This window comes from Lampris incognitus, chromosome 3 (assembly GCF_029633865.1).
Source record: "Lampris incognitus isolate fLamInc1 chromosome 3, fLamInc1.hap2, whole genome shotgun sequence".
Taxonomy (NCBI): domain Eukaryota; kingdom Metazoa; phylum Chordata; class Actinopteri; order Lampriformes; family Lampridae; genus Lampris; species Lampris incognitus.
Window position 1 is genome coordinate 27,219,826 of NC_079213.1, and position 72,089 is coordinate 27,291,914.

General features: G+C 45.1%; 1 protein-coding gene and 1 long non-coding RNA gene across 2 annotated transcripts; one reads left to right on the forward strand and one right to left on the reverse strand.

Annotated features, from left to right (window-relative positions):
• Positions 1–26,590: 26,590 nt before the first annotated feature.
• Positions 26,591–44,132, reverse strand: mtpn (myotrophin). The gene is made up of 4 exons (XM_056276544.1): positions 43,758–44,132; positions 39,379–39,492; positions 37,804–37,887; positions 26,591–28,658 (listed from the first exon to the last, which is right to left on the reverse strand). The coding sequence occupies exons 1-4, from the start codon at positions 43,827–43,829 to the stop codon at positions 28,572–28,574; spliced, it is 357 nt and encodes a 118-aa protein (XP_056132519.1). The 5' UTR covers positions 43,830–44,132; the 3' UTR covers positions 26,591–28,571.
• Positions 29,641–47,133, forward strand: LOC130109581 (uncharacterized). Its single transcript, XR_008810014.1, has 3 exons — positions 29,641–29,651; positions 29,754–29,865; positions 47,007–47,133. It is a non-coding gene; the product is annotated as an uncharacterized LOC130109581 (long non-coding RNA).
• The last annotated feature ends 24,956 nt before the right edge of the window (positions 47,134–72,089 follow it).

Below are 72,089 nucleotides of genomic sequence, written 5' to 3' on the forward strand. Positions count from 1 at the left end.
GCATTTTGGAGACACTCAGCCTATGTTTCCTCTCTTCTCCGAGGTTGGCTTTTTCACAATAATCAAACGCTTCCTTGCGAATGAGTAATCTTTCTTCTCGGAAAACTCCTTAAAAAGCAGCCTGACGTAGCGTCTGCCTTTCACTTCTCTCACTGGCACTTCAGGTGTTCAAGGCCTTGTGTAACCACCTCAAGGCTAGTGACTTGGGCCCGATCCCAGGCTGAATCCAGATGTCCCCCCTCCGGACTTGCATGCTGAGCCCTCGCAGACTTCATTCGTACGTACTGTGACATGTTCACCGGCATCAGGTCAAGTCTGCAAGGGCGCGAGACTGCAAGGCTGTAGAAGCCGCGGATAGACAGACTTCAGGTCTGTTTCACCCGTTGCTATGGAAACGTTAGAGCGACAACAACGATAATGCACACGGTGATGTGATTGCTGCAGCACTTGCCAATGTGTGCTTTGTACTCCTTACACATTGTACTCCTTACACGATACCAGAGGCTGGGGGCTGTTTTTTTAATACTTTATTTATAAAGATTTTTTTTCCATTTACCAGACAAGACATTAACATAAGTCATTATTCTCATGGTATGTGCACAGAAAGATAAGGAATATCGTAAAGAAACAAAAAAAACCCAAAACAAAACCAGTAACAACATTTGAAACAGAAAGACCTCTCACATGCACGCACCCACACACCCACATGCATCACGGTGTGTTTGAGCACAGACAGGACAGACCACCTGCTGGGTTATGAGCTCATAGTTCCAGGCCAGGTAAACTGCTCACATAGCTTATTAATGGATCCCAGGTTTGGTAAAATCTCACGACAGAGCTTTTGTAGGCACATCTGATTTTCTCCAGCTTGACGTTCCGCATCACATCTTTGATCCACTGGTTGGGGGTTGTTTCACCCTTTCGCTCTCCTTTTAAGATTCTCCCATTTCTTTTCGGCTTACTTACAAGACCTTCAAGGCTTCATTTCATTTGAATCTTTCTGGGTAGAATCCACAATAAACAAGGTGTGATTCCACAGAAATGGGTCTTTAATTTCCTTGTGATACGCATATGAAACATGTGCCGCTAAGTCGTGCACAGCTTGTATAAGGTAGGCTGCAACAATAAAATGCATTTTGATTACCTCTATAGCCGATACTTCTACATATTTCTGTATCATGATCTGGTTGATTATTATTACTGTTACGTATTAAAGTTACGTTTTAACACACTAATTGTTTTACATATTCATAGTAAATTCGTTTGTTTTTTTCAGTCGGAAATTGGAAAAACTACGTCAGGCCCGTATTGCCCAGAATTGTCAGTAAGTAAATCAGTGAAATCTGCAACCCAAGCTGTCATTGCCCGATCCGTTGCGGAAACCCGATTTGTTCAATGCATGCGCGAAAAATGCGCCTACTTCCTGTCACTGCTTTCGTTGGACAATGTTGTTGAAAAGCGTCTTCTCCGCCTTGAAATTGTGGATTCTTTTGCCTTATAAGAGAAAGGTGTACTTCGACATACTGCCGACAGGAAGTAGACGCATTTTTGCGCATGCGTTGAACAAATCGGGTTCCCGTAATGGATCGGGGAATGACAAGGCCCCTTGTGGATTTGGACAGCCCTCAGCACTTGCACACTTCCCGGGAACGCCGCCACCATTGATGTCTTTGCATTAGGGGTCGGTGCGGCCTGGCCCCACTAGATGTCACCACTGTATCTAACAGTGTTGCGCCTTTATTACGTATGACAGCACTGTCCGATACATTCCAAATATCGTGCTGTACCTGTTGTGTAAATGTCAGTACTCCTAGCAGTCTTCGTTTGGTGAGCATGGGGCCTGTCAGCGTTTGTTTAACCAAGTGAGCGGATGAAAACACTGCGCATGTTCAACGCGATTTCAATACTGAGCTGTGGGGCACGATCACGCTGGCCCCAAGCTGACAGCAGCCAATAAAAAAATAATAGAATGAATGACGTATGTCAAGACATTTAGTAAACGTCATTTACGGTATTGGCATTGCCACGCAGCTACACCAAACACCATTTGACAGCATGGGGCAACAGAGGTTAAATGCACTTGCTGTGCTATTCACACTGTCAGTCAGCTCATAACCTGGTGATTTATTATCAGAACATCAAATAAATTCCTAATGTCATCTAATGATATACCTGGTAATACAAAACTGCAAGTTTTCTCTTTCATAATCCCAGGGGCGTCAATTCACCAGAAGCCAAGGTATGGCAAAGTCAGATGACGTCACATCTGACGTCACGTGACATCAAATCGAGTCCCTCAAATTCTCATTCCATCTCAACCATGTGGCTCTGTGCTGGTAGTTAGCTACAACCATTTATTTGATTTATACAATTGCGTCACCCTAATACAGTCAGGGCCTTGACTGACTCAGTCTGAAAATCTTTACTTAGTCAGTGGGTGTGCTATCTATTTTGCACAAATAGCTTGCTAGCTAACGTTACCTCAATCATCGAAAATGCTAGCCATCTGGTTAATGCAAGCTAATGGTAGCGGACCTTGTTTTAAAGGTATGTTAGCTAGCTGGTAACGCTAGCTAGCTATTGAATGTGGTCCTCGGCAACCCCGAAGAAGCCCAAAAATGTTCTCAAAAAGTAAGATAATGACCCTCCCTCCCTAAAGTTTCACCCATGATAACACTCTAAATGTGTAATACGTTTATAATATCTTACTTTTAATGGGAGGAAAATGGAAGTTAAGGCTACTATGCTAAGCACAAGTTTCCTTGATTTAGAGCTAACGTTAGCTTACCTTTGCTGTCAGGACTGTGTTGTCGCAGTGATCCGGTCGAAATATAAAAAAATTCCTGCACCCAGCCATTGGTGAAATGTCCGTGGGCCTCAAGGGATTTGTAATTTCGGAACTGTTCACAGGTATGAGCACTTATACCATAAACAACATAGTTGGTGATATCAAGGTACGAGGTTGGAGGCAGCAATGACGGGTCAGCACTCCACCGTTTTGCAGGCAGGTCTTATGGATCAATGTTGTTAACTGACGACAATTTCTCCAAATAACGGTCCCTCGCGTGTTTGTTAAGTTTGTCTTGATATGGTATCCTCTCTGCTTTTTTATGCCTCTCCATGGCTACTTTAAAAGTGATTTTATTTGCTGCTACCTGTCTCCGTTTTAGCTATTTCTACACCACTGGTAATACCAGGAAAATGGCGGCTGGGAGACGTCACAATCAACAAACATACGTAACTGTCAAAGACAGACTGAGTCAGTGATGACCAAAAGACAGGAGTTGAGCTGAGTGAGGTGCCGATTCACTCGATTTTATTCTACTTCGTGCAATGAACGATTTTGCTACAGTAACAGGATCATTTAAAAAACACTGAGAAATGTGTAATTGAAATATATTATTTCACACTGACCCGGCACCCAAGGTATGGCAGATGCCATACCTTGGCATACCCAATTCACGCCCCTGCATAATCTTTTTGTCTTTCACCTCCCAGTAATTCGTTTGAGGCATCATTATTCATACTGACCCGAGATCGTTTACCTTTGATTCAAAATAGTCAGCAAAGTAGTACTACTGGTGTTATTCTAATTTTTCCATCAACCTCCACACTGATGGGACTTGCACTATTTGACCTACCAAGCAAACCAATCACCGTACGCCACAACTGTTTTGAATTATTTCTGCATCTCACAAAAGCTGTGTTATAATACAGGGTCTTTTTCTGACGATTCAATTTTACAACCAATTTTCTGCATTTTCTGTCTCGCATAATATCTGAGTCTAATCCTGACCTAGATGTTACAGCTTTTGCCTCATCCCTCTGAAATATTGCTTCTCTTAGCACTTGGTAAATTCAGGGGCATGGTTTTGCTGTAATTGTACTTTTCCTTAGAGGAGCATGATGCTCAACAACGTCTGTAAACAATTTCATAAAACAACCAACAGCATAATCCAAATCATCCTCGAGATGATTCTTATATCATTTTCTTACATCATATTCTTCTGATATCTTATAAATCCACTATAATCTGTTATTCTCTTTCAGTGTTGTATGTTTTTTTTTTAAATACCAGAAAGTTGAATCAGTTCATCTGGACACAACATTTAGTGAGAGAAATGTTTCATCACTCATCTACTTCAGTCTCCACTGACTGCAGGTGTCCCCACCCCCATAAACAATACAGGGGGATAACGACCGAAACCAATGATCGGTTTCATATGCAAATTGCCGTGACAATTAACTAGAGTTACAATGGCCATGCGTACATGTGTAGTATTCACAGAGGATTCGGGAATGTTTGCAATCACAGCATTGTAAGATGGTGAGAGATGTACTTTCCCCCTCGATTCAGGGATGGTCAGTGTACCCAGTCCTCTGTGGATAGTACACGTGGCCATGAAACAACGTGTAGCTGAAACAGGGCAAAAAAGAGCTTAGCATCATAATAGCGCCTTCCGTTGCATTACCCCCTTTTCTCTATTCATAAGCCCATCATTAACTCAAGTCCAAGTACTTACGTTTGCTTATTCTTTTAGGAGGAAAATATTAATGAACAGCTATGAATTAAATTTTTTTCATCAATGAGCTCGCCAATGCATTTATTCTATGTTAGACAAGATAAGATGTTATTTATCATACGGGCATCTTTGTTGAATTTAGCATTTTTTTCCTGCATATATTGTAATGATGAAACAAATGTGTGATCGGTCGAGCTCCTCCCTCCTCGTCTCCCCAACTGTATTGTATCTGGCCAATTACCCCACTCTTCCGAGCTGTCCTGGTTGCTGCTCCACCCCCCTCTGCTGATCCGGGGAGGGCTGCAGACTACCACATGCCTCCTCCGATACAAGTGGAGTCACCAGCTGCTTCCTTTCACCTGACAGTGAGGTGTTTCACCAGGGGGACGTAGTGCGTGGGAGGATCACGCTATTTCCCCCCAGTCCCCCCCCCCCGAACTGGCGCCCCGACCGAACAGAGGAGGCGCTCGTGCAGCAACCAGGACACATACCCACATCCGGCCCACCCCACAGACACTGCCAATTGTGTCTGTGGGGATGCCCGACCAAGCCGGAGGTAACATGCGGATTTGAACCGGCATTCCCCATATTGGTAGGCAACGGAATAGACCGCCACGCTAGCCAGACGCTCACACTCCTTCTTTGAAAAGAATCAAAATAGCTAAAGTGACCTTGCTTGGTTTTTTGAAGCCTGAAACCCACTCGTTGCTGCTTGCAGCTTTAGTTTTGGCCTGCTTTCTTGTGTTGAGCACGGAAAGGTTTGAACCCGCACATTGCCGACTGCGGCTACATTTCATTTATTTATTTTTTTGCAATGCTTAGTTTTGGTGCTGGGGTCCAATCATGGTTCCATAGTTCAAAAATTGAATATTGATTTTATTCCATTTAATTGTATGATAATTTTTGACAACTGAATTACAGAGGAGATAATACCTTAGGAAATATACAATTTGCTGCATGGCTGATGCCAATGATTCATGTAACGAGAGGAAATTAGTTTACTTACGCTTTGGCATGGATTGTAAACGCTTCTGCATCATTTCCTGAAGAATTTATGATAACAGATGTTAATCAATTATGCTTAAGTCAGTCTCAAAGAAAGCCACTTTCTCCTTATGGTCTATAAAGTCTTTATGAAAGTAATAGTGTGACAGATATGATGTTATAAGTTATAATGACAGATATGGTGCATGAGCTCTGTTAGTTTTCCATAAGCTCGTGTCTTGAGTTATTGATAACCCTAACAATGAAACATTAACATACTGCCAAAGTTCTTCAACGAGTAGCATTCACTTTTAGAATTATGTACTCAATCCAAATCAATCTGGGTTTAAGAGTGGTCACTCCAATGAAATTGCTCTTCTTCGAGGCGGCATGGTGGCTCAGTGGTTAGCGCTGTTGCCTCACAGCAAGGTCCTGGGTTCGAACCCCGGGGTTGTCCAACCTTGGGGGGTCATCCCAGGTCGTCCTCTGTGTGGAGTTTGCATGTTTCCTCCGGGTGCTCCGGTTTCCCCCACCATCAAAAGAAACATGCATGTTAGGGTTTATACTCCTGTCTGTGTCCCTGACCAAGGCAATGGGAAAAGAGCTGGAGTTGGTCCCCGGGCGCAGCATGAACACGGCGGCTCACTGCTCCTAGCTACACAGATCACAGCTAGGATGGGTTAATTTGCAGTAACTTAATTTCCCCAAGGGTATTAATAAAGGAAACTTAATTAATTAATGAATTCTTGCAGTTGCCACCTGCCTACAAGTTGTCAGTTGTCTTCCTCCTTGACCTATCTGCTGCATTTCATACAGTGCATCCACAGATTCTGAGGACCTGGACATTGTCAGCACGTCACTAAAGCAGGTCCAAGCTTGCCTGACAGGAAAGTCATACCAAGAATGAGCCCAAGCAGGTTACAGTAGGCATGCCTCAAGGCTCAGTGCTTGGGCCCCTCATTTTCACACACTGTTCCACCAAACTTGTTCCAATTATATCAGGACAGTTTTTCCTACCATTTTTACACCAATGACACAAAACTCTTTCTTTTCCACCATATGACACTTAGGTGTCTGTGTGGGTTGATGCTTGCCTCACAGACACATCTGCTTGGATGAGAGAGTGACGGCTAAACAGCTAAACTTTTTCAAAACTGAGCTGGTCATCTCTGCCAAACCCTTACTCCCCAGAGACATATCAATCAGGCTCGGTGATGGATGATGATCAACAGCCGGCTTTCCTTTTCTGGCCACATTGCAGCTGGAACAGCTGTTCCTAAAACTTTACTTTGTACATCATCTGAAAGGTCTGACTTTTTTTTTATTAATCAGAGCATGCTGCTCAGCTCCTGTTTCATGCCCTACTCATCTCTTGGTTACGTGATAGCAATGCACCTTTCATTGCACAGCCACACAGTCCAACTGCTGCAACAAACAATACTGCACGCTTGGTTTCTGCCTGCCAAGTTGCTCGCACATCTTGCCTCTTTTTGCTTCCTACCACTGGTTCTCAGTTGATAGCTGCTGCTGCTGGCTTTCCACTCAGTTTAAGGAATTGCATTATCTTTAGTGCTCTAAGATGCCTGTAATAGACAGATTTATCAGTTAATTGCTGACTCTGTTGTTTTTAAGAAAAAAAATCACATTCTGAATGAGAAACTGTAGCCTAAATCCAAATGTATACTCAAAGTCCAGTTATAATCTCAGATAGTGAAGCATAAATTAAGCATAATAAATTAGAAGCAATGGCGGCAGTGAAACAGACATCTTCTTGCAACAGCTCTTGCTCTTATCAGAATCAGGGACAGAAACACTTTTATTGCTATGTGCATTGCACGCACTAGGAATTTCACTTGGAGTCGTTGGTGTGGTTAAGAATACAAGAAACTTAGTCTTAAATAGAATAAGATAAAATACAGTGAGTGATATAATATGTATACATACTATATATATATATATACACTACCGTTCAAAAGTTTGGGATCACCCAAACAATTTCGTGTTTTCCATGAAAAGTCACACTTATTCACCACCATATGTTGTGAAATGAATAGAAAATAGAGTCAAGACATTGACAAGGTTAGAAATAATGATTTTTATTTGAAATAAGATTTTTTTACATCAAACTTTGCTTTCGTTAAAGAATCCTCCATTTGCAGCAATTACAGCATTGCAGACCTTTGGCATTCTAGCTGTTAATTTGTTGAGGTAATCTGGAGAAATTGCACCCCACGCTTCCAGAAGCAGCTCCCACAAGTTGGATTGGTTGGATGGGCACTTCTTTGAGCAGATTGAGTTTCTGGAGCATCACATTTGTGGGGTCAATTAAACGCTCAAAATGGCCAGAAAAAGAGAACTTTCATCTGAAACTCGACAGTCTATTCTTGTTCTTAGAAATGAAGGCTATTCCATGCGAGAAATTGCTAAGAAATTGAAGATTTCCTACACCGATGTGTACTACTCCCTTCAGAGGACAGCACAAACAGGCTCTAACAGGTACTATTTAATGAAGATGCCAGTTGGGGACCTGTGAGGCGTCTGTTTCTCAAACTAAAGACTCTAATGTACTTATCTTCTTGCTCAGTTGTGCAACGCGGCCTCCCACTTCTTTTTCTACTCTGGTTAGAGCCTGTTTGTGCTGTCCTCTGAAGGGAGTAGTACACATCGGTGTAGGAAATCTTCAATTTCTTAGCAATTTCTCGCATGGAATAGCCTTCATTTCTAAGAACAAGAATAGACTGTCGAGTTTCAGATGAAAGTTCTCTTTTTCTGGCCATTTTGAGCGTTTAATTGACCCCACAAATGTGATGCTCCAGAAACTCAATCTGCTCAAAGAAGTGCCCATCCAACCAATCCAACTTGTGGGAGCTGCTTCTGGAAGCGTGGGGTGCAATTTCTCCAGATTACCTCAACAAATTAACAGCTAGAATGCCAAAGGTCTGCAATGCTGTAATTGCTGCAAATGGAGGATTCTTTGACGAAAGCAAAGTTTGATGTAAAAAAAATCTTATTTCAAATACAAATCATTATTTCTAACCTTGTCAATGTCTTGACTCTATTTTCTATTCATTTCACAACATATGGTGGTGAATAAGTGTGACTTTTCATGGAAAACACAAAATTGTTTGGGTGATCCCAAACTTTTGAACGGTAGTGTATGTGTGTGTGTATATGTATTTATACAGTGCTGCTTGAAAGTATGTGAACCCCTTGAGCAGTTTAGATGTTTCTGTTGTTTTACCATGATTTTCTTATTTTATCATCACCAGTTTTTATGTATGAAATGACAGATATATGTTTATCAATTTCATGTACTTGTTTAGTGGGACTTGTTTAAGTAGCCCAAAAACTACATGAAACATGGAATTAGTGTATGTGCAAAAGTAAGTGAACCCTCAGCTGCATTGGTTAAGTCAAGCAGGTAACAGACTGAGGTGAAACACATTTGGGTGCTAAATAATCATTTAAGCAGACCAATGAAATGAGACATCCTTGGGAATGGGTTTGGCCTGCACTAATTAAAAGAGAGAGGAAACCAACCAAACCACTGTGGTCCCATACAAATCAACAATGCCGAGAGCAAAGGAGATATCCGAGGACATGAAGAAGAGGGTAGTGACAGCCCATCAGTCTGGGGAGGGCTATAAGACCATCTCCAAAAGATTCCAGCTCCATCCAGCCACTGTAAGACAAATAATTTACAAATGGAGGGCCTTCAACATGACAGCAACTCTGCCTAGAAGTGGACGCCCATCAAAACTATCACCCAGAAGCACCAGAAAAATAATAAATCAGGTAAAGGCCAACCCACACATCACCTCTAGAGAGTTGCAGACCTCTCTGATAGCATCTGGGACAAATGTGCATGCATCTACAATCAGACAAAAATTGAATAGCCATGACATTCATGGGAGGGTTGCTAGAAGGAAGCCTCTGCTCTCAAAAAAGAACAAAGCTGCCCATTTCAACTTTGCCAGAGAGCACTTGGACAAACCAGAGGCCTTCTGGAAGTCCATTCTCTGGACAGACGAGTCCAAGATAGAATTATTTGGTCACAATCAAAACCAACATGTTTGGAGAAAAGCCAACACTGCATATGAAGAAAAGAACCTCCTCCCAACAGTGAAGCATGGTGGTGGAAATGTGAAGGTCTGGGGCTGCTTTTCTGCTTCTGGACGACTCCATATTATCCAAGGAACCATGAATTCTCCAGCATATCAACAAATTCTTGACCAGAATCTCCTGTCATCAGTCAGGGAGTTGAAGCTGGGACGAAAATGGATTATGCAACAAGACAATTACCCAAAGCATTCCAGCAAAACTACAAAGGAATGGCTTCAGAGAAAGAGGATTCATACTCTGGATAGGCCCAGTCAAAGTCCCGATCTTAATCCAATTGAAATGTTGTGGCGAGACCTGAAGAAGTTGGCACATACCAGATGTCTCTCCAACCTCTCTCAACTGGCGGAGTTCTGCAAGGAGGAGTGGGCAAAAATCCCCATAAGCAGATGCGAGAGACTGCTTAGTGGTTACAGAAGACGTTTGGTTGAAGTAATGGCTGCAAAAGGAGGAGCCACAAGCTACTAATACAAGGGTTCACATACTTTTGCACATGTTACATTTTCAGTTTTTGTGAAATAAACCACCTTTGTTGAATTAAATAATGAAAATATATCTTTTTTTGTATGTGTGTCCATTATTTGGAAGGTGTGCTTTACAAATTGGGATTTGGATGTATGTGTAATAAGCTTATCTTAATGTTTTTTACAAAAACATTGACCATGTCTAGAGGGTTCACAAACTTTCAAGCAGCACCGTATATATATATGTGTGTGTGTGTGTATGTACATATATATGTGTGTGTGTGTGTGTGTGTAATGCAATTCTTTTTCCTTTTTAACCCTAATCCATCTCTTAGCCCAAAAATGCCCTGTAGCAGTAATTTAAGATTTAAAAACTTCTCTTTGGCTGCACACCCCTTGTGTGCAGCCAAAGAGAAGTTTTTAAATGAATGAACAGTGCTGTCGGTACTAGCTTCTTATTTTTATTATGGTCCCTCGGAGAAAACCCACTTACAAATAAGTAAACAATGAACGCTTCACATAACATTATGATTGAAAAATTAAGCTAAGTAGCTATTTGTACTATGACTCCATGGAGACTCGGCAGCAGTAAAGAACTGGACACAATGTTTAGGCTTAAGAATAACAGACTACTAATTATTTTCTCACAATGGTATGATCTAATGTTGTTGGCCTCGGGTCAAGTTTTCTCTCCATTTATCTATCCCCTATTCTGCCATTCCGTCAATTTTTGTTGATCACGCTTCATTCATTTCCTCCAGCCTCCCGTCTCATTCTCCACGTCTCTCTGTAAGGGTACAGAGCACTGCTCAAAACCAAGAAATAGAGGTAAATCTCCATCTCCAATGATGGATTTTCTGGCCTCTGAAGCGAGGGCAGTAAGTGAAATTTATCTCTCTGTCACCCACTCCTCAAATTAAAAGTCAAACATTGTCAGTGTCTGCCTCCACAGATGTACCCCTGTCCCATCTGTCTCGAGCCATGTGGAACTTTCCGGGTAATTTGTATGTGATCCTGGGAGGCAGAGAGCTCGAGGAGGAGATAGGGGAGCTAGCTAAATGGCTGGGCTGTGATGATAGATGGGACACATGTAAGCCTGTGTGTGGGTAGTGTGTGGCACAAGCGTGTAAGAATTCCTCTCTGCGGCACAAGTCTTAAACACAGGAAGGAACGCTGCTCATATTCTGGATGAGATTTAATATAATGTATTCTGAGGAAGGGGAAGCTACAAATATTACAGACGAAATCACACATTGTAACGACGGATCTTTCATCACGACACGATGACAGTGGCTTGTTCTGTTAATTTTCCAAAGTTTGTGTTTTTCACCTAATCAGTTTTCAAAGACGGGCGTCTGGGTGGCGTGGCAGTCTATTCCGTTGCCTACCAACACAGGGATCGCCGGTTCGAAACCCCTTTTTATCTCTGGCTTGGTCGGGTGTCCCTAAGGCACAACTGGCCGTGCCTGCGATGGGAGGGGGCTGGATGTGGTTATGTGTCCTGGTCGCTGCACTAGCGCCTCCTCTGGTCGGTCAGGGCACCTGTTCAGGCGGGAGGGGGAACTGGGGGGGAATAGCGTGATCCTCCCATGCGCTTCGTCCCCCCTGGTGAAACTCCTCACTGTCAGGCGAAAAGAAGCGGCTGGCAACTCCACTTAAATGGGAGGAGGCATGTGGTAGTCTGCAGCCCTCCCCGGATCGCCAGATGGGGCGGAGCAGCGACTGGGACGGCTCAGAAGAGTGGGGTAATTGACCAGATACAACTGGGGAGAAAAAAAGGGGGGGGGGGGTCCAAAAATAAATTCTTTTTTCAGACAAACTATGGGTGCGATGTTAGTTTTTCAAACACCGTGTGGCTAAGATCTCCTCATCAAGGGAATGCTGTAACGAGAGATAAGGAAAAAAAGAAAAGGAAAATGTCTTGCCTACCTACAACTTGTGAGAAACAAGAGGCGGATGGCTGCTGAACTGTAAGGAAATGGGCAGCAGTTATTTCAGAAATAAAAGGATAAAGGGAAAAGATCGTCTCATCGCTGTTTATGTTCATTGTAGCGGAAGCATCGGACCAAAGTGAGTAAATGTTAAGAGGAGATTATGACAGAAATATGTTGTGCAGAAGAGAGGAAGCCCTGACACTGTCCTTTCCATAAAGGTCAGGTGCACTGCCGCATGGCTTATTATGAGCAAGAACAGTATTTAACTCCACTTTCATGTCATTTTAAGCTCATGCAGGCTGTCTGCAAATGTCAATACTGGAATTACACGATGATACAGGAAATACTTGCGTGACTAAAGACCAAGGTCCTGAAACGGCTTCTCGCTCACCTGCCTTCACTAGCTGAAGCTGCTGGAAGTGCCGTTTTAAAGTCTCAACTCTCCCGATCCCCTGAAACAGAGCCTGAATAGCTTTCATCAAGTGAGATGGTAAGGCGACTCACTATCTCCGCTCCTTCCATCTCCCTCTAATAACCTGGCCCGATGTAGCCGGGCCTCTGGATTTCTGTGGGAGACCAAATTAATTGGACAGTTTTTGTAAAATGAAGCCCTTTCACAAAAGCTATAACTTTCAATTCTAGCGAGAGCTATAATGCTGACTTGCATCTGGCCTGGTACAGACTGTTCCAAGAGAAGGGAGTAGAAGGTTTGTCACCTCTGTAGCATATCTATTCCCTATATTACATCCCCTCCTGAGACAAATCACCATTACAAGGTGCTGAACAGCATCATGAGAAACAAACTCAGGACATTTTTTTAGCCTCGGTGACGATCATGAGCATCATTTCCAAACACTAAAAGTCAACTGCAGTGCTTTTGTTTGAACAAAACATTAATTTGCCTGGTTAAATAAGAGGGAAATAGTCCCGCTGATGGCCAAAACTTGCTAATTTCTTCCATTAGCATCACAGACAACACAAGCCAGGGGTACTTCAATGCAGATGAACCCATTTTAATTGGCTGGCAAACATTTAATTTATTTTTGGGGGGGGGGTTCCCCTTTTTTATTTTTTTCCTTTCAATCCCCCCCCCCCCCCCCCATTTGTATCTGGCCAATTACCCTGCTTTTTTTAAGCCGTCCCAGTCGCTGCTCCACCCCCTCTCTGCCAATCCGGGGGGCGCCCCGACCGACTAGAGGAGGTGCTAGTGCAGCGAACTGGACACATACCCACATCCGACTTCCCACCTGCAGACATGGCCGATTGTGTCTGTAAGAACGCCCGACCAATCCGGAGGTAACACGGGGATTCCAACCGCTGATCCACATGTTGGTAGGCAACGGACTAGACCGCCACACTACCCGGACGCCCATACATTTAATTTCTATCCAGATCTTCCAACATGCTCCCATCTACGCATGACAACAAAACGTTTGTGTTTTCTGTACGTCCAGCTGTACTTTCTTTTAGATGCCACTGAAAAATATGTTTTCCCCCTCTGACATCCATTACAGTATCAGGCTAATAATATGGCAAAGACACAGGTGCAAAGACACAGCCATGATATCCCTACATAAAAAGGTTAATAGAGTGCACGCCATCTTTTCGTTTCTTCCCCAAAGCCTGGAGGAATCAGCGCAACTCACGGCGAGAGAAGAAAAGGGAAAATTAAGGTGTACCGGTATTTGCACTGCTGTCACTTTGCACAAAGACCAATGAAGTGAGTAAATACTGCATTTCCTTCTTCTTTTAATTTCTGTGGCCAGAGCCTCTGCCATGAGCTGGGCTTGACACTGAGTTTGGACCACCGTGCAGTAGCATATAATAGTACCCACGATACCTGTGGATTTTGATTTCCTTTAATTCAATCTGAGGGTGGGAAAAGATGAAGACATGCAACAACAATGATTGCCTCCTTCTTTCCCTCCATGAGAAGGTCTTGCTGACGGGTTAAACAAGTGCCATGGCTGCCAGCAGTCATTACCCACCAGCTTGCCGCCAGCTCTGACAGAGCAGGCGCACACCTATGCCTCAGAGACAATTTGAAAAAGCTGTATAATTGGCTCAGATCTGGCCGGTGGCCCTAAGTAGAAGTCCCTTGGACCTAAATATTGATTCATCTACTGGATATATGAGCCCACACAAACTCAATCGCTTCAGGTGGCGGTTCGGGGAGTACAGCTTCCAAAAACACAATGATCAAAAGTTGTCCAAAAGTCTTCTAAACTCTAACAAATATAGCCGGAGGGTGAGCTGGAAAGACACAGATAAGAGTGAGCAATGCGCTGTTGCTTCTTGCACCGTTTCCCTAAATCTAAATGAACAGCAGACTACTGAGTCAAGAAGAGGAGGCTATTCCAGCCAGCTGAGAGCATCTCCCGGATGGTTCTGCATGCATCGATGCAGAAACATGAAGGTGGAGAGAACGTAGGACTGAGGCGGTGATAGAGCAGATTTATTACTTCTTTTTTTGTTTTTGTTGAAAAAACAGATTTTAAATATTAACCAAAAACCTGTCAGAGCTGGAGCTGTATAACTGGATTCTGTACACATCACTCTGGCTTCACTGAGGCTGTGACATGCAGTCTTTGCTTTGTGTGCACACGCTTATACCCTGTATCGTGTGTTAAAGGTCCCATGATTGGGAAAATTTATTTTTAATTCTCGTTACCCCTTTTATCTGCAGCTAATTTACATATAGTAACACTATGTTTGAGAAATTCACAAAAAAAAAAAACCCTGTTTCATTTCTCGTGTTTATAAGAATAATCTTTTTCTCTTCCTGACAAATGCACTAATCTTTTTAGCACTGTCATCCTGTAAACGCCAGCGTATGCTAACAAAAATGTTCAAAGAGACGGGCGTCCGGGTAGCGTAGCGGTCTATCCCCTTGCCTACCAACACGCGGATCACCGGTTCGAACCCCCGTGTTACCTCGGGCTTGGTCAGGCGTTCCTACAGACAAAATTGTCCGTGTCTGCAGGTGGGAAGCCAGATGTGGGTATGCGTCCTGGTCGTTGCACCAGCGCCTCCTCTGGTCGGTAGGGGCGCCTGTTCGGGGGGGAGGGGACTGGGGGGAATAGCGTGAGTCTCCCACACACTACATCCCCCTGGCGAAACTACTCACTGTCAGGTGAAAAGAAGCAGCTGGCGACTCCACATGTATCGGAGGAGGCATGTGGTAGTCTGCAGCCCTCCCCGGATCGGCAGAGGGGGTGGAGCAGCGACCGGGACGGCTCAGAGGACTAGGGTAATTGGCTGTATAGGAGAAAAAGGGGGAAGAATCTAAAAAAATAAAAGTGCTTCTCTCTCTGTCCTTCTCTGTATCAGTGTCTCCATGGACTCCTGTGCAATGTCTCCATTTGTTTCTAGAATGTCAAGCCTACACACATTAGGGACCTCCATATAAAAATTAGCTTGCATGCCCGTGTGTGTGTGTCTATTGATCAGCCGTGGCACACACCCCTGTTCTTAGTTCATGCTCCTCTCTGTCCTCCAGAGAGAGGGGGAACAGGACCTTGATGTGCCATCCCGCGTCAGAAAGAGAGATGATCATAATGAGCGGCACTATTGACATTAGTCAAAAGGGAGAGCAGAAGAAGAGACATCAGTGCTGTCATAATGGACTCAGCCACTGCCCCGAGTGCTGCCCGCTCTATTAGTCACCCCGCTCCCTCCATCACTCCACCGCAGACAAACAGCGCCTTGAGAAAATAAATGAATCAATAGGCAAAACAAAGAGGATCCTTCAAAGATTTCCCAGCGCCACAGGCCACGAAGGCCACTTGCGCGCTGTCTGAGGCTTGTCCTCATTCATTTTGATTGAGCGAAAGGGTCGCCGGGGTCTCCTCTCCGGCCTTTTCGCGAGAGGACGGACCCAAATAGAAGTAGGACGAGAAAGTTTGCAGCTTTCGTCACACACAAAAACGAATGGCCGCAGCGGAAGTTCACTGAAAGCCAAACTACCCGTGTGTGGCAGGCGCGTACAGGCCGCGGCTGACGAATGCACCGGAACCGAAAGGTGGCCGAGCACCAGAGAACTTAGCAAACTTCAGGTCGCAGCCGGTAATCTACTATTTGTCCATTCATGTCACATTTATTAAGTCCTTTTTATAGAATTTATGAGGCCTAAAACTTTCACCGCTATGAAAATCACACAAGTGAACCAAACTTCTCCGCTGGCGCAGCGAGTGCATCCATAGACCGCATTATTAATTGGCTGTGTGGAACAGGATGTGCCGGAGCTGTGAATCAATAGCGGGGGGGGGGGACTCGGGAGGTGGGGCAGAGGGTCCACGGGCTCATTGGCTCGGTGATTACCTGCATCGCGCTCAGCCACAACTGGGGAGGTGCCAGGCTGCATTTGAAATCAGTGGAGCTTATATTGTAGATGGTGAGGGCCTGGATGCAGGAGAGATGGAGAGAGAGGAGGAGAGGGGGGGGGTGCTAGGCTGGACTCTGACAGAGGAGGATGGATAACTGTGTTGCTATCGTGTTGAGAAAGAAGGTAGCTGGATGCAAAACACACACACAAAAAGAGAGAGAAACACACGAGTGAGAAAACCTTGCACAAATTGCGTGGCTTTCTGCCCGCCTGTTGTGCGCTCGGTGGTTGTTATCGGCGAGTGGCACAAACCTCGCCTCGCCGTGGTACATTTCATTGTTTATAACACGGAATGAGACGTAGTAAGACCTCCCAAACAAAGGACGGTTGTTTGTGAAATTGCTGTCGAGCTCCGGCTGCGTACTCAAGTTTAAGAATGGAGATAAGTGGATGGAGGGAACCCCCCCCCCCCCCCCATCTCTCTTTTTTCCCTTCCAAAGTTTCTTAGACAGAACATCAGGAGGCAGCGCAGGAGCAACACCTTCAGACATATTACCCAGGATGCCCTGCTGCTTGGCAGCATGCTCAACCACGGCTGGCCTGGCACGGCTGACACGCCGCGCCAAGGGTACTCGGCGGTCATAACAGGAATAATGAATCTGCTTTTATTCCCAATTAAAATGTTACTAATAGTGCTTCAGCTGCATCGATCCCTCTACAAATAAATGTTCGGCTAAGAGACACCTAGTGGGATTTCAGATCAGCCTCCCTGCACTCTGGCTCGGCGTACAAGCAATACCGGAATGATAAGTAAATAACCCGTGAGAGATTTATGAGGGTGCGTGTGTTTGTGTCTAAGCCAGAACACAGCTACCTGCTTTTAAGGAGTCCATCGATGCCTCCGGTGCCTGTTGAGTAGATAATGATGTAGTGCTCCGGTCCGGCCCACTCTCCATCTCTCTGGAGAGGAGACAGGTAGGGAGGGAAGAGGCCCAAACCACCTCTGCATCTTGACAGGTTTTAATCCTGAATCCCATTCTCTCTCCCTCATTTTCACCACAGCTGCCAGCCTGGCTCTGTGGCCGCAGCACTGAGTCTTAATTAAAGTCTGCTGATCGGGGATGGGGGGGGGGGTGAGACAAAAAAATCGAAAGGCTGGTGTGATTACTGGTGCTATGGAGGGAAATCTGTCTCTATTCTATCTACCATCCAGCTTTCACTCCTCACCATGTGCTCGATCAGGATCAGGATCAGAATCATGTTTACTGGCCATGTAGGTCTACACTACATGGACTCTGACTGCGGTTTCGTGGCTTTCTCGGTGTAGTTTTTTTCCCCTCCCCCGTTGTATCCGGCCAATTACCCCACTCTTCCGAGCCATCCCGGTCGCTGCTCCACCCCCTCTGCTGAGCCGGGAGGGGCTGCAGACTACCACACGCCTCCTCCCATACATGTGGAGTCGCCAGCCGCTTCTTTTCACCTGACAGTGAGGAGTTTCACCAGGGGGGACGTAGCGCGTGGGAGGATCACGCTATTCCCCCCGGTTCCCCCTCCCCACCGAACAGGTGCCCTGACCGACCAGAGGAGGCGCTAGTGCAGCGACCAGGACACATACCCACATCCGGCTTCCCACGCGCAGACACGGCCAATTGTGTCTGTAGGGGACGCCTGACCAAGCCGGAGGCAACACGGGATTCAAACCGGCGATCCCCGTCTTGGCAGGCACTCTACGCTAGGCTAGGCTACCTGGACGCCCCTCTCTCAGGGCGCTTAACGTAGAATAACAACGCTACAACACAACTATCTTCAATATATGAGGCGAAACAGACACGAAATGCACACACACACACACACACACACACACACACACACACACACACACACACACACACACACACACACACACACACACACACACAACGTCTCACTTGCCTGACTTCACACCAAGTTCACTGTAATTTCGACACCTCTGGACAGTTGAGGGACTATGTCTTGAGTGATGGGGGTCGTCGAGGACAACTGACCCCTCGGGTGGAGGCGACGTAGCGATCGCGGAAGACGACAGATTGACTGACGGTTACGCGGAAGCGCAAGGGATTATGGGGCACGAGAGTTGCGAAGACGAGATCTCGCGTGGAAGTTGCGAAGAACGCAGGCGAGATCTCGTCCTCGCAACTCTCGCGCCTAACACGCCGCACCACACCGCGGGCCCCCGGGAACGCTGTCTAAATTTAACACCCCGTCAGAACCGACCGGAAGTGACGGGAAGGAGGGGCAAGAGGCAATGGACCGAGTTAAATGGCAGCTCCTGTGTCTCATACACCGCACGACCCCAGGAGTGCTCCTTTATTCTGCCCCTCCCCATTACTTACAAAACGATCCTCTTTGTATGCACAGATATCAGCATGGTCTTACGGCTGGGAGATCCACCCCCCCCCCAAGTAAATCTGTATTTTTTATTTTCTACTTTTGTGCTTGACAGTTGATGTAAATGGTCCAGTATGGACAGCACACAGTGCTCAAAATTGCTTATATCTTAACGTGCCGTTATAATGGCATCTGATCCCTGCCTGCCTGCTATACAAAGCAGCAGCTGCAGTCTGCATATGGGAGCCATTGTGATGAACTAGACAAACTGCTCACTGGGTGTGTACCAGAGACAGGGATAAACACTTTAGATTTGCCCATATTGTGGGAAGCCTGCAAGCTAGACAGACAATGAGCTCAATTTGCATTAAAAAAAAACAACCCCACAATATATTACACTAAGGTATCAAAAGTTACAAGAATAGGCTAGTACAATTTTCCTGCCGTGAAGCAGCCGATTGTTCCAACTTGTAAATGTATCTTGCAAACAGGCCAACTCTGTTCCAGCTCCGCCACCGTCCGAGGCCTCCTGGCCTCCAGTCAGTTCATTTGGCCGAGACCACTGGTTAATAAACAGCATTTGGCGTTCATAACCGGGCTGTTTTGGGGCCAGCGGCCGGTCAAAACAACGAGAAATCCCAAGTTCACTTCCAAAAGTGAACAAGACTGGTACCCGAAACATGGAGGGAATTCAGACGCCCATACTCAATGAGGAGGGACTGTTTTCACAGAGGTGAAAATAACTAAAATTAATAACGATTTAAATTGCCAGCAAAAAATGTAAAAACACACATTTGGTTAGTGATGTTCAGCATGGGAGGCCGGTTTGATTTAATGGCTGACTTGATGGTTGGCCTCATTCCAGGTCACATGACTAATGAACTACAAGGAGGTAAACAAGTTATGGATCGGTTTTAAAATCTGTCATTATTTCAACTAATGCAGGTGACAAAAAGTCAATAATAGATCAGAGAGAGAGAGAGAGAGATATAGAGAGTGAGAGAGATAGAGAGGAGGAGAGATGTAGATAGAGAGCGAGATGGAGAGAGAGGAGAGAGATGTAGATAGAGATGTAGAGAGTGAGAGATGTAGAGAGAGGACAGAGATGTAGATAGAGAGCGAGATGGAGAGAGAGGAGAGAGATGTAGAGAGTGAGAGATGTAGAGAGAGGACAGAGATGTAGATAGAGAGCGAGATGGAGAGAGAGGAGAGAGATGTAGATAGAGAGAGATGTAGAGAGTGAGAGATGTAGAGAGAGGACAGAGATGTCGATAGAGAGAGATGGAGAGAGATGTACAGAGACGAGAGAGAAAGAGATGGAGAGAGAAAGATGTAGGGAGAGAGATGGAGAGAGAGAGAGATGTAGGGAGAGAGAGCGCGATGGAGAGAGTGAGAGATGTCGAGAGATGTAGAGAGAGTGAGAAAGAGAGATGTAAAGAGGAGAGAGATGTAGAGAGCGAGATGGAGAGAGAGAGCAAGAGGGAGATGTAGTGAGCAAGAGAGATATATATAGAGAGAAGAGAGAGCGATGTAGAGAGAGCAAGATGGAGAGCGAGACAGAGATGTAGAGAGAGAGTGAGCAAGAGAAAGAGATGTAGAGTGAGAGAGGTAGCGTCTAAAGGCACTAAGAGGTAGCCACATAATAATTATGGTAATGATTTGCTACTTCATTAACCACCATTTTGAGCCGGTTGATCACAAGCTTTGCTCTGCACCGAGCCTCCATCGCCACCGAGCACAACAATGCATGATGCACAGAGAGGCTCTGGGTGTGTGTGTGTGTGTGTCAACATTTCAAGTGTGTTCACTCATGCAAATGTGTATATGTGCACACATGAACACTCACATATGGACATGTGTATCATCATTACTTCAGCTGGCCATCACATCATGCAGGACACTTAGAAACCAATCTGCTGCTGTTCCCATGTGTGCATGAGGAGCTGCTAATGACCTCTGAGCGACAACTTTAAAAGGGGACCTTCTGCAACACGCTGTTATGGTTGTAACATGGGGATATAATACAGTACCTAATTGTGTGGTGGGTGGTAGGTATATATATAGTGTGTACCTCTGGTACATAAGATAATATAGTGTAATATAGGGGGAGTATATGGCATTGCATATGGGCACGATGGGTTGTGGAGTTGTGGTTATGTATATGGTGGAGTGTATGGGCAATACAGCATGTATGCAATTTGAAGAAAGCCACTTTATTTTGTCATTGTACAGTTTTTCAGTTACAATGAAATGTGTTCTCTGCATGTAACCCATCCTATTGTGTAAGAGCAGTGGGCAGCTGCAGCACCTGGGGACCAACTCCTGTTCTTCTTTCCATCACCTTGCTCAGGGGCACAGACAGGAGTATTAACCCTAACATGCGTGTCTTTTTGACAGTTGGAGGAGACCAGAGCATCCAGAGGAAACTCACGCAGACACGGGGAGGACATGCAAACTCCACACAGAAAGAACATGGGACAGCCCGGGGTTCGAACCCAGGACCCTCTTGCTGTGAGGCAACAGTGCTAACCACTGGGCCACCGTGCCACTCCCATATCTGGTATAACATATGGGCATAGGTTGTTGATTATTAGACCATAACAAGACTCTGTATGGTAGCAACATACCTGTTGTGCATATACATGCTTGCCTCCTATGTCCTGTTGTTGTTCCATTTATTTTGTCTTTTTTGTTTGTTGATCATTTTTCTTATTTTTTTTGTGTGAGTGATGTCTGCAAGTGCCAGAAGCTGCCGTGAACCGGAGTCAAATTCCTGGTGTGCATAGACACACTTGGCCAATAAAGTTGATTCCGACTCTGACATGATGGAATTGAAGGAATACACACTGTGCCACATCTACTCACAATGGAGATCTTTTTTTACGAGGCAAAATATGAATTTAAGCAATTTTTATTACAAAACAGCAGACTTGTGGGAGCAGAGGTCAGTGCTGAGGACTCAAATAGTTTCCTGTGGTTGTGATGAGGGACATTTTCTTTTCACCCATCAATACCCAGAAAAAGGCTGATAAGCTGCTCCGTATTAAGTCTGTACTTAGGTGACCTCTGCAAAAGCGCTACACAGTTTACTTCCTTGAAACTTTGAGGCAAATGAGTCATATTAAATACTTCGCAGTCTGAGAACCCGTTGACTCGGGCGAAGAGGCACACGGGGGGATTTGCAGATACAACCACAATCCAAATAGTTTTAGATAACATTTGCTATACAAGAACTGAGCGAAGCACCATTAAACCGAGGTTTCATTAACTTTTGCTTCGTCGAGTCAAAATAGGTCTCTTTCGAATGGGTAGGGCCACGAATGACGTGACGTCCCCCCCAGTTTTAGATAACATTTGCTATACAAGAACTGAGCGAAGCACCATTAAACCGAGGTTTCATTAACTTTTGCTTCGTCGAGTCAAAATAGGTCTCTTTCGAATGGGTAGGGCCACGAATGACGTGACGTCCCCCCCCCCGCCCAAGCCACACTCGTAACGCATAACTTTATTTATTATTATTTATTATTGCCGTTTTTATTTGTCCTGATTATAGCCTACACTTGAGTCACAATCAAATAGTATAATCAGTATGATTAGAAAGCATAAATAATTTGACACGTCAAGTCCAGTTGGATAGGATTAAAAAATGTCGACGCTCACCACCCCGTCTTAAACGTTCCCAGAGAAGTTCCTCCGTCTCTCGTTGTGCTGGATGACGTCACTGGCAATGGCGAGACCATCCACATTGGCCAAAGCATCCGTGTGTGTGGCTGCACATCAAGTCATTGAGTCTCCTTTGAGTCATTGTTGACCTTAGATAAGTCTTCATACGACGAAGGGTTGAGAAAGACCTCTCGGCGCTGAAAGTTGACACGGGACAACTGGCAATAGGGTTTTCGCTACGGGAGCAGCATTCATTGCCGATGTTACTGATGCTACCGTTGTGACGGTAATTCCAGACGTTCGGATCGCATCTGGCAGCATATTCAACTGTGCGCGTAAACTGTCAAAGTCAAGTTCTGGGCTAATTAGCAATTCTACTGCTGGTTCCTCAAGCTCAGAGGGCTTATTGTCAGCTGGGGCGAGGCTCATAACGTTGAGGGTAGCGGCGGCAGTGGGGCTAGTTGGAGCAGCGACAGTTAGACGTTCTACTTCTGGTTCCTCAGAGGGCTCATCGTGGGCTGAAGTGACGGTGGTTGTCTCAGCTACCTTGGTTAACTTTGACCCGAAGAAATCAGTTATTTTTCGACGCTTCATCATTCATTTTAACGTTACTATTGCTTAAAGTTTAGCGAACACACTAGCAGTTAGTCTACTTACATAGAGCGTTGGTATTTTGTTCTGTGAAATCACGTCCGTGTGACGCTAAGCTCACGTGACACAAATAACCAATCAATCATTAGGAAACAGAGCTTGTTGCTTGTGATAGGCCACGTACTGTACGTAGGCTTACAGCTAGTGGAAATTAGCCCGGGAAGCGCGCAAAAGAGCAATACTTTAAGAATGTAACGTATTTGCGATTTGAATTTTTACACATGTTCATGTTTGATGCACGCCAAAGTAGGTATGGCCACGGCCCTACTGGCCATACCGGTTCCGCGGCCTATGGGGATACGAACCGGGGCATCCCACACCATGGGTGACTACGTTAACCAGTCCACTAAAGGGTCCGAGCCTTTTAGTGAGAGTTTAGTCGAGTTTTAGTTTTAGCGGTACATGAGGACCACTGTGAGCTTCGTCAGGTGAGATCTAAACGGATGATCTGCAGCAGGACCGGTGCTGGCGAGAGCACCAAAGTGGTCCTGATGCCTGACGAGATGCTTACAGAGAGATGCGACCCATGAAGTGTAGCGCCCATGACTCATTTCATGTTCACTACCTGCCTAAATCACAGGTTTTCTCATCTCAAGGTTTTACATTAAGGCAAAAGGAAAGATGAGGTTCTTTGTACTCCCAAGAATTTCTCTGTCAATCAAGGCAGGATCTGAACTTCCCCCTGTTGTGCAAACGGAAAGGGATTTGTTTGAACCGTCCACAAAAGACAAAGAAAGAGAGTAACGGCGGGAGATGATGGAGACGAGGCCTGTGGAAACTTTATTTTTATGATTTGCTGCTCTCATAAAAAGATATTTGTTGCATGGAAAAACAGGCAAGACTCTACATTTATGGACATGGTCTGCATGCATGCAGCCCAGGGCATGATCCCTATGTCGAGGTTTGTAGAATCTGTATGGGGCTTAAGTCACCAACTCTCCGATGCCTTGCAGTCCATCTGCCCAACATGGCCTACTTGAATGCAACCCCTCATTCTCTCTTGCTTTGCAGCAACAAGCATTTGTGTGGGATTAATAATAAGTAATAATCATTACATTTATATAGGGCTTTTTCTAGACACCCAAAGTGCTTCACATTGAAGGGGGGAAACGCACCTTAACCACCATCAATGTGTAGCACCCACGTGGGTGATGCACGGCACCAGAACGCTCACCACACATCAGCTTGAGGGGGAGAGGGGAGGACTCATTGAGCCAATTACACAGGGGGTGATTAGGTGGGCAGATGGAGAGAGCTGGGAATTTTGCCAGGACACCGGGGAACTCCCTACTCTTTGTGATAAGTGCCATGGGATTTTTAATGACCATAGTGAGTCAGGACCTCGGTTTAACGTCTCATCCGAAGGACGGAGTCTCCTACAGCACAGTGTCCCCGTCACTGCACTGGGGCCTTGGGATTATTTTTTTTTTTATTAGGACCAGAGGGAAAACTGCCCCCCAACACCACTCTCAGCAGCAACTCAGGAGGTCTCCCATCCAAGTACTAGCCAAGCCCACACCTGCTTAGCTTCTGTCATTCAGCAGAGCCAGGGTCCATGTTGGTACGGCTGCCAGCATTAACTGGACCTTGTGGTGAGTTGTGTGAATATATTACCCACCTACCCCAATTTAAAAATGGGAGAAACTTCCTGCAGCCAACCAGTCTGCTGCCCTGAATCCCACAACAAATTCCCGCCCTTATCTTTTGAGCTTGTAATATATCGGGGCCACACCCTTGATAACGCTCTTGTTATTCTAAGTGTATTGTGGGCCAGGAAAATGCAGTGAAATGACTTTGCCTTCGGCATAAATTGAATCAAGGGACATAGCAGAGCCACTGCACCCTAGTGTTAGTGGGCTTGTGGATGAAGTCGCCTAACACAAGTTTTAAGTTTCCTTTATTAATCCCCTTGGGGAAATCCAATTACTGCAAATTAACCCATCCTAGCTGTGATCTGTGTAGCTAGACGCAGTGGGCTGCCGCCCTCATGCTGCGCCCGGGGACCAACTCCAGTTCTATTCCCATTGCCTCGGTCAGGGGCACAGACAGGAGTATTAACCCTAACATGCATGCTTTTTTGATGGTGGAGGAAACCAGAGCACCCGGAGAAAACCCACCGCAGACACGGGGAGAACATGCAAACTCCACACAGAGGACGACCTGGGATGACCCCCAAGGTTGGACAACCCCGGGGGTCGAACCCAGGACCTTCTTGCTGTGAGGTGACAGCGCTAACCACTGGGCTACTCTATACCGACTTGGAACATGTGTTGGTTTGTCACTGTATGCTTCAAAGGTAGTTCATGGTTTATCATTAAGGATCAAGTCCCAGTGTTCAGCTTTCAGATGTGTCCTAGCTCCCACATGCTGCTAAACAGCAGCCTTTACAAACATACTGCTGCTCCTTCTTGTGATCAGAGTTTCCCCCACCACTCCAGTCATTTGGTATGCCATGGTTAAGTTCAGAGCCAGAGCAAATGAACTGGGAGTATGACAGTTACACTGACCAGTATGACTTTCTGGTTTGGACCCGATTATTATATACGAGGGGATTTAGCTCTAGCAGTGCAGATAAATCTGATGTGTGCCCAAAAAAAAGAAACCTGTCTCTGCTGATCCCCTGTTAACAGAACTCCAGACAGTAGATTGGAATGACAATTAGTTTCCTGGTTTTTGCCTTTGGGACAGAGTTGTTTCCGTTCACAAGTACAGATAAGCATCCCCGAGACTCTGAGAAGCCGAGATGGAAAACACGCGATTCAAATAGCATGCAACTTCTGTTCTTAAATAAACCTGGGTGACCTCAGAGGTCACCCAGTGGACTTTATTGTAGGCTCTCACTTGCCAGCACTCCAGAACAAAAGTCTGAAAAGATATACAGCTAAGGTTAACGAACTAAAATGAACACGCTTGAAAAATACAAATAAAACCTGTTGTCTGGTACGGATTGTGGTAAGGTAGATCAAAAGGTCAAGGCATCATAGTGAAGTACAGTGCTCTCGGTATCGGCCATCATTTCTAATGCCACTTACTGATGGTGGGTGATCCTTGAGAAATAGCCTCTCATCATATTTAAGTACTTTCCCGGGGAAGAGAACAGTAATGGCATCCTGTAGCAGCAGCCCGTCTCATCAACCGAGCATAGTTGTTGGCTTGAACAAGTTCGCCTAAAGGCACATTATAAAAGGAGCTAGCTTTGTTCGCCTTCGTTCCCTAACAATACTTCAGCCCCCCCCAAAGCATCCAGACAGCACGAGGAGGAATCGATGACAGCAGCTTGTTATCCATTTGGGATAGCAAACAGTTAGCGCCTGACACGCAACACAGCTGCACAGACTGTAGCAGCAAGGAGTTTGACAAAGACACAAGTGATGCTTGAAGTCATCGAGACAGAAGACGGTGGCTGGTGAGACTCTGCAGATGGAGGCGGTGCACCAAGAGTTCACCCGGTCGCTGGAAACTACATTCCTCCCGCCCCACACTTGAACAGCACCAGTCTTTTGCTCCAAGCAATTTCCAAAAGGAAATCTTATTCATGTAATGGCAGAAGATGAAACACTCTTTTATTCATTTTTTTATTTCCGTTTTTACAGACTTTTTGTCACAACAAAGTCAGCAAGAGCATCTTATTTCATTGCATTGTAGTAATTCTTTTGAAAGCAACCAAGAGAGGACAGCAACCATCTCTGAGCGTAAAAGCAAAGGCAGTTTCAACATGCAGCAAAACAGGCAGGGCTGCTAACCAAATCCAAGGTGAAGATAACACCGACACCCCCCCCCCCCAAGTACCCCAGTCCCCCAAAAGCCCTCCCATCCCTCACCTATCCACATTCAACCCCGGAACCTCTTTTACCTTCCCTTCAGAGCCCCCTAACATTTTTTATTTACTACAAAACACAGACAGGCTGCAACAACAAGGGGTCCGGGGGTCTGAAACCGCTCCAACTCCAGGGGTGACAAATGAATTTCTGAAATCCCTTCTCCTATTTTTCGATACTAAAATAATTTTGCTTCAAGAGTGTGTTCAGTAACTTGATTATTCAACGTTGCCACATTCAACTCTTTAGAAAGCCAGCATGGTGATTGGTCAAAGAATACGGAGCGTTTCCATGCGTTACTAAAGAGACATCGCTCATCAACTCCATCTGATATGTAATTGAGAAAGGGCCAGGTAGAAAAGGACAATCAGTGACCTGTGGTTCTATCCCTTCCTACGCTCCAAAATGCCAAGGGACTGGGATAGACAGTTGTGTCTACAAGAGAAACGTACACGCACGCACACAAACAAACACACACAAAGTTAGAGGAGAGGCCACGTATGATGACAGGTTAATAGAATGAAAGTTTACAACCGTTCCCTTAAAATCTATGGAGCATTTATGTGGTCACAATTAAAAGTTAAAGCCCGAATAGAAAATTAAAATACACTATTTTACTCCACCACTAGGAATAATCGCGACGTAATTAAATGTTAAAAAGAAAAAGGAAATTGAAAAAGAAAATTTAAGAAAATAACCATTTGAAAATGTAAAGTCACACCGCAAACAGTGAAACTTAAAAATGCAAAAGCTTAAATGGGGAAAAAAACCCCCAACATTTTTTTTTTTGCATTTGGCATTTTAGATTTCACCTGTTCCATTTGGCATTTAACATCTGACATGTTCAACTTCATCTTTTCCAGTTGGCTTTTCAAAAATTCAAAATGGAACAGATAAAATGTAAAATGCCAAATGGTACAAAGGTCAAATGCAAAAATATATTTTTTAGTTGTTTTCCCCCCATTTAAGCTTTCAGTTTGAGAATTTCCATTTAAGCAAAGGCGTTTTAATTTTCACTTTTTTTCAGTACATTTTCAAATGATCATTTTACTTTTTAAATTTGCTTTTCGATTTCCTTTTAACATTTAATTATGGCCTGATTATTCCTAGTAGTGGAGTAAAATAATCCATCTAATTTTATCCTTTCATTTTCTATCTAGGCTTTTACTTTTAATCGTGACCAAATAAATCCTCCATAAAAACCTACCCTGTACAGTACAGTGCAAATTTCAGTTTGTGAGATTCAGAAGTGGCCGTACAATACTTTTAACCGGAGCAGTACAAAACAGAGAACGACGTAACTGTATTATTTCTTTCCACAGTTTTAAGAGAACACTGCAAATTAAGAGCGTTTAATTCAAGTGTTAAGCATTGCTTTTTTATTTTAATATGGAGTCATGTCATAGTTTACGCTGTCCTTGTGTGGGTGCTTTTCCCTCAGTGTTTGGTCCCTACGGGAGACCTGATCAATAAGTCCGCCTGTTAAATGGCTACTGAAAGAGGCAAAAAGTAAGAGGAAATTCCAAACAAATAATAATAAAAAAAAGGTTAAGGAAAACCAAATACCAAACAAAATGACCTTCTCCGACATACAGACAAAAGCAGTGCTGACAGAGACAGAGATTGACCAGGGTAAAGGGGTGAGGATGTCTTCTGTCCCGAAAACACTGCATCCGTCTGTCATTCCGCCCGTCTTCCTCTCAAGCTACCCCCGCTGCAGTGTCTCACTTCAGAAGCGCCTTTATGGCATCACTCTCAGCAGCTTCAAAGGCACTGAGGCCGTCCGGTCCTTTTCGCTCTTTGTCAGCTCCCTGTGGAGGAGAAAGAACAGAAGTGTTAAATATGCTGACGATGGGCCAAGGACCTTACAATATGATAAAATCTTTATGGAGAACAGATTCGGGGGGAAGTCGGGGGAAGGAGCAGATTCCTCTATCGTCACCTCCAACATCAGAAACAGTAGGCAAAAAAAAAAAAAATCACTCTTGCCCCACCCAATTTACTTCTTAGTCAACACTCGATAATAAAGCGACCATCAGACTGATGTCTGCCAGACAGCATCTGTAAAGCACAGTCGGAGGCAAACAGCAGAGGAGTCAAAAGACAGCCCCACTTGAGCGCCGAAGGATAACCAGGAGTGAATGCCAATGAGAGGGAATAAAGAGAATTTGGGGATTACAAATGAGAAAACAACAGACTAAGAAGGAGACAGGGAACGAGACAAGCAACATGTTACATAAGGGTAGCAACAAAAGATTTAATGGGCAGCGGAGGAGCAAGCAGTAAAGAGATGTCCCTTTGTTTGCCTGCCAACTTTAGCCTCTTAGCAAAAGGGCTTACAGAACTCAGGCAGAGATTTCATTGTTGCGTGGAGAAGAAGGTCATCAGAGAAGCGGCTGACCCAGTTTGAGTGCCAGAGTGTGGGGATGGGTGTTGGCGTGCAAATGCCATGCCACATGGGCAACAGAGCGCACCCCAAACTGGATGGATTTACCAGGGCTGAGTGGGTAACCTGTCAGATCTGCATCTCTAATTGGTAAGGGGTGGTAAGAGGAAGTGGGAAAGGGTGTTGGCCATTTATACCACATTTCGCTTTTCTAGCAAATCTGCATATGACAACACTCAACAGTTATCTTTCAACAGTGTTCTGGTGAAATACAAAAACTTCCTCTTTAGTTCAAACTGAATCACAAATTTCAATGGACCATGAATAGCAGCTGAGAGTTGCCGTCTCACTCAGGTATCCAGCAACCAATCGCTGTCCTCTCCGGTGAGCTTGAGAAGGTGAAAAGGAGGAGATTAAGGTAAGAGGAAGCTGCCTTTCTTGCTTTTGTCTCCAGCACTGGGGAAGTCATTACCAGCTTGTGCTAGAACATTTCTAGTAACGGACTTTTGGTCTCATTTAGATCGCATGAAGCAAACAAGACACCTTGACCCGATTCCTTGCACCATCAACAGTCCCCTTGGGAAACTGGGAATTGATGAGGCATCCACCTGACAAGCACAATCACATGCCTGGTGTGTACTATCATTGTTTTGAGGGAAAGCCATCTCATAATAAGCCTTCTCTACCTTTCATCCAAAACCTAACTCACCCTAAGTGGTGCCACTGAAGGTCTGTCATGGCTTCACACTCATTGTGGGTATTTACTGCAAGGTAATAAAAACATCTCCAAATCTCCAGCCAGAACCCCTCTTTGTCCGCTGCCTGTCAGGACATGGTGCTCCATCTCCAATGGCCATCCGATGTTGTGGCACACTCCTGACACCATTTACAGTAATGCGCTGTCCCAACTTGAATAATGAACCCTCATGAACACCTTGCTGTCCAAACATTACCCCGTCAACGAGAGGCTAGCGGCCAAGTGAGATATAGCCTAATGAACAGGAATGGCCTCTTACCTCTTCATCTCAGATTATGGAGCCATACAAAAGCAGCGCTGGGTCAGAGTAACACAGTGCCGCTAGCCAACCAAATTGTCCACTAAGTCTTCGTTATGCCACTACTGCGTAGAGTGGAAAGTTCCCCATGCAAAAGTTCTAATATATGGCGACCAGTGCCCTGCTCAGCACCGATTAGAACGATTAGTCTTATTGGAGTTCATTTACCTGCCAACACTTGTCAAATGTCACAGGCCTTCTTCTAGAAGTCCATTTTATTTTGCAGTGAATTAAAAAAGATATATCAATAACTGCTTTGGGAGTGCTGGTGAGTTCCAGGCTGTTGCTCAAAAATAAAAACAGGGAGGGATTAAGACACTGGGCCAAACTTTAGTCAGTACAAGAGAGAGGGAAGAAACAAAAACAAAACAAAAACAAGATATTGGAACAGTGGTGGCAACTTTTGGCTGGTTGCTATTCTTGGGTGGCACAAGTTACCATATTTTGGTCAAGAGAAGCCAGTGAAGAACAGCAAATTCAGACTATAGCTATGGCTTAGCATAGTGGGAATACTGCAGAACCGAAAGATATGTTGGTGTTTGGTAATACATGCCAAGTTCAGGTTTTTAACACCTTCTTATGAACACGTGCTTTTAGTGGTGCTTAGTCGAGGGCTAAATTTAGAGAGCAGGAAACAGTCCCACTGCTCATTTCCTGTACCAGCACATTCCCTTCAGCCTCATTGTAAATCGATATCAGGCACACAAAAGGTAAATGTGTACTGGTAGAATTTAAGGGAGAGACAAGCACTTGAATATTATCAACAGCTTTCTGAAAATGTATTTGTTTGACTGCATGTAGGGCTCGGGTTAAGGGAAGGTCTTGCAGTTATTGATTCATAATAATTGTAACTGGCCTGCCTCTCCTGTGACCTCCTCAGCACAATCAGCCCACAGTTGACGGTTGGGTCATCCACAGGGTGAAACAGGTCTTTCATAATCCACGGCCAACCACGAAGCAGCTCATAGCTGAGAACCTGGGGTCAGCTTCTGGAAGTTGTTCTGCCTGCCAGCGGCAGAACATCTGAGATAAAACGAAATTATTTTTTTCCTTTATATGTTAAGCCTAGCCTAATTGCTGCATTTCAGTATCTCTGTGGGCTCTCTCAATCCATTACACCAAGATCACATTAGTGCCACAGGTGCTTTCATATTGTGAAGAGGGCGTGCAGCAGTAGTCAACAGTGGCCAGCTCTAGCCCAGTGTACTCATCTCCTGTTAAGACACATGGCAAGCTCTCAGACTACCTTGGGTTGATGGGCAGAGATCAAGTCTCAGTAGTGACGGGTGACCTTTTGGCTGTGCTGGGGTGGTAATCCCTGTTGCTGCTCAGAGGGGATGAGTGCTGAGCCAGGAGGGGAACGGGGACGCAAGTTTGCTCATATCTCTCTCCTCCACTGTAATCCCTGTTCAGACGAGCAGACGCTGACAAACAGGCCTTGCCGACTTGTCTGTTATGATACCACCGGCGAAAGCTTTTTAACATCCACCCAGGAGGCTTTCTATTTCTGAGACAGCAGTAATGTTCATTCAGCAGCCTTTTTCAGCGAGATGCAGATTATATGGTGGTGTGTGCATGTTTGTGTATGTGTGCACATGTGCAAAGGGGAGACACGTGGGATTGGTAGTTAGGATTTTTCTTGCATAGTATAATTTTTGGCAGCCACCAAAGCGTTTACTGAAGAAAATGGGAACCAAGGAGGAATGGTGCAATTTTGGAATCGGTTGACTTTTGCCGCAATGCAAACATTTGACCAGCAGAGGATCAATGTCAAAGACACAACTTGGTAATTCACAAAGCAGATGAGACAACAACAGATATCTTCTGGTTGGCTGTGTTGGTGGGACTTCGATCTGTGATATGTGACCGAAAGCGACTGGAACATTGCCTCCAAATATTAAAAATGACTGCATAAAAAAAATTAGCTGTTGCCAAAAAATATAATTGCAGAAAATGTTTAAGCAACAATGGCATTTTTAAATACCATGGCATTGGTCTTGCTAGCAGGGAGACTGTAAATACATTTAGAAATCCATCCATCCCATTATCCAAGCTGCTTAGCCTGCTCTCAGGGTTCCGAGGATGCTGGAGACTATCCCAGCAGTCATTGGGCGGCAGGCGGGGAGACACCCTGGACAGGCCACCAGGTCACTACAGGGCCGACACACACACACACTCCTAGGGACAATTAAGTACGGCCGATTCACCTGACCTACATGTCTCTGGACTGTGGGAGGAAACCGGAGCCCCCGGAGGAAACCCACGCAGATACAGGGAGAACATGCAAAGTCCACACAGAGGATGCCCCGGGATGACCCCCAAGGTTGGACTACCCTGGGGCTCGAACGCAGGACCTTCTTGCTGTGAGGCGACCGCGCTAACCACTGCGCCACCCAACAGTTAGGGGTTTAGTGTCTTGCTCAAGGACACTTCAACACACTCTGTGCAGGAGCCGGGGATTGAACCAGTGACCTTCCCATTACTAGACGACCCTCTCTACCTCCTGAGCCATGCCGCCCCTACATTTAGAAATGAATAGCTAAAATATTTTATAGTTGAAATACAATTTCAAGATGTTTCAGATGCTTACTATGCGAGTATAACACTACAAATATTACACGTTTAAAATGAAATCTGTTAAAAAACAACCAACTTTCATCGTTCTATCTTTCATTTATGTTAATCAGTTTCCTATTAGTTATCACAGCTGTCAGTCAACAACCATGGTTATCCACTCACGTTACTACACACTTAGCAGTTGGTACACACCTACTTCTATAACTTCTCATCCCAACCATAGGAAAACAGGAGACGTTATTCGTTTGGGTGCTTGAAATATCCCAACGTGTTGTGCGTGCAAAAAACTGAGCGTGCAATTCTCGTCATTTGTGCGTAATGTGACTGCAGCTGTATGTTGTGTGAAATATGGGATTCGTTATTAGTGATAACCACATCATTGCTAGCTTGCTGTTGACGTTAACTGTATTGAAACCTGTAATGTTAATTGTATGCGTACCAGTTTGACTACACGTTAGGTGTAAATGGGACGGGTAACTGCTGTGCGTATGTTTACTAATGCTGCTTAGTTCCCTTTTAGTTACTGTAGCATGTGACGCTGTTTATTAATAGTGTGGTAGGTTCTAAAATTTTCCCCCACAATGCATCCGCACATGCACAGTTGTTATTTGATACCAAAGAGACAGAGAGTGCCTATTTTGTACGTTCTCCCTTTTGTGTTAACAGTGCCTTAATTTAGATATACATATACACTACCGTTCAAAAGTTTGGGATCACCCAAACAATTTTGTGTTTTCCATGAAAAGTCACACTTATTCACCACCATAGGTTGTGAAATGAATAGAAAATAGAGTCAAGACATTGACAAGGTTAGAAATAATGATTTGTATTTGAAATAAGATTTTTTTTACATCAAACTTTGCTTTCGTCAAAGAATCCTCCATTTGCAGCAATTACAGCATTGCAGACCTTTGGCATTCTAGCTGTTAATTTGTTGAGGTAATCTGGAGAAATTGCACCCAACGCTTCCAGAAGCAGCTCCCACAAGTTGGATTGGTTGGATGGGCACTTCTTTGAGCAGATTGAGTTTCTGGAGCATCACATTTGTGGGGTCAATTAAACGCTCAAAATGGCCAGAAAAAGAGAACTTTCATCTGAAACTCGACAGTCTATTCTTGTTCTTAGAAATGAAGGCTATTCCATGCGAGAAATTGCTAAGAAATTGAAGATTTCCTACACCGGTGTGTACTACTCCCTTCAGAGGACAGCACAAACAGGCTCTAACCAGAGTAGAAAAAGAAGTGGGAGGCCGCGTTGCACAACTGAGCAAGAAGATAAGTACATTAGAGTCTCTAGTTTGAGAAACAGACGCCTCACAGGTCCCCAACTGGCATCTTCATTAAATAGTACCTGTTAGAGCCTGTTTGTGCTGTCCTCTGAAGGGACTAGTACACACCGGTGTAGGAAATCTTCAATTTCTTAGCAATTTCTCGCATGGAATAGCCTTCATTTCTAAGAACAAGAATAGACTGTCGAGTTTCAGATGAAAGTTCTCTTTTTCTGGCCATTTTGAGCGTTTAATTGACCCCACAAATGTGATGCTCCAGAAACTCAATCTGCTCAAAGAAGTGCCCATCCAACCAATCCAACTTGTGGGAGCTGCTTCTGGAAGCGTGGGGTGCAATTTCTCCAGATTACCTCAACAAATTAACAGCTAGAATGCCAAAGGTCTGCAATGCTGTAATTGCTGCAAATGGAGGATTCTTTAACGAAAGCAAAGTTTGATGTAAAAAAAATCTTATTTCAAATAAAAATCATTATTTCTAACCTTGTCAATGTCTTGACTCTATTTTCTATTCATTTCACAACATATGGTGGTGAATAAGTGTGACTTTTCATGGAAAACACGAAATTGTTTGGGTGATCCCAAACTTTTGAACGGTAGTGTATATGGGTGAATCTAGCATAATAATCTATGCATTTCAGTGTGTATACAATATTCCATGATGTTTATTATTTTATTTCAAAGCCACATTATTGCACTTTGGAAACTACTAGTGGGGGTGTGTGCAAGTACTGTATGTGGTGAAGAAATCGACTATAAAGTTCTGAACTTCAACTCCCATCTCTCTGTCTCTTATTGGACGCCCTGCAGTGTGTTTGAATCCTGTAATCAGCTATAGTTATAATAACGGGTGAGGGCTACATCAGCCAACCATTTAGACGGGTGACAGCTACTGTAACGACCACGAATGACTAGACTCGCTAGCCCTTGGCTAACGGGTCGAACCCTTTAGTTGACTGGTTAGCGCAGTCGCCCGTGGCGCAGACGACCTGGGTTCGCGTCCCAGCTGCGGCGGTTCCTGGCTGCCCCCTGAATTCACTACATTGGTGTCAGAAGTGGGATGGTGAGACCGAGGCCATTGGAAGTGTGTGCGCCCAGAGGCGTGAGGGAGCTGATATGCTGAAGCGCGGAGACACGCTTCCCGAAGGAGGGGGTAGTGTAACGATCATGAATGAGTAGAATCACTAGCCGGTTGGCTAACAGGTTAGACCCTTTAGTCTACTGGTTAACGTAGTCACCTGTGGTGCGGATGACCTGTGTTCGCACCCCGGCTGCCCCCTGTATTTGCTACACTTCCAAAAGGCTAACCATGTTTTTCCACAATCAGTTACCTTTAAAGATTTTAAAACAACATGAACAGTTACATGATTAGCTATGGTGCTGGTGTCAAATGGTTCTAAGTGTTTCAGTGCCTGCTGTGTTCTTAAATAACCACTTTGGGCCAAAGAGCTGGGTCAGTTAGGGAATTGTACTGAATGCTTCTCTTTCTACGGGGACTTCCTCACATGTATTTTCTTACCCTTCAGAGGTATCAAGACATACACTGGACAGTACAACACAACATCTCACGTTATCAAAGGTTTTGGAAATGCTTAACTAATTAATGTTCTGGGGTGGGTAGCCCACAAGAATCTATTCTTTTCTGTCCAGCGATGTGATGGGCCAGTGCCGAGGACAACATCAAGTAATGGACTTTCTGGTCAACTGGTATATGAATGAATCAATTTCATTCAGAGCATACCTTTCCAAAATAATAAATCTAACGGACATGAAATCCATTTAATAACTGGTATAGCTTAATCAAAAGCTGTCTTCCCAGTGGCACAGTCAGTAAGTAAAAGCCTAAATATGAAAATAGAGCTAATGAAGTCAACCTGCTAATCAAATTACTATTGCAGTTGCTTGATTAGACAATGTTTCTATTAATATTACAGCCATATGGTGAAAATATGATGGACATGGCAAGGGACTGACTTCTCTGCAAAGACCAGTACGGAGACAAGAAGGGGGCAGGCAATCTTACAAATCAGAATTAGGCTACTGATACATCAGCATTGACAATATCTAACACTTAGATGCCATTAAGACGCTTGAGAAGGTTGAAACCACAAACATCTACCATGGGTAGTGACCCTCATCACCTCCAAAGGTCCTTTTTATACTGGCAAGAACCCTGGCAACAAGACATGGAAAAACAGACACAGTCTATAGTCTTGATGTGTGATTTCTGACCGCTGAGCTAAGAGGATGCCTCTGTGAAGGAGTTTTCATTTACCCTGGTTCATTTAGCCTAGCAGGGAAGAGGCAGATGCTCACTCGCTGGGAGCATCACCAAGCAGGGAAGAGGCAGCTGCTCACTCACCGGGAGCATCACCACCCTTGATTTCTGTATCTCACCTCACCTCACTCACACACATACACTCATTTGCCATGGACTTTGCTCAGTAAACATGTCAGCTATCTGAATGACGTCATACATTTCCCCTATTCCAGGCTCCTCCTCCAGTGCAAGTATCACCGTGTCCAGTTGAATGTCACAGGAAGACAAATCATACGTTCTTTTTTTTATAATGACAGAGCCTTGTGCTGTTGAGCCTTTAGAAAGAAATACATTAACCACTGCTTAAATAAAGCTCATGTTCTTGCTGATAAACTAATCTTATACACAACACCCCTTCGTGAAAATTAAGGCTGAGGGACGTGTATGAAATGAGTAATGACATCAAGCTAGTATGGTGGAAACTTCACTGATAATGGCATTTCTGAGTCTCGACTGACATATAAGCACTGAACAGAATAAGGCAATTATTGGGGGTGGAGAAATACAAGTCTCTATTGTAGCTGTGTTTAGTGTGACAGTCAACACCAAAAGGAGACTTTTCTGTTTCCCTGTAGAGAGAGTGAGAACTCAACAGACTTAGACTGGTAGGAAGACCTGTCATTTGTATGTATGCCATTGCCACACAGGTACTCCTGAAACATTTAGATAAGACATCTGCAAGAAGTAAAGCTGACTTCAACAAGGAAAAACGGTTTATGCAAATGGAGCTCTCACTTCCACTGCAGCAAAAATGCAGATTTTCTGCAGTGCCCTTGTATGATGCCATCAATTAGACATTTATTGTCGTTTGTTTCTTATTGTGTTAACTGCTTTAGCTTATTCCAGCTGTGCCTGACGCGGGATTGTCTCTCTTTGCAGCTGTGACTGTGTGTGTGTGTGTGTGTGTGTGTGTGTGTGTGTGTGTGTGTGTGTGTGTGTGTGTGTGTGTGTATGCAGCTGACTGAGACAGAAGCATTTCAGAGGTTTCCAGAGTAAAGCAGTGGGGCTGGGAAAGGGTGGATTGAGAGGATGGGCCATAGATATAGATGGAACTGCCCATGGTGAGGACATGAACAAAACACAAAAAAAAAGCAGTGGTGTAGTGTTATGCACTAGAAACAATTCCAGTGTAGCCTCCACAGGTCACGGGCAATGGGCCTTTTGTGGATTCTTTGTCACACTGATTACCTCATCAGCAGTCATGGCTCACACGGTGCTTCTGACACGTCAACAGGCCCTGATTGGTTGATGGGCTTTAGCACTGCTGTGTTAGAGTGAGTGCGTATTAGTATGTGCGTGTGTACAGATGTATTTATCAAAAGACTGGACCAACCTTTTCTAGCAGGATCTTGACACAGGCGAGGTGACCCTCATAAATGGCAGAGAGCAGTGGGGTGATCCCATGTTTGTCTGGGGCCTGTGGGGGGGAAATGAAAGAGGGTAATATGGTAAGAGGAAGACAGTGATAACAGGTTTTGCACAGACAGGGATCATATATCAGCAGATCATAGGCAAAGCCTACCTCTTACACAAGGCCGCATCAGTCTCATTATCAGAAAGAAGAAGTCTTGAGAGAGAGAGGTCTTATTACTCCTTTTCTGTTATCATGTCCATGAATTACAAACTGAAAGCCAATGGAAATCTGCCACTGCTTTTATTTTCCACATTCTAGCACCTGGCAGTGTTATCTGCAGGGCCAGAGATTGGTGCATTCTCAACAATATGTTGAGGGCTCAGGGAGGAACAGGGGAGGCCGTTTTGTTTGTACACACAGTGTCAAAAAGGGCCCATACTGATGCATGTTTGGTGAGTGAATAACAGCCGTAATCAGACAAGAAATGGGACGGCCTACAATGAGAGTTATAGTTATACTAGCGAACTCTCTCAAAACTCATGAATGTATGCTCCAAGTCTATGAATAGCAGAGAGGCAGGATATGAAAATACCTATGGCTTTCAGCTGCTGAGAGTTGATACTAATCAAGAGGCTCTATTTACTGGCCATGGCTCACCAGGGACCACAGGTTTAAGTGAAGTCAAAGTTTCCCACTTCATTGTGCATTTGGAAAAGCAATTCCAGAAGTTACTGAACAGGCCTAGCAGACTTTTAGAAAAAAAAAAAAAGCCGTACATTACAATACAGTCCCATCCAGAATTGAGGATGTCAATACTGTTGAATGGGTAAGTGCCCCTTAGTGGATGCAGATCAATCGCCCACACAACAGCAATGCAAACTATTGAGGCTCAGGGGGCCCATCTAGCTGTGTGTGGTCTGGCCAGTTTAAACAATTGTGGGTATGAGGATGACAGCTGAGGGGGAAAAAAAAAAGATGAGCCAATCCAAACAGCTATCTGTGTCTGACTACTTTTGTTCGAAAAAAACTCTAAGGGGTCTCCAGAAGAAATCCATCTTGTTTTATCATTAAAGGGAAATTTTGCTGATTTTCAAACTTATTTCAATGTCTTAATTACAGTGGTGGCATCTGTATAATGTACATAATACTTGCCAATGTTGTCTGTATTGCTGTAGCTCGCTATAGCAAACTGGCTTACTTCTGTCATCAACTGGCTTCAGTGGATAACTAAGAACTGCAAGGCTGGCTGGCCAAGATGTTCAAGATGTTTCTAATCTCCGCTATCGAGAAACTCTCTTGAAATACATCTAGGTACACTGAAGTGATTCTAGTTCTAAAAGACTAGATCGACCACCAGTACTTACTGTACATGCAGATTATTACTGGCAAAATTTCCCTTTAAGTGTTGACTAGGAATAGAGCCAGACAAGATGCAGGGTTGTTTTCAGTGTCATTGGAACCCAGGTCAGTGGGCAAATGAATGTAAACAAAGTGTATGAGATGAGATGAGGGTGAGACACACTCCACTGGTAGACAGATTGCGGTGGCTCTTACATTGACATCTGCTCCCTTAGAAAGCAGAAACTCCAGCATCTCTGTTTGGCCACAGTCTGCAGCATAGTGCAGGGGCTTCCTCCCACCCTCAAGGGTCCGATTCACATCCTCAGTCTGTACAACAACAAAAAAAGGAACAAAAAGAAAGAAAAAAGAAGTGGGTGAAACTTTTTTTAAAAGAATTCGCATGAAAGAAAAATTTGACCATCCTCAGTCACCTGAGAAGAAGAACAGCCACTTTTCTTTATAAACTCAGGAAGTCATTAACATTAAACAAATACAATTATGCACACATGGTTCTTTTTCATTTACTTCTATTCTGTGTTGTTTTTACTGAAGAACTCAAACTGTCGACCCTGCAGCTAAAAGAAAAGGCACCACTAAAAGCATTGCCAATGCCCCCTTTTCTTACAACCCACACACACACACACACACACACACAGAACAACATCCCCCTTTTCTTACAACCCCCACACACAGTGGGGTCGTACTGGAGGGCTACCTGTAAGCCAGGTAGCCCTCCAGTGATGATGCCTAGTAAAAGAAATGTCAATCACATTGGCCCAATATGGTTGCCAGTGAGCACTTTTTTCACAACTTAATACTGACTGACCTCATAAAGATGTAGGAGGAAGAGGCAGAAAGCTAACTTAAATCTCATAAGCTCAATTCTCGCTATATGAGATGGCCTGGAAAACATTGACAACATTGATTGGGCTGGTCAGCTGGAAGCTGGACCAGTCAGCCAATTATGGAGAGCCGTTTAGAAGATGATGACAATGAACATCGTCGTATTTAAAAAAAAAAAAAAAAAACACAACAAAGGCTCCGTTAAGAGAGGTTAGCATTGACATTGCAATAGAATTAGTTTTGTCAAACACATTTACAGAGATGGCAAGAATTGTGTACAGATTTTTTTATCTTTTATTTAACCTTTATTTAACCAGGAGGATACCGCTGAGATTACAAACCTCTTTTTCAAGGGAGACCTGGCCAAGATAGGCAGCACAGTTACAAAATCACACAGTTGCAAAATTACACATTTGAAAACACAAACAAAAGACAAAAAAATTTAGAAAAAAGGTAAATTACAGGCAGATTATAAAAAACAAGTACATGTTGTGAAATCAGCTTCAAGTACTCTCAATTTGGATTTAAAACGGCTCAGTGAGATTAACTTTAAGTTTCCAGTCATTCTGCAACATATTCCAGGTTAAAGGTGCAGAATGAACTTTACCCAATTCAGTGCGGGCATATCGAACAGAAAGCAACACATAATCAAGACAACGAAAGGAGTAAGGGTCAGCACTTCTCGGTGCAATTAAGTCACAGATGTAGGAAGGCAGTAGACCGAGGATTGCCTTTAGATATACTAACAAGCTACACAGACTAACCTACTAGCTATAGTGGTATTTACTATTTCAGCACCTACAGAAATGTGGTGCTCCCGTTCTACGTAATGGGGTTTGCGGCTCTGATAGATTTAAGGCGGATCCAATCGCCTGCAAAGTATTTTGGTCTACGCCCACTGATGACGTTCCAAACAAAAACAAATGCCTACTGAGCATCGCCAGACTGCAATGAGGAAGGTGAAATTTGCGAGCTCGCTTTGCGATGATGGCAGAAAGCATTCAATAGATGAAAATTCAACCTAACAAACAGTAATAGAATGTCTTAAGATCCTGCATGAAGAGAGTTCTTGTTACAGGAGTCCCTTCTATACAAGACGTGATCTGTGATTCACAGAGCTAGCTTGGCTATCAATTTCCTCTTTTGGGCTACCAGCCACAGAGCTCATAGAGCCAACAAACTCATAAGGGGAGGATCGGAGCAAAAGCACTGGCTCAGAACTGTGGTACCCTGATAATCAGGTTAGTTTAGGAAGGGTTACAGACAAGCTTTGGATAAGGCTGTAGCCGCTACACTAACCACTCTGACAAGCTTATGAAGAGTTTCGTCCTTAGACAGACACAATGAACACCACACATGGATTCCAGTAGCATGGAATCCCATTCATCTCTAAAGCATGGCTCCCCAAACCTACTTGAAAGTGTTATGTTGTGCTAAACCAGGTCTTGACATTTGCCCTTTATTAAGCACTTAATCCACCTCTCTCCATCTCCCCTGCTGCCTTACAATTCACCCAAATCAGTTGCAGATGGCAAATTTGAAGAGTGAATGTGGAACAGACAAACCTTTTTCAGTGGTGTAACCATGACCAATGACTAGTTCAGCAGCAATATCTTAATCCATAGTGCACCACAGACTGCCACTCACTCTGCTATATCACCAACTCCCCTGAAGGTTAAGTTGTGTATTCTTCATTTTACATCCATTCCCACTGAAATCGTCACAAGTGATGGCTACTAGGACTCTACCTTTTATTAGTTTTTAAATATTACCTTTTATTAGTTTTTAAATATTACCTTCAATGGCTGTAGCTCCAACCAGTAATACGACAGAAAGTGTCATTTCAACTGAGAAAAAGGGCAGAATACTGAGGTTGTTTATATCAGGACCTCTGTTGGTAATAGAATGTAAATTTCCTGCAACAGGACTTTGCAAATTAGAAGACAGTTTTTGCATTGCAAAAAAAAAATCTATTTCTGTTCTTAACATAGCCAAATTTGAGATAGCATAGCTTTACTAAAAAAACTGCAACTGTAACTGAGCTTTTCCATTTAGGAGTTTGCCCTGGATCACTGGGTTGACATCAGTGCATTTGATATTAATCTAGCACGCCATAAATTCTACAGATATCTGATAGGTCTACATGCAGAACACCGAAATCCACATATGTTTACAGTTGAGGGGTCAGACATAAACCACACTACTTTATTAAATCTTATTCTAGCAATCAAAGAAAAAGCCATGGCTGTATGTCAGATTTACACCAGGTAAGGTTACGATTCTTTTTTTGAATATTTAAGAGTGGTTTAAAGAAGTTGATCTTTGCCCAATATCTATAATATGTATATGTTGCTTTAAAACATATTTTTTGTGGTAGGAGTTTGCATAGGTAATCAAAAAGCTATTAAAAGGCTTTTTCTGATGACCGGGCAAAACCTGGCCAAGTTCTAAAAAAGAAGCAGGCTACCTACCACTGTGGTGAAATGGGTTTATTTTATTTTATTTTTTTTTGAAAAGTTTCATACTGACATTAAAAATGGCGTCTAAAAATGTGAAACAGGGCAAAATTTGAATACACAACATCACTACTTTGAAAGTAAACCAGGTTAAGTGTGAAAATGCAACAGCATTTTTACAAACGTGGTACTGGTATATATACACCTATGGGGCCGTTTTCCATCTCAACATATAGAACACGTAATTCTAAAACAAACGCGAATAAACTCCAACCAAAATGAATGGCTGTTAAAAAAAACGCACTCAGAAAACATGATCAAACCTTGGCGTCACATTACTTTGACGTCTTCTCGAAAAGCAAACATGGCCTCCTGCTGCAGAGACAAGACCGTTTCCTTTCAGCCCTTTACAAGACACAGACACGACGCATATTTCACAGGTATCGCTAAAATCGCCGAGGCCTCTGAGCGGTAATGTTCTACAACACATCTGTCTCCATCCAAATAAATTATATTGGCTAACAAAGGGTGCTTCAAGTTGGGCCTTGTTCAGTCTAGCTACAGCTGACAGTGAAGCCCAAGATCCCCCGCCGACAAACCGCTGCCTGACAGGCCCGGCTGGGCGATTAGCGAGCTAACGGTTAGCCAAACTTTCAGAGGGCGTCTTCGACCAGTTTCTGTCCAGACTAACAACACATGTAATTTTTAACAGGGTCGATTTGTAGCCCAACTAAAGACTGTGCGTAAACTCACGACACAATGGATACACCCGATATATGAGATGCCAAAAGTTAGCTTGGTCCAATTAACCGGCTGACGTTTTCCTCGGCTAGTTAACCAACAGGTTGCATTAAGTAGCTTAAATCAAAACGCGTCTGACGGAACAACGTTGCAGTAAATAAGACCGTAAGCAATGTACACAGGTTCTCTGCCCCGAGCCTGGCGTGCTGGGAGCCAAGCCGATTTAATAGCATCTTAGCGAGCTCGTCACTGCCTGCTCAGCATCGCTGCTGAGTCCGCTAGCTTTAATATTCTAACTCGGGATTGATTCTTCTACACAAGTTCTGAACGCGACAGTTTACGAGAGATTTGAAACGGGTAATAGGATTATGAGTACTGTGTGATTTCAAGCTGCTGTTAACCGTTCACGTTTCAGACAGCCATGGTGAATAAACTGTCACGGCAACTGATGCTAGCTAGCTAACCGCAGCCCCGAAGGAGCAGCCCCGCTTTGTCTGTGACTTAAAGAGTGTGAGGTTTTTGAAGCAGTTTGTCAGAGAACAGTGTCCTCACCTTTACTAATAGACTTTTAACTACGTCCATGTCCCCGTTTTTCAAGGCCCACGTCAACTCTTTATCTCCCATTTTCCTGTGCAGTTGTGGTGTGGCTTCCCGGTTGTTTCTCGCAGCTGTCAATGTCGGTTTGCGTGCTATCTCAGCTAGGAGCTAGCTAGCTAGCTGCTGGACTCTTCCTTTGGACGGGGCGGGCACGCGCGTTGGGCTCGATTAAAACACGAGTGTTTTTTTTTTTTAACTACAAGAGTGGTAAATTTTATTTGGGACAGGAAGGGCGCAGCCAGATGACGAGCTAAAAAGGGTCAAAGTGAATTCCTAAAGGCAAAAAGGAATACCGGGATCCGCCTTTCTGTTGGCTCGACAAGTAGTTCCGATGCCCTTTAACCCGGAACTTGACGGCAAGGTGAGAGCGCCGGGGTATTAAATAGGGCGCTAGTGGTGTTTATCACGGCTCCATCCCCCAAACTGACCGGAAACTCCACACGTCACCTGAATGAAAGAGAACATATGGCCAATGTTGAAATACAGCGGAACATTTACCACCAGTTTCCTTTGATAAATGTCACACTAGTCCTGTGAGCGATGTCTTACCCATTTAATGCAAGTTATTTGTGTTGTATGTCAGACAGAGAGAGAGAGAGAGAGAATACAAAAAGTTGAACCCCGAATTTAACAAACTTTCACAACCCAGTACATCTCATTCCTCTAAACAGCCTACCTGGGGCGAACGAATGAGCCTATCATGTATTTGAAAGAATCTTGAAAGAAAGAAACACACTTCTATTTGACCTGCAACTGAGAGTACCTGCAGATTATTTGACCACGAAAGCCTGGACCCAGTTGCGGCTTGGATAATGGATGGATGGATGGACTCATAAGATACAGCCTGATGTTAAACAGGCTGTCACAGGTTGGCTTTGGATAACAATAAATGCATTTTTTTTATTACATTGGTTGGGTGGCTTGAACAATCCTTTATTTAGATGGGTGACACGGTTTCAAACCTCATGTTAACAACTACCCAGCATGCTGACGTGCCCTTGAGCAGACCACTGGTTTCTAAAGTGCAGCTCTAGGGGCACTATTCTGTAGCTGAACCTGCTCTCTGGCCTTCCCGAAGGTCATTCACATCACATCATATCATGAGCTGCCCAGCGCCATCCAAGCAACTTAACCCGTGTACCTGTATGCACATTCCTGTGTGCGACACAGAGAGAGATGGGAGCCGAGAGACTCGCTGTTCGTCCTGAAGGAAAGTATGCCAGCCAAGCAATACTTGTACGCTATTTTCATTAGAATTAATGCAGAAAATGGGGGCATAGAGGCATCCAGAGCAGCAACTGTTAGATACAATCTGTGCTTCCAAGGCCATTTTCCAAGTCAACCAGTCATTGATTTTTTTTTCATTATTATTTTTGATTTTGAGATACTTTATTGAGCCCTGTAGACAAATTAACCCATCCTAGCTGTGTTTAACCCATCCTAGCTGTGTTGCTAGTAGCAGTGGACAGCCGCCATGCAGCACCCGGGGACCAACTCGTTTGTTTTGCCATGCCTCGGTCAAGGGCACAGACAGGAGTACTAACCCTAACATGCATGTCTTTTTTTTTATGGTGAGGGAAACCGGAGCACCCGCAGAAAACCCACCGCAGACACGGGGAGAACATGCAAACTCCACACAGAGGACGGCGTGGGATGACCCCCACGGTTGGACAACCCCGAGGTTCGAACCCAGGACCGTCTTGCTGTGAGGCAACAGTACTATGTGGCTACATGCACCGTAATAAATATGAAATCAGCTGTTGAGAGAACACAACAGGCTCAGAAGGGGAAGAAGAAACAATCATTAATTTACCTTGATCTTTGAGGGAGCAAGGGCAGGGCAACAAGTTCAGGGTCGTATCACTCACTACCTTTTTCCCATGACTTCACCATGCGGACCTCCCATATACACTCCCTCCCACCATTTCCAACTTCCTTCCACCTCATTCTGCCTATGCAGTCAGCTGTATACATCTTACCTGAAACATGGGTGATGACAGAGCTGGTTGGAGCATTATCGTCACATGAAATAAGCAGTGCCTTGGAAAACCAATCTATGCAGAGGAATAAGGGGACTATAAAAGGTACCATTTGGAGAAAATTCAGCATGATTCTGCTGTATGATGAGAATGAAAATGCAGTTAATAGGATACCCTCCACACACACACAAACACACACACACACGTACACTCACTCCAATCTCCCCTCATACTCCTTTAGGATCCCCTTCCCCATTGATACACATATGTTCCGCCCTCAACCACCCCCACACACCACATACACAAGTGAATGCATGTCAAAGTCTAGAGGATATACATTACTGGCTAAGAGGCTCAGGGCACATAATAAAACGGTTTTATGTGATCATAATAAACTGTGTCATAAACCTGGGTCAGTGTGGTGTTTTTGCCAATATGGGGATAAGGACACATGGGATTACTGCCCATGATTTTCCTGCTCGCTATGCTAATGTGACATACATGACTGAATATGAGTAATTACCAGTTCTTATGTGACTTGTTCAAATGAACGCTATTGCAATCAGTATGCCTATAATCCGTTCTGTAATCCATCCATCAATCAGTCAAACTTAATTCATTTCGCGCATCCCCTGCACAAAATGCAATGGGTTGCACAGTACGTGAGAACAAGGCGAGAGTGAGGAAGAAAGAGACAGGCTTTTCTTTTACATAGGACAAGAATGAGGGCGTGAATACAAATCACTGGTAAGGTAAGGACCAGTTACATATATGTCATGCATGCATGTGAGTATCTCACACGAGTGTGCAGTGTTGGAGCAAAATACAAACCCTGGATATGAAAAGGAAAAGCAGGTTTGGGTTGTGCTTGACCACCAGTTGGATACAAAGCCTGGTTTGGGTAAGGGACAGGTGCATGTTCAAGTGTGTGCATGTGTGTGTGTTGACGGACAATGGTGGGAGTACGCAGCAAATGTGTGTGTATAAAATGAATAAAACGCAGTATGGTAGTATCGATGTTCTTCTTTTACTTTGCTGTGGCTATTTGAGAAGTCTTTCTGCTTCAACATCATGTAAACCATATTATTAAATTTGTTCCAACTTATTAACAATGTTCCGAGAATGAATCATTGTTTTGAAGTCATAACTGAGGACATTTTTCATCATGTGTGGTGAAAGTCGAAAACACAAATTTTAATGCCTGGATGCATGTTTCCGCTTCCAGTGTGCGAAGATGGCGGCGTGAATTCTCATCTGCGGCGGCCTCACCCAGTACCATCCATGCAGTGTCTTTGTCCACATCTGCATCTAAGTTTTGTCTTCATTTGATGGCTGGGAGAGCTGGCACTGAGAGAGCTTGATCTGTTGCGTCCTGTGGGCCCAGGGACCACAGCTCTGCCCGGAGCTGTGCCTGAAGAGGTAACACCGAGGGCGGTCTGACAGCACATGAAAGCGGGGCAGGCTAAGCTAACTGCTAGCCCATGCGGACTGACAGTTCCGACAGTCATCCTGGCTGGAGTTTGTTCCCTTGGAGAGAGATTTTTTTTGTTTAGTTTGGATATATGTGTTAATTTGGACATGGGTGTTCTTGTAGTTTTTGGATATGTGTTTTTGTCTTTGTGTTGCACTGCTGTGAGCTGGGGGAAACGATATTTCGTTTCATTTCATGTATGCAAGTATATGAAATAAAATGACAGTGTCCCTGATTCCTGATAAAGACGGCAGGAATAAGGGCTAATTTCTGTTCGGTCAGTGAACACTGTGTAGCATTTTACGCATCTGTATGCTGGAGATGTTTAAAAAGTTTCCTCCCTGACAACAATGTAAAATTAGTCCCACCAAGAAGGATGACAGTGGGGCACTTGCCCGGGCAGCAGAACTGGTATGCATGCAACCATTTCGATTAGAAAGTCCAGAGGCGTACTCTCACCTCCCTGGCTGTCTCCTGAGATCCCCAAAACCAACCGTTTAATATCAGTGCCCATTTTCCGACTCTCAGCCGTGTCCCTCGTGTATTTCCATTAAGATTAAGAGCTGATATGGATAATTAATTGACCTAATGTCAGCAGTAAGTAAATAAGAAAATAAGAACCATAGTGCTCAGAACAATTTAAAGCATGTTTACAAGGAGTGAGAATGTCAGCTCTCTCGACATACAGATATTAATCTGAGGTGAAACAGTACAAATTAGACTGTTCCAAATGGCTTGGTTAACTGTGTGTGTAGATGGGGGGGGGGGGTTACTTCATTTCAAACCAGGTAATTAAGTTGTTTTCGTTCCATCAGTCATCATCTCCGAATACTCGCTGTTACTTTTTAACTCGTTCCACCCTCATCTGTACTTCTGCAGGTGAAGATGGCGCGTGTCCGTGTCTGATATCGTCAGGCCCTGCAAACTGCTGCAGTGCTTCATTTGGAGACGAAAGCGGAGATTTAAAGGTTAGAATCGGCATTAGCATGAGAATCAACAGATAGCTAAATTATGCACGACCGAGGCTCAGGATTAATTCTCCTTATCACCTTTAAATCGACCTAATGATGAGCTTAGGTGGAGAGATGGAAGTCTTCCTGTCGTTTAAAGCCGCTAGCCTCCTCCACCCCATCACAATGTGTGCTGTCTCAGAATAAGAATCATGTTTACTGGCCGTGTAGGTTTGCACATACATGGAATTTGACTCTGGTTTCGTGGCTCTCTCAGTGTACTTAACATAGAATAACAACATAACAATCAGATATATACACAAGGACTGACTTACACAGGTGAAATAAGAGGTGATATATCAGAGATGCTGAAACAGATGTTAGCAGGTTACTTACATACATCCCTGAGGTAGATGGACATAACAGAGTGTACCAGCCTGCAGAAAGAAACTGTTTTTATATCTGGTTGTTTTGGGGTACAGTGCTCTGTAGCGCCTGCCAGAGGGGAGAAGTTGAAACAGGTTGTGACCAGGTTGTGATGGGTCTGCAGTGATGTTTCCTGATTCTGGAGGTGTATAAGTCCCGAATGGAGGACAGGATGGCACCAATGATTTTCTCTGCAGACTCTCTGCGGTCCGTTGTAGTCTGTCCCTGTCCTGTTTGGTGGGGTGCTCCTGCTTTTGTAATCTGCTCAACCTCCCTATTGACATTTCCACCTCTGTCAGATTGTAAAGTGTAATGAGGATAATCCATAGTTACTACATCGGAGTGATCCATCTCTCCGCTGTACTTGGGCTTGTCTTCCTCGCTGCAAGCATTAAGTGGAATGTGAGGCAGCTGTGGCTGCAGCAGACACCGAGGGCGCCCTGACTATACAAGATCAGCAAAATCTTGGGGACACACTGAGAGCCTCCGAAATGTCAAGCCCGTTTGCTAAGACAGCAATTAGCTTAGCTGGCTCCTCAAAGACTATCATTACCTGTGAGCGTATGTACACCTTGTGCTAAAATCATGTTGTTGCAGTTTGGATCTGTCCACAAAATGGTATCCATCAACCAAAGAGGCATGTGATGCATTCGAAGACTGTGTAAAAACATTGGGAGAAATAAGTTGTGTTGTGGGGCGGCACGGTGGCGCAGTGGTTAGTGCGGTCACCTCACAGCAAGAAGGTCCTGGGTTCGAGCCCCGGGGTAGTCCAACCTTGGCGGTCGTACCGGGGTGTCCTCTGTGTGGCGTTTGCATGTTCTCCCCCGTGTCTGTTTCCTCCGGGTGCTCCGATTTCCTCCCACAGTCCAAAGACATGCAGGTCAGGTGAATCGGCCGTACTAAATTGTCCCTTGGTGTGAATGTGTGTGTGTGTATGTGTGTGTGGGCCCTGTGATGGACTGGCGGCCTGTCCAGGGTGTTTTCCCGCTTTCCACCCAATGACTGCTGGGACAGAGTCCTGCATTGCGTGACTTCAATTAGGATAAGCGACTTGAAGGAAGGAAGGAAGGAAGGAAGGAAGGAAGGAAGGAAGGAAGGAAGGAAGGAAGGAAGGAAGGAAGGAAGGATGGATGGATGGATGGATGGAGCCATGTTGTCTCTTGTCAACAAATTTGCACTTATAGGATGAATAGAAATGATGCCGTTTCACAACAAAGACAAAAAAAACACGCAAAGAAACAGGAACAAAGCTTCTGTGAGAAGGGGCTAAATGACCCTGAAACATAGAGCCAGAGGCTCTTTGACAAAGCAAGTTGTGGGACCCTCACACCGGATAGGGCCCAGTTACAATCACCTCGGTGAGGTGACGCTCTGGCGAGACAAGGTTGGTCGCCTCCTACTGGGTAATAGGGCCTTCCCATGTACAAGTAGTGAATACAACTTGGGCAGTTCACTCGAGGAAAGAGTGCCAGGAGGTCTTGTTCTGTGACGGGGTACCAGTGGGAAATAAAATACCAACGAGAGGTCGGTTGGATACGTGTTACTCGGTGTATGAAAATTATTTCGACGAGTCAAAGAAGGTTGAATCAGTTCGTCTGGCTGCAACATTGATGGACAGACACGTTTCGTCACTCCTCAGTCTGATTCGGCCGAACCGGTTTCAACCTTACCTGGATTATTGAGCATGCGTACAGGTGTTTTGACGAGCTTTCCCAGTTGACCGAGGAGAAACTCATGTGAATATGCCTCCTCTTCACCGTCTGTATGCAGTATTGATCTGGAGATGTTGCCCGTCGTTGTTGTTGTAGTATCTGTACCATCATGGAAATCAACCCCCATGTTCAATGCAACAGTACGCACACCAAGTACCAGATGAAAGTAATTCCATAACCCTGAGTAATACGCCAAATATGATTGATTAAAACAGCCAAACCCTAAATCACGGCAGGCCTGTTATACTCAGATATTGCTTTTGTAGCAAATGTTGTTTCCAAACTTGGGGGGGGGGGTTTATTATGATAGAGAGGGGCAGCATCATCTGCTTCTTCAACTTCACAATTTGACAGGTTTCGATAAGGCAGCGCGGCTATTCCGAGTGATGGATTTACAGAGCGGGAATAAAAGAAAGAAAGAAGAAAAAGAAAAGGAGATGCAGATTGGAAAAGTAATAAAAAGTGGGTAACAGAAGAGGAGTGTGTGCTCGGGGCAGAGGGAATATCGGTGCGGTGTAATTTTGCATGCAACGGACCCGTGAAACGCAGAGAGCGTAATCTCCACAGAAATGTAATCTCCCCTGCCGTGTGCAGTAGGGGGATGAAACGTCATTGCTGTGGCGAGTAACAGATTATTGCACCTGTAACAGGTCGACATTCACTCACCAGCAAGAGGCTGATATTCATGTATTTGCTGTTTTCAAAGCTCCAGACCCCACAAGGTGCTGTGGGGTCTGGTTTCCTTGTTTGCCAGTGTGAGGGAATGTGCGGCACCGGAGGCTTCACACTGAAGCCGACTCAGGACCCCCTGACGCTTTTCCAATTCGTTGTTTTTGAGTTTGTTTAATGGATAAAATTACTAAAAAAAAGGGCTGCGCTCAGAGGATAGACCGGTAAACCGTAAGGAGTGCGGCGTGCATGATCTTATTTGGAGGACATGGGGGATTACAACAACTCTCAAATCCCCTTGATCGTATTTTAAAGGCATGGGCGCCACAGCAGCTAATTCTCTGAGCATCGCTGACTGGCGGGCTTGCAGAGGTGGTCTCACAAAAAAAAAAAAGAAAAGAGGATATCCTTGTTGAAGAGAGGAGACTGTGCATGGCTCGTGTAGGTGGACGTTTACCTCCGACTCCACACGCTGCCTCCCTCTAGGGGTCAAGTTGTGGATACCATGTGGCGTGAGGGGAGCGTGGGCAGCATGCAGCATATAAGCAGGTTCTGCAGACAGGACGTGTCTGGCTCGGGGCAGTGGGGACGATGACAGGAGCCACATTCATACCTCCGTCACGCTCATTATATCCGCAGGCTCCGAGGCACGGGGCGGGGGCCTGCAACCGTGGTCGAGGGCGCCTGTGCTGCTCGAGACAAGCGGACTGAGAATTCTGGGGGTTTTTTTCTGCATCAAATTCCTGTCTTCAACTAGCTTTAACCCTCACCCCACACCAACAGTTCTTGCATGCTTACAACACCTAATAAATTGAGCGGAAAGTGAGTTGGGGGGGGGGGCGAACAAAAACTATGGCTGTCCATTGTGCGCCCCTGTCACCTTCCATCATCTGGTCCTCATTCCCATCACGCAGGGCTCTGTCCCATCATCCATTACTCCGAGGTGCTGTCCACTACCGGCTGCCCCTGATCACCCCTGACTATCCCTGACCAGGGGCTTGTGCTGCGTCTTGTAGATGTGAGCGCTGATAAGATGTGACAACTTTATTAGGCACAAATCAGCCTGCCTTGCTTTCATTTTTCGCTGGACGTGTGAGCGATGTGCGCCCCAGGCTGTGGTTGCCCCCGCCCGCCTGCCCCCATCACCCTTTTTTCTCTCCCTCTCTCTCTCTTTATCCAACTCTTTTCATTTCAAAGCCGCAAGCCTATCTTACCCATTATCAGTCCCCGCGACCATCTACTACTTTAAGCAACCTCGCGGGGACACAGCTTACTTCCCTGTCATGGGGGGGGGGTTACGTCAGGTCCATCAAAAATTAGCAGTCAACCTCCCCCACCGCTCCACACACACATTCACACACACACAACTCCTCGCCATCATTAGCCCCTTTATCTTCCCTCGCAGACACGATCGCATCACAGCGATGCCACACTCCATAGCTCACCTGCCATTGCGCATCATAGCCGAAGCAACGAACCTGTGCAACGTTGATATACATACCCCCCCCCCCCAATAAATTATGACTGCATCTGTCGTAGATCGGGTCAAAATAAATTCAAAAGTGGAGTAGTAGGCACTTCAGAAGCCATAGTGATATATATATATATATATATATATATATATATATACACTACCGTTCAAAATTTTGGGATCACATTGAAATGTCCATATTTTTGAAGGAAAAGCACTGTACTGTTCAATGAAGATAACTTTAAACTAGTCTTAACTTTAAAGAAATACACTCTATACATTGCTAATGTGGTAAATGACTATTCTAGCTGCAAATGTCTGGTTTATGGTGCAATATCTACATAGGTGTATAGAGGCCCATTTCAAGCAACTATCACTCCAGTGTTCTAATGGTACAATGTGTTTGCTCATTGGCTCAGAAGGCTAATTGATGATTAGAAAACCCTTGTGCAATCATGTTCACACATCTGAAAACAGTTTAGCTCGTTACAGAAGCTACAAAACTGACCTTCCTTTGAGCAGATTGAGTTTCTGGAGCATCACATTTGTGGGGTCAATTAAACGCTCAAAATGGCCAGAAAAAGAGAACTTTCATCTGAAACTCGACAGTCTATTCTTGTTCTTAGAAATGAAGGCTATTCCATGCGAGAAATTGCTAAGAAATTGAAGATTTCCTACACCGGTGTGTACTACTCCCTTCAGAGGACAGCACAAACAGGCTCTAACCAGAGTAGAAAAAGAAGTGGGAGGCCGCGTTGCACAACTGAGCAGGAAGATAAGTACATTAGAGTCTCTAGTTTGAGAAACAGACGCCTCACAGGTCCCCAACTGGCATCTTCATTAAATAGTACCCGCAAAACACCAGTGTCAACATCTACAGTGAAGAGGCGGCTGCGGGATTCTGGGCTTCAGGGCAGAGTGGCAAAGAAAAAGCCATATCTGAGACTGACCAATAAAAGAAAAAGATTAAGATGGGCAAAAGAACACAGACATTGGACAGAGGAAGACTGGAAAAAAGTCTTGTGGACGGATGAATCCAAGTTTGAGGTGTTTGGATCACAAAGAAGAACGTTTGTGAGACGCAGAACAAATGAAAAGATGCTGGAAGAATGCCTGACGCCATCTGTTAAGCATGGTGGAGGTAATGTGATGGTCTGGGGTTGCTTTGGTGCTGGTAAGGTGGGAGATTTGTACAGGGTAAAAGGGATTCTGAATAAGGAAGGCTATCACTCCATTTTGCAACGCCATGCCATACCCAGTGGACAGCGCTTGATTGGAGCCAATTTCATCCTACATCCTACTGTAGCATGCAATTAAGAATGACTTGGAGGCATCCGGGTGGCGTGGCAGTCTATTCTGTTGCCTACCGACACAGGGATCGCCGGTTTGAATCCCCGTGTTACCTCGGGCTTGGTTGGGCATCCCTACAGACACAATTGGCCATGCCTGCGGGTAGGAAGCTGGATGTGGGTATGTGTCCTGGTGGCTGCACTAGTGCCCTCTGGTTGGTCGGGGGCGCCTGTTCAGGGGGGAGGGGGTAACTGGAGGGAATAGTGTGATCCTCCCACACGCTATGTCCCCCTGGCGAAACTCATCACTGTCAGGTGAAAAGAAGCGGCTGGCGACTCCACGTGTATCAGAGGAGGCATGTGGTAGTCTGCAGCCCTCCCCGGATCGGCAGAGGGGGTGGAGCAGTGACCGGGACGGCTTGGAAGAGTGGGGTAATTGGGCAGGTGCAATTGGGGAGACAAAGGGGGGAAAATAAAAAATAAAAAATAAAATAAAAAGAGACAGAGAGAACAGTTTGTCCTGTAGCCGAATCTGTGATGCCACCATGTTTTAGCACGCAATCAAGAATGACTTGGAGGAGATGGAAAACAAGGCAAGACAAATAAAAGCACCCACTGGATGACTTCTGATGGACGTGGTTGCGTTTCTGGTTCGATATCTCATTCATTGTCAATGAGGCAGCTCCGTCCTTATGCCATCAGTGATTACAGTCTTGCCTCTATGGTTTTTCGTATGGTATCTTTGAGAGGGTTGGTCCAACCTTGGGGGTCATCCCGGGTTGTCCTCTGTGTGGAGTTTGGATGTTCTCCCTGTGTCTGCGTGGGTTTCCTCCGGGTGCTCCGGTTTCCCCCCACAGTCCAAAGACATGTAGGGCAGGTGAATCGGCCGTACTAAATTGTCCCTAGGTGTAAATTTGTGTGGGCCCTGTGATGGCCTGGCGGCTTGTCCAGGCTGTCTCCCCGCCCACCGCCCAATGACTGCTGGGATAGGCTCCAGCAACCCGCGACCCTGAGAGCAGGATAAGCGGGTTGGATGACAGATAGATGGATGGATGGATCTCTGAGAGCGATTAATTCATTCCTATTCAAATATTACATGAACTGAACAGCTTTTCAGACTTGGCAGGTTGGACCTACACTGACAACGAGGACCTCGTAGATGCTCACAGTTGACCTTTACTTCTGCCATTCAGCTCAAGTGTCGTTCTTTTCAAGGCGATCCATATTTACCTTTCTGTCTGCTGGTTCGGTTACGACTCATTAGTCCATGGAAAGTTTGAAATCGGAAGCACACCGGGTCATCCTGGGTCGTCCTGTGTGTGGAGTTTGCATGTTCTCCACGTGTCTGCGTGGGTTTCCTCCGGGTGCTCCGGTTTTCCCCCCACAGTCCAGACATGTAGGGCAGGTGAATCGGCCGTACTAAATTGTCCCTGGGTGTGCATGTGCGTGTGTGTGTGTATCGGCCCAGTGATGGACTGGCGGCCTGTCCAGGGTGTCTCCCCGCCTGCTGCCCAATGACTGCTGGGATAGGCTCCAGCATTCCACGACCCTGAGAACAGGATAAGCGGTTTGGATAATGGATGGATGGGTGGCTCTTTGAGAGAGATTCATTCATTCCTATTCAAATATTACATGAACTGAACAGCTTTTCAGACTTGATAGGTTGGACTTACACCAAGGAGGACCTCGTAGAGGCTCACAGTTGACCTTTAGTTCCACCATTCAGCTCAAGTGCCATTCTTTTCAAGGTGATCCATATTTACCTTTCTGTCTGCTGGTTCAGCAATGACTCATTAGTCCATGGAAAGTTTGAAATCGGAAGCACACTGGAAGCTATAAGGAAAATTACCAGAAGATAAGGGCCATTACCTTTGAAGACCACGAATAGAAAGAATCCCAACAAATGAGCACCATCGTTCTCAACACCTTTCACTCTTAATTCATCTCCATTATCTCTGCAGGGATAATTGAATAATTCCCGATTAGACGTTATAGTGCATTAATGACAAGCTGGCTTGCTAGAATGATGGTGTTTGCACGTGTGTACACAGCACACACATCATCATGTAAAAGTGTGTAGAGAGGATGAGAGGGTTCCTGTGTGCATGTGTGTGCTTGTGCACGTGTAACTGTATATGTAAGGAGAATGTGTGACTATATTTGCGAGTAAATAATGCATGTGTATGAAATGTGTGTACACGTGAGACAAGGGGTGAGGAAGAGCGAGGAGAAAAGCCTGCATATAGGATGTGAGAAAGTACGTGGGCGGCATGTGGTCTGTTCAGCACCTGCCAAAGCCAGCACGCCCTCACCGCACCTTCCACAGGTTAATCTTCCTGCAGCTGCGCCAAACGGCAGAGACAGACAGCGCCGGCGCTCCACAGACAAGCCTGCACTCCGAACTGGGACGGTCCTATTAGCGCCTGCTTGGCTGCGTGGGGAGACCGGCCTCTATATCACTTGCCACAGACAGCGAAACAGCCAGGCCAGCTGGAAGGCAGCTACTGGCACACGTACTAGAGGCTGCACGGTCCAGCCCCACTTGTCCTGCCCCTTCGAGAGTGGAGCGAGATGGATAGAAACGTTTGGGTAGCTGACACATCGTGAAATATTGGGCTGAAATTCACTTCAGTTGTGAAACAAACGTGTGCCTTTTATTTTATTTTTTTTACACCCCTTTATTTTTTCAACAGTTGTTAGAGTGTCTTTATGCATGCTCAATAATCCAGGTAAGAAACTCAAAGAAGGTTGAATCAGTTCATCTGGACATGTTTACTGAGAGAAACGTTTCATCATCATCTAAGTGACCTCTTCAGTCTCAGCTGACTGCAGGTACCCCCACCCTTATAAACAATACGGTGGTGTAACGACCTGAACCAACGATGTACTCATTTTCATATGCAAATATGGGCCTAACCATTAAATAGAGTTACAATGGCCATGTGTACTATTCACAGAGGACTGGGGAATAGTTACAATCACAGCATTGTAAGATTTGATATACTTTAATGATCCCTGTAGGGAAATTATGTTCTGCATTTAACCCATCCTAGCTGTGTAGCTAGCAGCAGTGTAGCACCCGGGGACCAACTCCAGTTCGTCTTGTCGTTGCCTCGGTCAGGGGAACAGACAGGAGTATTAACCCTAACATGCATGTCTTTTTGATGGTGGGAGGAAACCGGAGCAGCCGGAGAAAACCCACCGCAGACACGGGGAGAACATGCAAACTCCACACAGAGGACGACCTGGGACGACCCCGAGGTCTGACAACCCCGGGGTTCGAACCCAGGACCTTCTTGCTGTGAGGCGACAGTGCTAACCACTGCGCCACCGTGCCGCCAGACTGTGGAGTCCTTGTCTGACGTGTTAGCTCTCCTGTGTTGGGCCATTCTCGCAGTCTACACCCATCTACAGGACAGTGGCCACTCTTTCAAGGATGAGGATGTGCACATCCTTGATAGGGAGGAACGCTGGTTTGAACGAGGAGTCAAGAGGTCATCTAAGTGAAGAGAGAACGACCATTCTAGAACTTGGAGGGGCTAAGGGCCCTGACACATCAGGCCTACGGTCGGCTGTTGGTCAGTGTCGGGCCATCGGTGAGCGTCTGTGACCCTAGTTTTTGCAGTGTGTCCTGCACTGTCAACACTAGTCGGACCCTGTTGGCAGCTTTTCGGCCGACTCAGCATATTGAATCGGCGAAGCCCGTTGGTGAGAGAGATCACTCTGATTGGCTGTTCAGCTTAGCGAATCAGTGCAGAAAGTACATGCTAGTTGGCCATCGACTGTAGTCTTTGCAGTATGTTCAAGTGCTACTTTTTGGCACAGACGGCAGGCGACGTGAGGCGACACAACAGTCTGCCTTCGTCGTCGCTAGTTCTCTGATGTGGGTTGTGTCCAGATGAACTGATTCAACCTTCTGTGAGCTGTTAGAGTATTTGTAATTGCAGAAGCAGTGTGAACATGGGTTTCTGTTATTTATCAGTGTGGGCAAGTTATTAAGTCGGAGGGCTCACATGGAAAGTTGTGGTAGCCCATGTCCGCAATTAGGCAACTAAATGGTACACAACATGCCGAACACGTTCGTTGCTATCTTTGTGACTTAGAAAATATAATAGATGTAGCACCGGATAGTGGCAACGTAGCACGTCAGCTGTTAAGGGCCAAACATTTAGCGCCACTGCACTCTGAGGTGCCTTTGTAACACACACTTCACAACAACACAACTTCCTTTGGCCAACTAATGACTTCAAGAGAACACAATCAATTTATAACCCGAGTCTCATAAGGCCTTGGTTCAAAACCCATCACCTTCCTTCTACCTCTCTGTTGTTGCCCTAATCTCCCCCCCTGCTGCCTCAATCTCCTGCTAGAGCAATCTAGCAGCCCGGACGAGGAACAAGGAAGAGAAGATTGCAAGCCCTGATTTCTTGTACGGAGCCATGATTTTTCTCAACACGTCCATTTATACTGGCAGTCCATGTTTTACATCGCCAAGAAATGATGATGATATTTTCTGATGCATCAGATAACAGATAAGAGATAACGCCAGCGCGCCCGCCTCTGCATGTAAATCAACGTATAGGGGCTCCCTCCGGTCGGCATACGTGGGTTTTGCTTTTGTTCCGGGGCCTTATGGTGTGCTTGATTTGCATAATTGCAATTACCTTGTGTGGCCTGAAGCCAGGCTCCCCCGCCCGAGGTGACTGTCTCAGAAGGTGAGGCAGGTGTTCCTCCTCGCCTCTTTCTTTGTGTGCGAATGACTTAAAAGTGTCTGCTCCAAACGCGCTGTAGGTGAACCACGGCTGCAGAGAGTCCCGTTTCCCTTAATGACACTGACCGCCCAATGTGGCCTCAGCGGGTGAGACGAGGAGGAGGCGGAGGAAACTAAGGTGACGAGGGGGGGGTGAGAGTGAGTGTGTGTGTAGGGGTTGATCAGGGATGTTTTTATTCATGCTGACCAAACAGTTCTCCCACCCCCTTACGTGGTGCATGCTTCCTGTCTCCGGCCCGCTCTGCTGTAGTTAGCCAACCACACAGCCCCATTACTGCCGCTCTAAGCTCTTCTCATACAAATGACCAGGTCCACACATGACGTTCATGAACGATGAGATATCTGGTGAAAATCACTACACTACCCTGGCTGCCCGGGTAGCGTAGCGGTCTATTACGTTGCCTACCAACACAGGGATCGTCGGTTCAAATCCCCATGTTACTCGGCTTGGTCAGGTGTCCCTACAGACACAATTAGCCGTGTCTGCAGGTGGGAAGCCGGATGTGGGTATGTGTTCTGGTCGCTGCACTAGCACCTTCTCTGCAGTCAGGGCACCTGTTTGGGGGGGCTGGGGGGGAATAGCGTGATCCTCCCACGCGCCACGTCCCCCTGGTGAAACTCTTCACTGTCAGGTGAAAAAAAGCGGCTGGCGACGCCACATGTATCGAAGGAGGCATGTGGTAGTCTGCAGCCCTCCCCGGATCAGCAGAGGGGGTGGAGCAGAGACCGGGACGGCTCAGAAGAGATTGGCCAAGTACAATTGGGGAGAAAAAGGGGGGAACCCCCCCCCCCAAAAAAAAGAAAATATTTTCCATTTTCCCCGATCACAAATCATTGTGTGGCCATGATTTGCCTTGGAGTTCTACTTGAGAATTTTTCTTTTTTATAATTATTATTTTTTTTGTTGTTGCTTTTCTTGAGTTATTTCGGTAGAAAAAGCGAGAGGTCTACATCAGATTTTCCAGGTTAACCTCTCATTGCTCATGCGAGCTCCGTAGGATTTACTGATGAGCTGAGTTCAAGAGATTGGCTAATTTGCGCCTTTTCGCCCTGTGATTGAATGCACGTGAAAGACAATGATTTGCTTCGATTTCATGTGAAACGGGGCGATTAGAAAATTTACCTGCTGTGTGAGGAAATCAGAGGCCTTTCATTGAAAAAAAAAAAAAAAATATATATATATATATATATATATATATATACAGTGCATCCGGAAAGTATTCACACCCCTTCACTTTCCCCACATTTTGTTATGTTACAGCCTTATTCCAAAATGGATTAAATTCCCTTTTTTCCTCATCAATCTACACACAATACCCCATAATGACAAAGTGAAAAAGGTTTTGTAGAAATTTTTGCAAATTTATTAAAAATAAAAAACTGAAATATTGCATGTACATAAGTATTCACACCCTTTGCTATGACACTCAAAATTGAGCTCAGGTTCATCCTGTTTCCACTGATCATCCTTGAGATGTTTCTACATCTTGATTGGAGTCCACCCGTAGTAAATTCAATTGATTGGACATGATTTGGAAAGGCACACACCTGTCCATATAAGGTCCCACTGTTGACAGTGCATGTCAGAGCAGAAAGCAAGCCATGAAGTCAAAGGAATTGTCTGTGGAGCTCCAAGACAGGATTGTATCAACGCACAGATCTGGGGAAGGGTACAAAAAAATTTCTACAGCTTTGAAGGTCCCGAAGAGAACACTGGTCTCCATCATTCATAAATGGAAGAAGTTTGGATCCACCAGGACTCTTCCTAGAGCTGGCCGCCCAGCCAAACTGAGCAATCGGGGGAGAAGGGCCTTGGTCAGGGAGGTGACCAAGAACCCGATGGTCACTCTGACAGAGCTCCAGCATTCCTCTGTGGAGATGGGAGAACCTTCCAGAAGGACAACTGTCTCTGCAGCACTCTACCAATCAGGCCTTTATGGTAGAGTGGCCAGATGGAAGCCTCTGCTCAGTAAAAGGCACATGACAGCCTGCTTGGAGTTTGCCAGAAAGCACCTAAAGGACTCTCAGACCATGAGAAACAAGATTCTCTGGTCTGATGAAACCAAGATTGAACTCTTTGGCCTGAATGTCAAACGTCACGTCTGGAAGAAACCAGGCACCTCTCATCACCTTGCTAATACCATCCCTACAGTGAAGCATGGTGGTGGCAGCATCATGCTGTGGGGATATTTTTCAGTGGCAGGAACTGGGAGACTAGTCAGGATCGAGGGAAAGATAAATGGAGCAAAGTACGGAGAGATCCTTGACGTAAACCTGCTCCAGAGCGCTCAGGACCTCAGACTGGGGCGAAGGTTTACCTTTCAACACGACAATGACCCTAAGCACACAGCCAAGACAACGAAGGAGTGGCTTCGGGACAAGTCTGTGAATGTCCTTGAGTGGCCCAGCCAGAGCCCAGACTTGAACCCCATTGAACGTCTCTGGAAAGACCTAAAAATAGCTGTGCAGCGACGCTCCCCAATCTAACCTTACAGAGCTCGAGAGGATCTGCAGAGAAGAATGGGAGAAATACCCCAAATATAGGTGTGCCAAGCTTGTAGCTTCATACCCAAGAAGACTCGAGGCTGTAATCGCTGCCAAGGGTGCCTCAACCAAGTACTGAGTAAAGGGTGTGAATACTTATGTACATGCAATATTTCAGTTTTTTATTCTTAATAAATTTGCAAAAATTTCTACAAAACATTTTTTGCTTTGTCATTATGGGGTATTGTATGTAGATTGATGAGAAAAAAAAGGAATTTAATCCATTTTGGAATAAGGCTGTAACATAACAAAATGTGGGGAAAGTGAAGGGGTGTGAATACTTTCCGGATGCACTGTATATATAGATGTGTGTGTGTGTGTGTGTGTGTGTATGTGTATGTGTGTGTATATATATATATATGGGTAACACGGTGGCGCAATGGTTAGCACAGTCGCCTCCCAGCAAGAAGGTCCTGGGTTCAAGCCCCGGGGTAGTCCAACCTTGGGGGTCGTCCCGGGTCGTCCTCTGTGTGACGTGAATGTGTGTGTGTGGGCCCTGTGACGGACTGGAGGCCTGTCCAGGGTGTCTCCCCACCTGCTGCCCAATGACTGCTCGGATAGGCTCCAGTATCCCCATTACCCCCATTGGGTTGGGCAGCTTGTATAATGGAATGGGGGGGGGTGTTATAAATAAATAAGTAAATTAATAAAATATATAGGGAGGAATCATTATAGCTGAAAGTGAAAATACGATGAGACTGGATTGAACCTCCAAAATGCTACGCAGGTTCTTCTGATGTGAACTGATACGCAGAAGCACCAGGGAGGGATGGTGCTCACTATTTGGCAGCATCCTGAATGCGGAGCTAAACAGTGTAATTTCTCCATAATGTGTCCGCCCTGTCTGAACACCAGACCGTATCCTCTGACAGGGAGGAGAACTGAGGCGAGTATTCACTGTGTTCTGTGGCGCAGCCTCAATGGGACAGGGATGAAGTGATGGGAAGAGAGGAAGACACGGTAATGGGGAGATAAATATGCAGGTACATTTTTCTCTGGAGGCTTAACCTTATCTAGGAGAGCGTAGTCTTATCTAACAACACAACTCAGACTGCAGCATCTTACACAACAGCTCTGACACCCTCAAACACTTACTGGGAGGTGCGTCTCCCGCCTTTAATTTCTTCACCTTACTGACCCTGTCATGAAAATAATAAAAATAAACTCACACAAAGAGCTCTCAGATGTGTGGCGAGGGCAGAGCCTTTATGGAAACTGAAACCAATTAGACTCCAATACTTTAATGAGATGTGATGAAAGTCAGCCCCAAGTCTGCTGTGTGGTGCTCAAACAGCTTCAGCTGACTGTGTGTGTGTGTGTGTGTGTGTGTGTGTGTGTGTGTGTGTGTGTGTGTGTGTGTGTGTGTGTGTGTGTGTGTGCGTGTATATGTGTGTGTATTTGTGGGTGTGTGAGTGTGTGTGTAGTGTGTGTGTGTGGTGTGTTTGTGTATTTGTGTGAGTATGTGTGTGTGTATTTCTGTGTGTATGGTGTGTGTATGGGTGTACATGTTTAGCTATCCTTGTGCGGACCAAATGTCCGCACAAGGATAGCAAAACTTGACAGCATGTAGGAAAAGGGTCTATTTTAGGGTTAGGGGTTGGTTTTAGGATTACGGTTAGAATTAGGGTCAGGTTAAGGTTAGGGTAAGGGTTAGGGTTAGGCATGTAGTTTACGTGGGTAAGGTTAGGGTTAAGGGCTAGGAAATGAATGTAGTCAATGAGGGGTCCTCACGAGGATAGTGAAACTGTGTGTGTATGTGTGTGTATTTCTGTGTGTGTGTGTATATATGTGTGTGTATTTGTTGTGTATGTGTGCGTGCATGTATTTCTGTGTGTGTATATGTGTGTGTGTGTGTGCATGTGTGTGTATGTGTGTATATGTGTGTGTATTTCTGTGTGCATGTGTGTGTATATATATGTTGTGTAAGTGTGTGTGCATGTGTGTGTATATGTATGTGTGTGTGTGTGTGTGTGCGTGTGTATATATGTGTGTGTGTGTGTGTGTGTGTGTGTGTGTGTGTGTGTGTGTGTGTGTGTGTGTGTGTGTGTCTGTCTGTCCACAGGCTATAGGCTCACAGGCTGTGAAGGGTATTGTGGTTTCATACCACCTCCAGCAGCAGCTTGTCATGCCGGGTGTTGTTTTGCTTCTATATTTAGCCGGGCGAGGAAGACCCGGCACCTCCACTCTGAGCACGCTTCCTGTCGGGATAGAGAGCTTCCTGTCGGGAGAGAGCACTCCACTCCCCAGCAATCAATATTGGATGCACCTATGGGGGCTAACCAAGCAAATGGCTGCGGGTCGGAGCCGGTCCCTCTCCAGCCATGTTCTATAGTATATAACGCTGGCCTGGCGTATGATGAAGACATTACCTGCACCACAGCACAGAACTCCAACAGCACACCACACAGACTCACAATCCAATTACACAAACAGTAGTTTTACACTGCAGAATCATCTGTCATGGCCTTCTAAAGCAGTAACTCATAACAGCACTCTGGTGCAGGGCACAGCACTCTGGTGCAGGACACAGCACTCGGACACAGCACTCTGGTGCAGGGCACAGCACTCTGATGCAGGACACAGCACTCTGGTGCAGGGCACCACTTCCTGAACCACCTGATAACGTGAGATAAAAGGCCCATCCTGTAATAACTGAATATGATGGCCTGGGTTTGTGTGTACCTATGTGTATGAGCGTGTATGTGTGGGTATGAGTGTGTGTATGTATATATGTGAGTATGTATGTGTACATATATGTGTATAAGTGTGTATGTGCACGTGTGAGTATGTGTGTGAGTATAGGTTTGTGTGTGTTTGTGTGTGTGTATGTGTACGTGTGTGTATGTGTGAGTGTGTGTGTATACATTTGTGTGTGTGTACGTGTGTATATGTATGTGTGAGTGTGTATGAGTGTGTGCGTATATGTATGTGTGAGTGTGTATGTGTATGTATGTGAGAGTGTGTGTATGTGTGTGTGTGTACGTGTATATACACTACCGTTCAAAAGTTTGGGATCACATTGAAATGTCCATATTTTTGAAGGAAAAGCACTGTACTGTTCAATGAAGATAACTTTAAACTAGTCTTAACTTTAAAGAAATACACTCTATACATTGCTAATGTGGTAAATGACTATTCTAGCTGCAAATGTCTGGTTTTTGGTGCAATATCTACATAGGTGTATAGAGGCCCATTTCAAGCAACTATCACTCCAGTGTTCTAATGGTACAATGTGTTTGCTCATTGGCTCAGAAGGCTAATTGATGATTAGAAAACCCTTGTGCAATCATGTTCACACATCTGAAAACAGTTTAGCTCGTTACAGAAGCTACAAAACTGACCTTCCTTTGAGCAGATTGAGTTTCTGGAGCATCACATTTGTGGGGTCAATTAAACGCTCAAAATGGCCAGAAAAAGAGAACTTTCATCTGAAACTTGACAGTCTATTCTTGTTCTTAGAATTGAAGGCTATTCCATGCGAGAAATTGCTAAGAAATTGAAGATTTCCTACACCGGTGTGTACTACTCCCTTCAGAGGACAGCACAAACAGGCTCTAACCAGAGTAGAAAAAGAAGTGGGAGGCCGCGTTGCACAACTGAGCAAGAAGATAAGTACATTAGAGTCTCTAGTTTGAGAAACAGACGCCTCACAGGTCCCCAACTGGCATCTTCATTAAATAGTACCCGCAAAACACCAGTGTCAACATCTACAGTGAAGAGGCGGCTGCGGGATTCTGGGCTTCAGGGCAGAGTGGCAAAGAAAAAGCCATATCTGAGACTGACCAATAAAAGAAAAAGATTAAGATGGGCAAAAGAACACAGACATTGGACAGAGGAAGACTGGAAAAAAGTGTTGTGGACAGATGAATCCAAGTTTGAGGTGTTTGGATCACAAAGAAGAACGTTTGTGAGACGCAGAACAAATGAAAAGATGCTGGAAGAATGCCTGACGCCATCTGTTAAGCATGGTGGAGGTAATGTGATGGTCTGGGGTTGCTTTGGTGCTGGTAAGGTGGGAGATTTGTACAGGGTAAAAGGGATTCTGAATAAGGAAGGCTATCACTCCATTTTGCAACGCCATGCCATACCCAGTGGACAGCGCTTGATTGGAGCCAATTTCATCCTACAACAGGACAATGACCCTAAACACACCTCCAAATTGTGCAAGAACTATTTAGAGCAGAAGCAGGCAGCTGGTATTCTATCAGTAATGGAGTGGCCAGCGCAGTCACCAGATCTGAACCCCATTGAGCTGTTGCGGGAGCAGCTTGACCGTATGGTACGCAAGAAGTGCCCATCCAACCAATCCAACTTGTGGGAGCTGCTTCTGGAAGCGTCGGGTGCAATTTCTCCAGATTACCTCAACAAATTAACAGCTAGAATGCCAAAGGTCTGCAATGCTGTAATTGCTGCAAATGGAGGATTCTTTGACGAAAGCAAAGTTTGATGTAAAAAAAATCTTATTTCAAATACAAATCATTATTTCTAACCTTGTCAATGTCTTGACTCTATTTTCTATTCATTTCACAACATATGGTGGTGAATAAGTGTGACTTTTCATGGAAAACACAAAATTGTTTGGGTGATCCCAAACTTTTGAACGGTAGTGTATATATATATATATATATATATATATATGAGTGTGTGTATGGAGGTGTTTGATCATGTGTGTGTTTATGTGTGCATGAGTAGCATGTATGATTGGATGTGTTGCTGTTGTGTGTGTGTGTGTGTGTGTGCGTATACAGTGTGTAGGGTCAGACCTAGCTGGATATGTGCCTCCTCGGTGTCCCGTCTGGTACTACGGTGGATAAACAAGTGCACCTGACACACGTCAACACTTCACAATCAGTCCTGCAGTGTGGCTGCTACTGTCTGTTTTCTGCTCTGCTGGCCTTGACAACCACACCAGCCCTCACACACAGACACACACTATTACTGCTCTGCTGGCCTTGACAACCACACCAGCCCTCACACACGGACACACACTATTACTGCTCTGCTGGCCTTGACAACCACACCAGCCTTCACACACAGACTCACACTATGAAATTACTGATGGTGAAGATACAGAAATCAGATAGGCGACAGGCATGGGTGCAAGTCCATGAATACTGGGATGGCATCCAGCACTTCACCTGTGCCCCCATCCATAGGGTTAGTGGCTGTGTTAGGAAGGGTATCTGACTTAGAATTTTGCAAAATCAGTATGTGGATTGATGAGACCATACTGGATCGGTTGAGACCCGGGTTAATAATGGCCACCATCGGTGCTGTGCCCTCACATGGTACTGATGGAAACAATAAAATCCACTGTGGTGATCCCTGAGGAGGAAGAAGAAGATGAAGAAGGAAGAAGAGGAAGAAGAAGAAGAAGAGGGGGAAGAAGAGGAAGAAGAAGAGGAAGAGGAAGAAGAAGAAGGAAGAGGAAGAAGGAAAAAGAGGAAGAGGAAGAAGAAAAAAAAGAGGAAAAAGGAAGAAGAAGAGGAAGGAGAAAGAAGAGGAAGAAGAAGATGATAGAAAACTCAGACAGATTTTGTTATGGATAACACCAAACTAACCACGTTAGATTTTATTCTTAACTCAGACTCACCCCTCTGGCCTTCACACACACAGACAGGGGAACCACTGTTCTTCTTTTGCTTTAAATGGAAACCAAGTAAATATGAGACATCTTGAAATGACTGCATATCCGGTTTACAAGCTGACCTAGAGACATCAGAGGGGGCAACAATTAAGATGCTATTACCCGTGGTAAACGGATGTGGCCAAATGAGAGAGAAATGACAGTAATTAGATGAGGCAAGGTACATCTAATGGCTCCGTCTCAGCCATGTTAATGGGTCTAAAGTACTGGAGGCTAATCAGCGGACCTTTGGCCACAAAATGCATGAGCAACAAAGCTGCTTTGGTGCCCGAATCAATACTGACTGAATACACCGAGTACTGCGGTGGGATTTCCGGACGACAATGCCAACCTCGGAATACTTGGCCCTGCAAAGGCTTGGAGCCGTAGAGGATGTAAGGCTGTAACCGGAGACGTCCCGAAAAAACTGGACGTCCGCCTTTCTCAGCTGAAAGCGTGTCATCAAAGGCACCAGCTCGCTCGTTCCTACATGGGGACGTCGGGCATTCTGGCAGCTTTCTTCGCCTTCCCCAGCGCTGTTCTCTCAATGTGTACCTAGCACCCTTAGTTAAGCTGTGATCATACCCCTGTAATGAGCAGGAACTCAAACACGGTGAATACACATCATCCCCCGGCAGTGCCGGGGAGGGAAGGAGGGAGAAAAGCCAGGAGGAGGGTGGTGCTGCTGGTGGTGGTGGTGGAGGGGTTTGAATATTCCGCGATCTTGCCAGCCATCAGAGAGTAATGAAGCAGTACCACAGATCTGCTGCACCCCCGTATCTCCTCCTAATGAATGAACGAGCTGCGCCCCGAGAGGTGAAAAATGAGCCGGCTCTTTGCGGGAAAAATGGGATTCCTTTGCCTTGCAAAACACCCCACGTCCCAGCCTCTCCTCCTAATACCTCCCCAAGCTCTTGATTTTAGCAGGGATGATTGATGAAACTCAAAGTGGAGTGCCCCCCAATCCCCCACCCCTCCCACCCCACTATATCACACACTATACCCACAATCCTCTCCACCGCTGCACCTGTTGTTAATTTGGTTTGTGCCGTTGCGGTGATCTGTGTTTGTGGCTCAAGCGTTCACCTGGAGAGAAATAAACAAATAAACCAATAAAAGAAACCACGCAACGCAGCAGATCGGGTAATCACCGGGTGATATCAAGGTCTAATGATGTAAGGATGCAGTCAAAGGTTATAGTCTGACAGTTTACTGAGTCAGTAACTTATGCAACGCCTTGCATCATCAGAAAACACTGGAAGCCAAGGTGCACTCCTCACCAAACAACTTCCACAGCTGTTGTTATTGTCGATTTCTTTAAATCTAACTAACGTCTAAAACCCTAAAGGGAAAGCTGCAGAAGCAAGCCAGGTGAAGGAAAAACAAGCCAGGTGAAGGAAAAACAAGGGAGTTCGATGTTTGTGCAGCCGTGAACCTAAAAGAAAGTGAACACATCGCACAAGACCTGTCAGGCTCAGAGAGTGCCAAGATGAAAAAAAAAGAAAAAAGTGCGGCTTCTGCTCTAGCTGGTCTGCCAAGGTCCCTGTCCAGGTGACGCGTCACACCTGATAAAACCTCGCACATGCAATCCTGCGAAACCATGTCGCCCAGAGCAGACCGTGTCCCTCTTGGAGCTGCGGACGGGTGACAGCGAGCTCAAGTCCAAGAAAAAGAAAAAGAAACCAGTCGACCTGAAAATGGTCTTTAGCATTGATTTCAGCCATGTGCCTCTGGCGCTCAGGCAGCCTCCCTGTGGGAGCACGTGTGACTCTTCTTTCTGTCTGCACTCTCGCAGGGCATGCGCCGTGCACGACACACACATGTTCCTTCACAACATGAGGCTTCTGATGGGCCCACTAATGTCAGTTGGACGTGAAAATTCAAATGCTGGTCTGTCCTTCCCCGATTAAGCTTTTCGAACGGGGTGATATTTGTTTTCATGCAGATTTAACGCAGACCAGGAATATCTGAGAACGTCAACACAAGTCAGGACACGTTCACTTGTGTAGTCCTAAACCTCAGCTGCAGCCCCAAAGGCTTCATATTGACACAAAGAAGAACAGGTACGTGTCGTAAAAGAAAGACTTCAGTGTAACTTGTGTTGCTGTGCTCTGAAAATCTCCTTTTATATAGACTAATTCACCAATGACCCAATGACTGCTGGGATAAGCTCCAGCATCCCCCCGACCCGAATTTGGATAAACGGCTTGGGTAATGGATGGATGGATGGATGGATGTAGACTAATTTGTTTTATCCTAAAACACCACTGGCACATTCATGATGTGTATGATCTCTTACAACCAGTGTCCGCTGAACAGAAGCTTGACATGTTATTATTATTATTTTCTTTTTCTTTGTTAATCAGTAATCAGATTTAACTTTTCATGTCTAAAATCCTTGAACATACAATAAAACAATACAGCATACAATAAAACATTCAGCAACATTTTTGTGAATAACAAACATTGTGTTTTATCACAACTGATCTCAATTGCCTCATGAACGGAGGGGGCGTGGTATATTCTCATTAATATTCATGATCTGGCTTTTGAGTGACAAGTACAAGCGATGGTTGGCGTTAGTGAAGCGCGGGTCGACTCACGAGTTTACTAGCTTACCGAGATACTCCCCGAGGCTGACCGTAAGGAGCAGGAGACTCGTCCTCATTGTGGAGGACTTCCTGTTTTACACCTACGGTCATCTGATCGACGAACTGAACCAGGCGCTCTATTAACTACCCGCCCCGTCTGTTTGATGGCCATGTCTGGCCCATGTACTTGAAACACGAGAACATCAACATAGCTCGGTAAGCTAGTAAGCTAACTAGAAAATACCACGGGTTCGGACGGGCGGGTCAAAAAGTGACAAAGCAGCGCTCCGATTAAGTTATAAGTAACGTACAGAAACATTGTGTGCAACAGGCTAGGCTGTGCATTACTAGTCCACCTTCTCCCCCCTCTCTCGGGGGGGGGGTCATGTGAGAGAGACAGAGGTCATGTGTTTAATGAAGGGTTACTTGTCTGGCTGCTGTTCAACAATAAAGAACAGCGTTTGGAACAGTAAGTCTGTTTAGTTAGCAGCCTAGACCCAGACGCTGTTGGACTAATACACAACAGGCTGTCTTGCAGTCAGTGTGTTATGCTGGGCAAACAGACCAAACACGAAACAGTGCAACACTGCTCACTTTGCTGTAACCCAGACTACATCTGGAGGTTTGCAGGTCGGGTTCGAGTGGTTAGTTATCACATATTTTAGCGGGTTGGGCGGGGCGGGTTGGCTCTTATAACAGGTCGGGTGGGCACAGCTAAGGCATATGACACAATTGAACACAGCTTTCTTCTTCAAACTGCAACTATCTGACTTTGGGGATATGTTTGTGCGCATAAGTGATGTTATATAGAAATGTAACCGGTTATTTTCTTGCCCGGTGCGGGATTCGATACGAGGTGTACTATGTTTCAGCAGGCTATCTTATAAAGAATGACACACACACACGAGTTGCTCAGTGCAGCCAAGTATATTCAAAGTGATGTAACATGTTCCTGAGCGCGGGTCATGTGTATCTAAGGTAAACTAGTGGATAGCCGATGGCATCGATCTATCTAGACCCGTGACATCCTCCTTTTCCAAGTATAAACACATACACATGAAGTTAGTGCAAAATAAAATTACTTTCATATACGAACAACCAATAACAGTGCAAAAGCAGTAAATCTCTTCATATCCCATACCAGTGTAATAACCACAGTAGCGTATGATAACATTTCTCCTCTTTTCCCCCTCTCTCCCACATAGCAACCATCAACATTATTCAGATTACATAGTGAGTTTCAGTGGAGGTTTAGACAGCCGTCCAACCCTTGTGTAAGTGTGTCCACCCGAACGCGGAGCGCCAACAGGAGTAGATGGCGCCTTGGGCATGGACCTGATGGGGCTCGGCTCGAACACAGCCTGAGGGGTCTCAATGACAGTTTCTAGCTCCCCCCGCTCTAACGTTCGAATGCGGAAGTGCAGTGGTCTATAGTCCAAAGACACGTAGGTCAGGTGTATCAGCCGTACTAAATTGTCCCTAGGTGTGAATGTGTGTGTGGGCTGTGATGGCCTGGCGGCCTGTCCAGGGTGTTTCCCCACCTGCCGCCCAATGACTGCTGGGATAGGCTCCGGAAGGATGGGCGCGGGTATTAAAAAACATTGACCCATGTGTCACTAGTTGGTGGTAGGGGTGGGCAGTTTTATATTTTGGATATTTGGTCTGATGGCTGTATGTAAATGATGTGTATAATGAAATCCAATCGGAGACAAAGATCTGCTTAAAGAAGCTGAACCGGGCGGGTGCTCTAAAAAAATTAAAAAAATAAATTCAACCTTTCCTACTTGATATCAGAAAATAGTGTTTAAATTTCTGTGTGACTTTCTTTATGTAAACATATCTTAGTGATGGACCCGGTGGACCGATGCGCTAACTCCAGTTGGCGGCATCCTGTTCATTTCCGACTGGTATCTCGCACGAACGGCTGTTGTCTCTTGGAGAGGGCAGAGTCTTGGGTCTTTCTCTGTAGGTCAACTGAGTCGAACGCTCAGCTGATAGCGAGTTCGCTTCGCAAAGGTCAACGCCACGCCTCAGCAGACGTTCATCTGCTGCCTCATTGATCAGTATTGGAAAAACCTGCTGCATGAACAAACTGCCCTTTACACCAGGCATTTCAAACCCGGCCTCGAGGGGTTACTGTAAAATGCAGATGAAGGGTTTTCTGATAATTAATTTGGTCTTACAATGACCTGTATTGGATGTGCCTCATTAGCCGGTGTTCGTCTTAAATGAAAAGACGCACATTTTTGTATAGTCATTGCATATGGCTAGAAACGGAAAAAAAGAAGCAAGTTTATTGAACTATAACTATTTCTATTGTCCCGTGTTCCTCACCCTCTCTCTCTCTCTCTCTTGGTGTGACTCTGCGGGGCAGAGGGCAGATTATGGGATGTTTCTGTAAATTGGTTTGGGGAGTGAGTGCAGGTCACGAGTGAGTGAGATAAGACTGCTCGCAGATGAGGCCATTTTTCACCTGAATGAGAGTGAACCCCGGGTCTGTGTTGGGATGTATTGCACGATTGGCCAGATGTGGGGTCTTTATCAGCACTTACTTTAGACATGAGAGGCAGCGTTGTTTGTTGAGGTACATTTACACATTGTGTATTTTTTTTTCCCCCTACGTGTAACTGATAGTTACCAAACCATTGTGCGTTTGTTGGGAACCCTTTTCCTTTGCAAATGTTCTTAATCTTATTCTGCCGTAGATCAAAACTCCCTGTATACATTACTGTGGTGAATACATTACCTTTATCGTAGCCCAGCTGCACCACAGTCACAGAATTCTGAT

What these genes read in the sequence shown, in the direction of transcription:
- mtpn (XM_056276544.1), bottom strand. Translation starts at nt 43,829, where the DNA reads ATGGGAGATAAAGAGTTGACGTGGGCCTTGAAAAACGGGGACATGGAC. An exon ending in CTAAGGGAGCAGATGTCAAT is followed by an intron (nt 37,888 to 39,378) that starts GTAAGAGCCACC and finishes TCCCCCCCACAG; the next exon opens with GCCCCAGACAAACATGGGAT. An exon ending in TCAAGATCCTGCTAGAAAAG is followed by an intron (nt 28,659 to 37,803) that starts GTTGGTCCAGTC and finishes TCTCCTCCACAG; the next exon opens with GGAGCTGACAAAGAGCGAAA.